The following is a 72,089-nucleotide window of genomic DNA, read 5'->3' on the forward strand; positions in this document are numbered from 1 at the left end:
CTACTTGATCTCAGCACAAAAAATAGCTTCTAGTATTCGCAAACACTGGCACATATTGCAACGTCACAAAGTGTTTCAGGAACATCCTTGCATAGCGTTTATAGGGGAGAGGAACTTGGCGTATAGACTCGTTAGGGCGAACCATCAAGTTCTCCAGTGCAACGGCCAGTCCTCAATTGGACATAAAGCTTGTGGACACTGTTTGAAAAAAGTTCCCACTAACTGATTGCACACCTGATATGGGATTATAAATGTTTTTGTGTGTGTTATTTATTTAATACCCTCAGGTACCCTCAGTCCCAACAAACCTTAAAAGAATCGAGAGCAAATCTCTTTATAAGAAGCTAATTGATCTCAGCACATCCTTTGATACTATTAAGCATTGCCTCCTCATTATGTGACTCACTGATATTGGCATCCAGGATGTTGCATTGTGCTTTTTCACTTCCTTCTTAAGTAACAGAACCCAAAGTGTAATAATGGGCTCAACCGTATCAAAATCAAAACCAAATCCGGGATGCCACAGGGAGCCTTACTGCCCCCTCTTTTATTCAACCTCTACCTTAAACCCATCCTAGATATAGCACAGAAACACCAAATTAGGATCTACTCTTTTGCCAATAACATCCAATTATACCTTCCTTTAGGGAAGAGACACGACTCCCAGATTGTGAAACTCCTGAACTATCTAATGGAAATCAAAACCTGGATGTCCATAAATAAACTGCAACAAAATACCTCAAAAACAGAACTCCTTTGGATCCACAAAGAGCACTGCACCTGCACCCTTCCCTCTCTTATCTGAGAAACTACTACCCTAACTGCAAAAGACCAAGCACACAGCCTGGGAATATTTCTCGATGCAAACCTTCACTCTCTTGTCACATCTCTCAGGTAGTCTCCTCCTCATTGTACTATCTTTGTCAGTTCTGTAAAATAATAAACTACATCTCCGAAATTGACTTCACCCAACTTCTCTATGCCTATGTCCTGTCCCGCATGGACTACTTAACGCACTATTCAATGGATTGACAGCAAAAAATTCCAGCGCCTATAACGCAAACAAAATATGGCAATCAGACTCGTAAAAAACCTCCATGCCCGCAACTCCGTCTCAGAAGCACTATCATCAGCTCACTGGCTACCCATTACCAAACATATCTTTAAGGGCCTAGTAATAACATACAAGTCCTTATTCACCATAGCACCCAGCTACACATCAACCAAACTTCCTCCATACATCCCAAACAGACCACTCCACTCCCAGTAGGAAACATGTCTGCAAATACCTCCTGGTCATGCTCTCCAACTCCAGAGTGCCAGACGCCGTTCCTACTCCCACTTCCTACCAAGCTATTGGAATCAGCTGCCCCCTTACATCAGATCCCTGAACTTCAGACAAGCAATAAAATCTTATCTCTTCCCATAAATCCAGTCACTCCCTTCTAACCATATGTATTCTGATTTACGCTGAATTAGATCTACTCTGGTTGTTAACTGAAGATGGAAAAAAGCATATATTAACTTAAAATGACCAAATTATAAGCTAAACTTGACTCTGTATATATAACGTTACTATACACATGTAAATTCATAATTTGTTTGTCTATCTATGCATTATATATAACAGCCTTGTCACCCATTCTGAGCTGTTTGGGGAGAACGGTATATATAACTAACCAAATAAATAATAGTAAAACCCAGCGTTAGTTTGTGGTCTTGTATTTGCAAAGGGTTTATCTGTGTTTGCATGTGTGATCAAGGCAGTGGCGTACCTAGGGGGGGGCGGGGGGGGGGGGGGCGGGCCGCCCCGGGTACCAGCCCTGAGGGGGTGTTCCCGGCCTTGCCGCTCAGTCCCCCCCCACGCCCGAAGGACCGCTCGCCCCACTGACCTTCCAGCACACCTATGAAGCAGCCCGCAGCAGGATCGCGACGTCAGCATTCCCTCAGCTGCTTGGGCGCTGCTTCCTGCGCCGCGGTCCCGTCCCTCCTCTGACGTCAGAGGAGGGGGCGGGACCGCGGCGCAGGAAGCAGCGCCCAAGCAGCTGAGGGATTGCTGACGTCGCGATCCTGCTGCGGGCTGCTTCATAGGTGTGCTGGAAGGTCAGTGGGGCGAGCGGTCCTTCGGGCGTGGGGGGGGCAGTAGCTTAAGGTAGCCCGGTGCAGGAAGCAGCTCCTAAGCAGCGCAAAGATAGCTGACGTCGCGATCCTGCTGCGGCTGCTTCATAGGTAGTGCGGGGAGGCCAGGGGGGCGAATGGTCCTTCGGGGTGGGTCGGGGCATCAGGCCTTCAGGGTGGGGCGGGCGGGCGGGCCGGCAGACTTTCAAGGGGGAGGGGGGTGACAGGCAGGCAGGCAGGCCTTCAAGGGGGGGTGCAGGTCTTCGGGGGGGGGTGCAGACCTTCAAGGGGGTGCAGGCCTTCAAGGGGGGGACAGGCAGGCAGGCCTTCAAGGGGGGGACAGGCCTACAAGGGGGGGGGACAGGCCTACAAGGGGGTGCAGGCCTACAAGGGGGGACAGGCCTTCAGGGGGGGTGCATGCCTTCAGGGGGGGTGCCGACCTTCAAGGGGGTGCAGGCCTTCAAGGGGGGGACAGGCAGGCAGGCCTTCAAGTGGGGGGACAGGCCTTCGGGGGGTGGTGCAGGCCTTCGGGGGGGGTGCAGACCTTCAAGGGGGTGCAGGCCTTCAAGGGGGGGACAGGCAGGCAGGCCTTCAAGGGGGGGACAGGCCTACAAGGGGGTGGGACAGGCCTTCAAGGGGGTGCAGGCCTTTGGGGGGGTGCCAACCTTCAAGGGGGGGTGCAGGCCTTCAAGGGGGGGGACAGGCCTTCAAGGGGGGACAAGCAGGCAGGCCTTCAAGGGGGGGACAGGCCTACAAGGGGGTGGGACAGGCCTTCAAGAGGGTGCAGGCCTTTGGGGGGGTGCCAACCTTCAAGGGGGGGACAGGCCTTCAAGGGGGGACAAGCAGGCAGGCCTTTAAGGGGGGGTCAGGCCTTCAAGGGGGGGGACAGGCCTACAAGGGGGGGGGACAGGCAGACCTTTAAGGGGGGACAGGCCTACAAGGGGGTGGGACAGGCAGACCTTTAAGGGGGGATAGGCCTTCAAGGGGGGACAAGCAGGCAGGCCTTCAAGGGAGGTCAGGCCTTCAAGGGGGGGGGGACAGGCCTTCGGGGGTGCAGGCCTTCGGGGTGGGTGGAGGCCTTCGGGGTGGGTGCAGGCATTCGGGGGGGGTGCAGGCCTTCGGGATGGGTGCAGGCCTTCAGGGGGGGACAGACCTTCGGGTGGGGGGTACAATCCTTCGGGGAGGGTGCAGGCCTTCAGGGGTGGGGTTTAGGCGTTCAGAGGGGGACAGACCTTCGGGTGGGAGGTAAAGTCCTTCGGGGGGTGCAGGTCTTCAGGGGTGGGGTGTAGCCCTTCTGAGGGGGGGACAGACCTTCGGGGGAGGGGGGTCCTGGTGTAAAAGTACACAGAGGGAGAGAGGGAAGGGGGGGTTCAAAGATACGTGCATATGCCAGACTTTGGGGGTTAGAAATAATGGGTCTAAAAACAGAGGAGTGGGAGAGAGATGGTGCATAATGGGATTTAGGGAGGGAAGGAACAGAAAGGGAGAGAACTTGGAAACAGGGGATGGTGTGGAGGGGGGATAGAGATACTGGATAGGAGGATAGTTGGGAACAGAAAGGGAGAGATGGTGGATCCTGGGGTGGTGGGGAGTTGAGAAAAGGTGAATCTGTGGATGGAGACAAAAAAAAGGAAAGATGCCAGATCTCCGGGAGAGGGAAGGGAAACGTAAGGGGAGAACAGAGATGGCAGACGGATGGTTAGCACGGAGAAAGGAGACCCTGGCAAGCAAGACAACAAGAGCCTGGGACCAACAAGATTTGAATATTGATCAGAGAACAAAAGGTAGAAAAAATAATTTTATTTTCTGTTTTGTGATTACAATATGTTAGATTTGAAAAGTGTACATGAGACAGCTTGAAATGGGAACTTTTCTATTTTTGTGAATGGCAAGGCTGAGTTCAGTTAAAATATATGCTTTATAAGAAAATATAATAATGTGTTTTATAAAGTTTATAAGCATTGCTGGCATACTCGGTGAGGTGTTCCTAGTGTTGGTGGTGGTGGTAGCATGTCAGTGTGTTGAGAGGAAGAGGTAGTCTGGGAAATTCTGCTGAGCAAACTCTGGGCCCATTTCCACCCCCAGTTAGTCCACTCCACTCAACTGGTTCACACACTGAGTGGGTCTTTGGGTGTTATTTCTGGGTAGTTGTTTTAGAATCTCTTCCAGTGGTTTGTCAGTATCTCCTTCTGGTCCAAGGAAGGAAACTTTGTCAACCTTAGCATTGACCTTCAGAATATGTTTGTAACAGCGCTGCTTGTGTGGCATTAGGCTATGTAGTGATCGAAAGAAAAAAACAGACCTTTGCACATTTTTGCACTATATGGTGGGTGTATGAGGAGATTCATTTCCTGCACAGTTAAGTCCATGTGAAGTTACCTTGTGCTGTATTTGACATCTAGCAAGGTCTCTGTTTGGAAGGAAAGATCTAAGCTTAAAAATGAAGTGGCCAGAAGTTATGTTAAAAGTAGATAGCGTAGCTGGTTTTAAGAAAGGTTTGGACAAATTCCTGGAGGAAAAGTCCATTGTCTGTTATTAAGACATGGGGGAAGCGTCTGCTTGCCCTGGATTGGTGCACTCAGCAGCAACAAATACTAGTTTTGGCTGGCTCTTTCCCCGCATTTCTCCTCTCTTCCCCACGATTTAATATCCAGTTCAGGCAGTAAGTAAATGCATCGGCAGGGGGGGTCTGGTAAGTCTTGGGGGCTGGGGATGGAAGGTGAGAATCAGTTCTGTAGGCTATCAGAAATTTGCTTAATTATCTACTCACACAGAAAAGCAGTAAAGTCAATAGGTTCTCTGAGTGGGAACAACCTGTTTGATCTTGCACTCTTGTGATTGACCAATTGTTTATCACTGTTTAATTTATCACATTGATTAATTTGAGCACACCTGAGGTGTCCTATGATGGTGTGCACTGCAGGCAGAGGAGCCTTATTGTGTAAAGCACTGGAGAATTCTCTCCTCTCGCTTACCTCTCACGCTGAGGACACCCTGCTTCAGTATAATCATTTATATGATTTATCTTATAAACATTATTACGTGGTCTTTTCCTCAAGTGCTGAGACATCAGGTTGTTCCCACTTGGAGAACCTATTGACTTTTACTGCTTTTCTGTGTGGCTTTAACATTTTTGCTATTCAGTATACCTAAACTATTATTCAGTAGAAAAAATATGGTTTGTTCAATCAAATCCTGTGTGGACATTGGACTTCTATGAGTGAATGTTCTGCTTGATTGAACAAACTAAATTTTTTCTACTGAATAATAGTCTAGGTACAATGAAAGTAAATAGCAAAAATGTTTGAGTAGATAATTAAGGAAATCTTTTTCATATTGCTTGCTTATGGACTGGGAAAAAAGACTGTTCAAGCAAATGTCTCCAGAACTGCTTTAATGGAAAAATGTGATTTTTTTTTTTTAAGTACTTTGTGAAATTTATTGTTGTTGTGAAATTTATTGTTATACTTTGTTTAAACTTAAAAAGCGGTGTCATTAACAGTGAATCTAATCGAAAAATCGATTCAACAGGGTGAATCGAATCGAATGAAATATTTTTCTCTGAATCGGGCAGCACTATTGGCTACCATGAGAATGGGCTACTGGGCATGATGGACCATTGGTGTGACCCAGTTAGGCTATTCTTATGTTATGTTCTCATCTGTAGGGGCCTTTGTTTTCACTTCTTATTTTAATGTATTTTTTTCCTGGGAACTTATCAGTGTTTTTTTTATAATGGGAACAAAAATGGAAGAGAATTAATGTGTGTGGAATGGGGGGGTAACTAATTTCTTCAGCTAAATAATTCAATCCACTTCAAACAGACATAGGAGAACTCACGCACCATTCACACACCCTCCAACCAAAAACGTCAAAAGAAAAAAACTGTTCGACAACCTCCTAGCCATTCGAGCTGCAACACTTGACCCCCAACTCTACAACCTATTGACCTCGACCACAAACTACAAAACCTTAAAAAAAGAAATAAAAACCCTTCTATTCAAAAAACACATAAAACCAAACTAACATAATCAGAACTGTCCCAAGCATCACCTGCAACTACTCCATATGTACTTCTGATGTCATGACAATTCCGACATAATTTATGTTATGTTATGTTTGGAATAATGGTTACATAAATGAGGTTCAATAAAAGAAAATTTTCACTGCCTGTTTCTATTCTGACCATTTATTCCATTTCATGGTTATTGCAAAAAAAAAAAAAAAAAAAAATTTTCCATGAGGGGGGGGGGGTGTCAAAAAATGATGGGCCCCGGGTGCCACATACCCTAGGTACGCCACTGGATCAAGGCCAGGTGTTCTTGCAGGAATGAATGTCGAGAAGTGCTATTGGTGTCATGACTCAAAGTAGGAACATATTTGTCAGCTCTTCTTCACCCCTTTTGGACCCAAAATGGCCCTTGCTTAAAAATTAGTGAAGACCACTGCTCTATTCCTTTGCCTTCTATCACAAATAACTATAATTTGTAGTTATTAGACACAGATAATTTTTCATCTAAATGTCTCATTTTTGCCAAGCCTCTCAGATTTATGTTTAGATGGCAAGATCTCTACTTTTGCTGCTCACTTATCAAATTACTTACTCTTGATGAATTAGCTCAATTGAAGGCATATCCATTATGTAATCCCTGGTATATACAGGGCCTTGGATCCTCCAAATCACTGTTGTGTAAAGCAGAGCACGCATGGAGAAAGGACAAATCTCCTTATAATCTGTTGCAATATAATTCCCTGAAAGCAAAGCATAAATTGATTTTAAGGCAAGCTATATAGTTCTATATAAAACATCACATTCACTCTTCCAGGAACTATTCACAGAAAACATTTCTTACTGTTGAGCAGCTTTGTTTCCAGAAGGACCCTAAAGGCAATGCAATACTGTTCTCCAGACTCTTGTTTTGTACCTGGTAAAATAGTTAGATAATCTCAGGGTATCTCCATCAGAAAATGAAGCTATTTTTCCCTCTTCAGCTCTTTCCAATGACTAGTCGTATCTGGAACAACTTACCTTTGCGAATTAGAGAAATCAACATTTACATTCAGTTCAGAAAGAAACTGAAAACTTATCTGTATACATCGGATGACAGTTAAGGTGTAGCCCAGCTTTAAGTCTTTCTTGTCTTATTAATCAACTCCCCCTTTTATCAAGCTGCACTAGAGGTTTTTAGCGTAGGCCGTCGAGGTAAGTGCTCAAAGGAATTCTATGAGTGTTGGAGCATTTACCATGCTGATCCATGCTGAAAACCTCTAGTGCAGTTTGATTAAAGGGGCCATGAGATTTTTTGTAACTTCTCCTCAGATAGACATTCTCTTAATTTTTGTAATCTGTGTTGAACCACGAGAAAACTGTGGAATAGAAGTACTAAAAATAGAATAGAATAATCACTCATTTTCCCTTTGATAGCTGCTTCTCATCTTTCTTTCCTCTATCTTAAGTGAGTCTTTGGAAACTCTATAGTTTCATCAGACCATCCGATTCCATCTGTGATAGTCCTTCTTTTAAGAAACTGCTAAAAACCTCTGTTTGTGAGATTCTTCCTTCCTTGATCAATTAGATATTAGGAGCTAATAGAGCATCTTATATTATTTGAAGATAAGCTGACAATTTTGATTAAGGTTTTTATTGGATAATGCATTAACTTGATATGCAATGTTTGTTACTTCTATGTATGTGTCAATTGTTACCCGCTTAGTTGATAAGCGGGATATAAATTTTTAAAATAAATAAATAAACTGTTGGTCCTTTTCCCCTCCAGTCTTTCTCAATCTCATCAATCCCAGCTTAATTTGTTTAAGTTGAGGCATAGTTTGACAGCAACGGATGCATTCCATAATGAGGCTGCATCTGAAGAATACTGGCCTTGTAGATCTTAATTCTTTCAATGTGTGACTTTCTTGCGAGCAGGCACTAGCAGTCCATAGCACACATCTAGAGCTTTAAGACACAGTCACAAAAAAACAACAACCAACAACTGTCAGCGCTTGTCAGTAGTTGTTTTAGTGAAATTGGCTGTAATAAAAAGTGACTGGCTTTTGCCAGGATATTTTTCATTCTGTTTTCACTTTATGCATGATTGCCATGACATGTAGAAAACATAGCACTTTTAAAATTAATGGATGAGGCACCTTTTGCCCAGAAAGTAGTTTTTTGGGCACATGATGCGGTTGTTCTATTTCCAATCTCAATCATAATTGTAAGTTGAGCAGAGGCTGTGTTCCTTCAGCACCTTCTGGTAGACCAAGCAAATGCAAGTGTGAGATTCTATCTGCAAAAATCTGTGACAATTCAGTTTGAATGTCCTTTATTCTCAGCCAATAATGGTGCAGTTGCTTGATTATGTCAGCCATATTGTCCACCTCAGATCGCTTCTGCTCTGGCTTGCCAGAACTAATGATAAAAGCCATTTCTATTTTCCCCTTCTTTTTCTGAGGTATCTCACAATATAGGTAAGTTGTACTCTACAAGATTTGGATGAGGTAAAATGTTGAATGTAAGAGTGAGTCCCACAGAGCTTATCCTTTACACCTCTATTCAATAGGCTCTTGAGTGTTCCATGCCCCCACCTCCGCTGGTGGTCAGAAATTTTGGCTGCTATAGTGAAATTTAGATATCTTCTACTGTAGAAGGCTGGCTGGGAGTCAATGAGGGTCATTGCTTTCAACTCTTATCTCCTTTATGCAGAATATTGAGGTCTTGTTGCATATAAGGATCATATAGAGAACTGATGGGGTAAAGATCAGGACATTTTGTTGTCTCTACTTCAATGCTAGGTTGCTGTAGAATAAGGCATTGGGTACTTTCAGAAGTAATTAGGAATAAGAAGATTTTGTAATTATGACAAACCTGTTTGATCAGCACAGAGGGTCTGTTCTTGATGGTTCTTTGTCAAAGAGTCATCTGGTTGAGCCTGTTTCCAAAAAGGACAGGAGACATGGAGTATTCACAAATAGTTTTAAACAACTGTATAAAGTTTGTCTTCGATAGATGTCTTTTTCTGTGAGTTTGGCATATCTGTTGTTGATTTTTGATTTGAAGCACTGGGATTTTACTAGTTTATCAATCCCCTAATCTCTAGAGCTTCTCTGGAAAGACTGATATATTTAAGTGCCTTTATATCCTTCTCCCCCCCCCCCCCCTCTTTTATGAAGCCATGTTAGGTTGTTGTTTTTTTAAAATAACAGGCCACGGCAGTAAAAGCTCCGATGCTCATTCCTTTTAAACCTCCAGGAAACTCCCTAGAAGTCAACCTGGGTTTGTAATCCAACAGGGATAGGTTCCAGCTGCTGCATAAACTAAGTCACTCACTTGGTGCTGTGATAGTACGTTCATCTTGGCTCATTGTACTCATGAGGATCTCTCACAGTCACTTGCAAGTTTATGTTAGAAACATAGAAACATAGAAGATGACGGCAGATAAGGGCCATAGCCCATCAGGTCTGCCCACTCTACTGACCCACCCCAAGTCTACTATCCTAGGGATCCCACTCCTGGTGACAGGTTCCCTTGGCTTAACCCTCTAAGGGATCCCACATGGGCATCCCATTTGCTCTTAAATTCTTGCACGCTGTTTGCCTCGATCACCTGCACCATGAGCTCGTTCCAAGGATCAACCACTCTCTCGGTGAAGAAATATTTCCTGGTGTCGCCATGAAATTTCCCGCCCCTGAGTTTGAGCGGATGCCCTCTTGTGGCTGAGGGTCCTTTGAGAAAGAGAATCTCTTCTTCCATCTCGATACGGCCGGTAATATACTTAAACGTCTCGATCATGTCTCCTCTCTCCCTACGTTCCTCGAGTGAGTACAGCCCCAAATTTTTCAGTCTTTCCTCATACGATAGATCCTTGAGCCCCGAGACCATCCTGGTGGCCATCCGTTGCACCGACTCTACTCTCAGCACATCTTTTCGGTAGTGTGGCCTCCAGAATTGCAAACAGTATTCCAAATGAGGCCTCACCATGGTTGTGTATAATGGCATTATGACTTCAGGCTTCCGGCTGACGAAACTCCTTCGGATGCAACCTAACAACTGTCTTGCCTTAGATGAAGCTTTCTCCACATGATCAGCAGTTTTCATGTCTGCGCTGATGATCACTCCCAAGTCTCGTTCTGTTGAAGTTCTAGCTAAGGTCTCACCATTCAAGGTGTAAGTTCTGAACGGATTTCTGCTGCTGAGGTGCATGATCTTGCATTTCTTAGCGTTGAAGCCCAGCTGCCAGATCGAGGACCAAAGCTCCAACAAATGTAGGTCCTGTGTCATACTATCGGGTGAATTGCCATCTCTCACTATATTGCATAGTTTGGCGTCATCAGCGAATAACGTCACCTTACCTTGAAGCCCCTGAGTTAGGTCACCTATGAATATGTTGAAAAGGAGCGGGCCCAAGACTGAGCCCTGCGGTACTCCACTGGTCACCTCCGATGTTTTAGAGAGGGTACCGTTAACTACCACCCTCTGAAGTCTGCCACTCAGCCAGTCATTGACCCATGTAGTTAGTGTTTCTCCCAGCCCCATTGATTTCATCTTGCTCAACAGCCTGCGATGCGGGACACCATCGAAAGCTTTGCTGAAGTCTAAGTATACGACGTCCACGGATTCTCCCAAGTCTAACTGTTTTGTTACCCAGTCAAAGAAGCTGATGAGATTGGATTGGCAGGACCTATCCTTGGTGAATCCGTGTTGACTGGGATCCCGTAGATTCTCCTCATCCAAGATTGCGTCTAATTTACGTTTGATTAGTGTTTCCATGAGTTTGCATACTATTGATGTGAGACTCACCGGTCTGTAGACTTCAGCAAAGCTTTCGATGGTGTCCCGCATCGCAGGCTGTTGAGCAGGCGGTTGCCTAAACCTTCTTGTAGGACTGGTGTGATTATCTCTGGGTATGATCTGGCTACTGGCAGTCTGGCTAGGCTTTCTGACAATGATGGTACCTTCACTGTGGTACTATCCCCCTGTAGCACCTATGGATGGGGGTTCTAGAATCCTCCAAGCCACTCTCTTATGGAGATGTCTATGGACAATTTCCTTGAACCACCGGAGTCAGATGAACATTTAGCTATAAACAAAGTCCTCACAAAGTCAGCACTCCAGAAACCTGGACATAACAACAAAATCCAAACAGCACCAAAAGGTTCCACAAAGGAAATGAAGTAGCAGAACAACAAAAAGATTATGGAACAGAAGATCGGAAACATGGCCCCTGTTGGGTCATTTTTATTATATACATTATTTGTTTTCTATCCTGTGGGTCACTTGTGACTGTATACACCCTTTGTGGATTGTTTTTATGATTATTGTTTTTAAGTTATTTGGATGCTTATTAAACTATAAACTGGTACATCTGATCTTCTGTTCTGTTTGTTATTTTTGGCAACTAGGATATGACAGTTACCCTATAATCTGCCCTCTTTAAAAGTGAGCACTGTTTATGCTCCAACACCGTGGGACCTATGGTCTTTCATTCACTCTCTGGGGTTTGCATTTTCATGCTGTGGCTCTGATCCAATATGTTCCTCCTCTGGAAAACCTCCTTGAGCTAGGTAGCTAAACACTCCAACTACTTGTATATCTCCTGTGTGGACACTTCTGCCTGGGTCAACTGAACTTAGCCTGCACCAGCTGTTCTAATAAAAGCCCAGGTGGAATGGTTTATGGTTGCTGCTTCTGCTTGGTGTTTTTGCACTTGAAGTTATAGCACAGTATTCAATCCAGTCAGCATTTGGACTCATGCTAGTGCCATATCATAATTCCACTGGGTTCTCATCAGTTCCCTTATAGTTCAGAGTTCTGCCTGAGTTTACTGCTGGCCTTTCCAGGTCATTCTTCAGTTGCCTCCCTTGTTTCCTGCAATTCTTTAAGCAGCTCATACACCTGTTTCTGTGAATGGGTGGCCTCTTCAAATTACAATATGACTTTTCCAGGTTTTGTACCCCAACCACTTCATTTCCTGAACTTGTCACTCAATGGTAACTCCATTTCCACAGCATTGAGGACAGCTTGGAGTTCCTCCACATATTTCTCAACTTGACCTCTAATCTCCCTCTCAGCTTTGGCCAGTTGAGTATGAAGGGATTCTCTCTCCTCCTGTAATTTATTGATATACTTAGATGCCTGTTTGGAATTGCCTTCCAACTCAGCAATATAGCAGTGGGCATTTCCCAATTCACTGTGCAAAGCTGAGGTTCGATTTGGAACCCTTATTTGGGGGCCATGGAGGGGATTCCTTTTCTTCCATTAGTGATACACCATTGCTGATAAACAGTCTTGGCACTGGCAATTCATCAGTGTTCCCTCTACTGTAGCTTCTGGATGCAAAGAACAATGCATGTTCAGGGGTGGTGCATACCAATGTGGGTTCTCTTCCTTTTTGCCATCATTTATCTGGGTCCATATGGTTCTAAAGGTTGAAAAATAGTGACCCAAAACAACTCGGTAAAGGAACCCTGGCACCAATACTTCCTCCAGCTGGATTAGTATTACCAGTGTTTGGAGAGACTTGAGCAGTGGGGTACTGTCTCTGATATCCATGCATCAAAGGACAATGGCATCAAAGGACATGCATCAAAGGACAATTATTTGTTCATAGTTCACTTTCTAATAAGCAACTCTCCCCTTTGAACAAGAGATGTCACACTGCCAGGGTCTACCAGTGCCAGGTTGGGTTTTGCATCCAGTTTGTCTTGTAACACACATCTCCTGTTCTCTGGTTGGGAAGTTTCCTACCTATCTTTCCCTACCTTCCTCCATCCTCTCTCCCAAGTTCATGCCTTCTGTGTCCAAAAAAACACTCCCTCCCTTCTGTGGCCTGTGTTTGCCTCCCACATTCGACCCCTTCTGTGTTCCGCGTTTGCATCCAGATAACAGCAGGGGTTGGAGACAGCTCAAGCCGAGAGGCTCATCTTCTTTTCCTGCCTACAGCACGAACATGTAGCCAACCGGCAGTCTTCCCCCGACGTCAGAGCTGACATTAGAGGGAAGGCTTTGCGTCAGTCATGTGCAGCGTGCAGGGCCTGTTTGGAAATACTGGGCGCCCATGAACTTGTGTCCTGAAAACTTTCTTTGCATGGCAGATCTGTTTGGTCTCTACAAGCCACAGAATTCAGGATTTCCCCCCCCTCCCTAGTTCTACCCGCTGGTGAAGGTGCACTGCTCCCCAGAGCTCACGTTTTTCCTCTGCTCCATGTACACCCCGGTGTGCATGATGCTGTAGCAGGCCATCCTGCCGTGCTGGTTCATCTGTGAATGGGGCATCAGGGCTGCAAGGCTCCAATGAACACATTCAGCTTCCAGTGAGCAGAACCACTCGGAAGACGGGGGACGGGGGGGGGGGTGTAGGCGCTGTTCTTCACCACCGCTCCCCCGCTCTATGGAGTGCCTAAGTATGTCACCTCCAACCAGCCTTTCCTCTGTCCCCGGGTGCTCAAGGTGCCCGCCTACCTCAACTACTGGTTCTTGGAGGAGAAGGACTGCGCGGCCCCCCCACGAGCAGGCCAGAGGCGACAGCTATGTGTTCTGTGGCCAGGAAGAGATCTGCCCGCTACCCTGCACACTGCACATGATTGACGTGGAGCCTTCCCTCTGACGCCAGCTCTGATGTCGGGGAAGACTTCTGGTTAGCTATGGGTGTGTGCTGCAGGCAGGAAAAAAAGAGGAGCCTCTCGGCTCGAGCTGTCTCCAACCCCATGGGATCCCCAAGACCAGGAGGGGGTCCCAATGGGATCCCCGTGACCCGAGGGGGCGTTCCCATGGGATCCCTGTGACCTGAGGGGGGAACCTGCAGGATCCCGCGGGTCCCGCAAGATTCCCGTCGTCCCCGTTCCCGTGCAACTCTCTAATCTCTAGGCTAATTTGGCCCTTTGGTGGGAGCTATCTATCTCTTTAAGCCTGTAAAAGAAAATCTGGGGGATTTCCTTCACTTGTAGAGACCCCTTTTGGAATCACTGGCACTGTTTCCTTTGTGCAGCCTGCTCTCTCCAAAATGGCAGCCTTAACTTCTGCATAAGTGGCTGTGCCTTTGGAATTGACAACTTGGAGCACAGTTTGGCTGCTATTAGTCAGCAGGCTCCCTAAGTAGGCAGTTCATGATACTTCCAGTCACCCAGCCAGGAGCACAGTCTTCTCAGTCCAGATCATTTTCTGGTACCATCTTTAGTAGCAATGGATGCCTGTAGTGCTTGCAACACTTGAGCAAGGGAGCTCTGTTGAGTCTCCAGAAATCTCTGGGAAGCCTGTTTCTGTCCTCATTGCCTCTGTACCACTTGTTGCAGATGTGGATGGCCTTCCACTAAAGCCTGGAGCACTATTCCCATTTTTCCTTATAGCCTGAATACAAATTTGAAAATGTGGGGAAAGGAGTTCATTCAGGAAATTGCTGAAAACACAATTATTTGTCGATGCATTTCTTTGAGCATTTGACCTATTGCAAAGATTGAATCTTTCTGCGTTTGTTTTTATCTGTTCTGACCTGTTTCAATATTTTATGTAAGTAATTTTATTGTAAACCATTTTGGAATAGAATAGTATAGAAAATTTTAAAATAAATAAGTAAATACAAGTACGTTGTGTATAAGGGGGAACAAAAAAAAAAATCCTGTCTTTTTGGCACAAACTATACTTCTTCCAGCTCCTAACAATCAATAAAAATGTAATTAACCCCTGACTGAAGGGTCCTTAATCTATAAATGAAGCCTAAATCCTAGGCACCATTGAGTGCAATTGACAATCGACTATTAGGCACCATTTATAGAATCATGCCTAGCAGTGCCTAAGGAGTCTTATGCACCAGTAGGTACTGCAACCTTAGGACCACTCCCATTTAGGCCATTTAGACCTACATGAGTGTGCCTAAGTTAGGCACCTAGAGGCACCTAAGTCAAACCACACCCAAATTCCACCCAGAATCTGGCTCTAACCTTGTCTATTTTTTGGCAGGCAGCTTGGAGTAGGGCTTTCAACAATAGTACCAATTGAGCTATAGTATATAAGAACATTAGAGTAGCATTACTGGGTCAGATCAATGGTCCATCTAGCCCAGTATCCCGCCTTCACAGTGACCAATCCAGGTCACTAGTACCTGGCAAAAATCCAAATAGTAGCAATATTCCATGCTACTGATCCAGGGCAAACAGTTGTTTTGGCCATGTCTCTCAATAGCAGACTATGGAAAATTCCTCTAGGAAATTGTCCAAATCTTTTTTTTTAAAACAGCTACATTAACCACTCTTACCACATCCTCTGGTTTAACTAGTCTCTGAGTAAAAAACTATTTCCATGTAACTTCTTCAAGTGTCTCCTAGTCTTTGTAATTTTGGACGGAGTGAAAAATCGATCCACTTGTACCCGTTCTACTCCACTCAGGATTTTGTAGACTTCAATCATATCTCCCCACAGCCATCTCTTTTCCAAGCTGAAGAGCCCTAACTTTTTTAGTCTTTCCTCATAAGAGAGGAGTTCCATCCCATTTATCATCTTAGTCACTCTTTTTTTTAACCTTTTCTAGTTTTGCTATATGTTTTTTGAGATAAGATGACCAGAATTGAATGAAATACTCCAGGTGATGTTGCAACAGTCTTAGCCTTTTTTATCATCTTTTTTCTAATAATTCCTAGCATCTTGTTTGCTTTTATGGCTACTGCCACACATTGGGCAGAAGGTTTCAACGTATTGTCTAAAATGACACCCAGATCTTTTTCTTGGGTGCTGCCCCCCCCCCCAAGGTGGACCCTAGCATTTCATAACTATGATTTGGGTTATTCTTCCCAATGTGCATCACTTTACATTTGTCTACTTAAAATTTTATCTGCCATTTGGATACCCATTCTTCCAATTTCATAAGGTTTGCCTGCAATTTTTCAGTCTTCATGTGTTTTAACAACTTTGAACAGTTTGGTGTCATCTGCAAATTTAAGTCCCCTTTTATCAAGCTGCGTTAGAATTTTTTAAATCACTGGCTGCTGCGGTAAAAGCTCTGATGCTCATAGACTTCCTATGAATGTCAGAGCACTTACCGCAGCAGTTGGAAATAAAAAACCCTAAAACGGCTTGATAAAAGGGGGCCTTAATCATTTCACTCATCATTACAATTTCCATATCATTTATAAATAAGTTAAATAGCACCGGTCCCAGTACAGATCCCTCCAGCACTCTACTATTTACTCTCCTCCATTGAGAAAAAAGGCCATTTAACCCTACCTTCTGTTTTCTGTCCAATAACCAATTCCTAATGCACAATTGAACATTGCCTCCCATCCCATGACTCTAATTTTCTCAGAAGCCTCTTGTGAGGAACTTTTATAAAAATCTTTCTGAAAATCTAGATCAGTGGTTCCCAACCCTGTCCTGGTGGACCACCAGGCCAATTGGGTTTTCAAGCTAGCCCTAATGAATATGCATGAGAGAGATTTGCATATAATGGAAGTGAGAGGCATGCAAATCCGCTCCATGCATATTCATTAGGGCTATCCTGAAAACCCGATTGGCCTGGTGGTCCTCCAGGACAGGGTTGGGAACCACTGATCTAGATACACTACATCATCCTGCTCACCTTTATCCACATGTTTATTCATACCATCAAAGAAGTCAAGCAAACTGGTGAGGCAAGACCTCCCTTGGCTGAACCCATGCTGACTCTGTCTCATTAAATCATGTTTGTCTAACTGTTCCACAATTCTATTTTTTATAACTATATCTACTATTTTGCTTGGCAATGAAGTCAGGCTTACTGATCTGTAATTTCCCAGATCTCCCCTGGAACCCTTTTTAAAGATCATTGTAACATTGGCCATCTCCAATCTTCCGGTACTATGGACGATTTTAGTGACAGAGCTAGTGTAAATATTTACACCTAGATTTTTAAAAACACTTATAAAGCATGGTATTCAATTATTTATTCATGTAAGTATGCACCCTGTCCATGTTGTGCTCAAACTTCATTTATGTGAATGGCCATCTATAAAGTACACATCAATGGCTTTTTACTTACAGAATAGCACAAAGCCAGAATTTAGTCATTTGTGTGCACAAGTGGTCACTTATATGCATAAATGACTAGAATATTGGCATTTGCATGTGTTTTGCCACCTACATTTAGTCCATTCCTTATAAACGTGGAGGAGCATAATCGAAAGGAACATCTAAGTCCGTTTTCGTCTAAGTCGCAAGTTGTCCAAAGTAAAAAACAGCCTAGGACACATTTTCGAAAAATATGTCCAAATTTTTTTTTGTTTCGAAAATCGTCTAAGTATACGTCCTGCCGATCTGATCGTCCAAGTCGCTAAATCGTCCATCTTTATACCACATTTTCGCCCAACTTTTCGTCCAAGTCAAAAATGCCTAGAACAAGCCCTGTTGGACGTGGGAGGGGTCTGCAAAGTGATGGACTGAACACCCAGACATGGTGGGGTACCTTACAGGGCACTGTTGTGAACTTCACAAAAAGGGTGCCATGTCATCATCTCACTACAGCTCCCTTATAGGTCACGGTGAGCCCCCAAACTGTCAGCCTAGAGGCCTATGGGAAATTATATCAATCTGACTCTGGCATGGGAAGGCAGATAGACCCTTAGTGCAGGGAAACTGTTTTAAGTATCCCTGATATGTTTTAAGTTTCCCTGATTGAATCATGACTAGCTAAAAGGTGTTAATGTCTGATTAAGAGGGTGCTTAGGACAATGGCCTGCTTGAATGGGACAAAGAAGCCAGAGACCTAATCCCATCACCATGCTTGCAGGTATTACACCCTCCTTTGTCAATTAAATTAACCATTGTTTCAAACAGTTTGCAAGTTCTAAACAGAAAGATACTGGGAGATACAATATTTTCTCTATTCAGAATAAGATTCCAAGGTATAAAAGCCTGCTCTCTGCTCTATCAATATCTCTCTTTTTCTATGGAGCTATCTATCTCTCTTTCTATCTAGCTATCTCTTGGCTCTTTGCTTGACACTCTGGTTCTGTCTTGGCTCTCCCTCTCTCTGTCTATCCTTCCCTTTATCTATGGAACACGAAGCTTAGACCATCCCCCTTTTCTCTCTCTCTGGCTCTTCCTAGAACTGCAAGCTTCTATGTCCCTCTTTGCCTCTGAACTCTGTAAGGCAGGGAAACTGCTATGCTCTCTATTTAATTGTAATGCTTAATTGTAATGATTATAAATATTGCTTTTCTGTAAGACTATTTCTATAATATATTCTTTATACAAACACCTCTGGCTATGCCTTCTTTATTCTACTTTCTGGTGAGTCATCTGTGAGGGAACTGAACCTGGGACCTGGCGTCTGTCAGTGCGCATTTCACTTAACCCCTACCACCATACATTGGTGGGGGCCACTAACTGAAACTGACATTTTGGGGGCTCGTCCGGTGAAACTGACACAAACCACCTCCAAAATCCCTTAGATCCACTTATCTACCACCTTAATAGCCCTTATGGCTGCAGGAGCCACTTATATGCCAGTACAAAAGGGTTTTGGGGTGTATAGGGGAGTACACATGTTTCAGTATCAATTCAGTGATTACAGGGGCTTATGGGCATGGGGCCTCCTCTCCATGGTTCCCTAACCCACCGCCAAGACAGCTTAAGCCGCCTCTGTGCAGGATGACTAGGCTTTCCTATGCCAAGCTGCCAGGTGATGATGGTCTGGAGGCTGAATTTTAAAGGTGTGATTACAATTTTTATGGGGTAGGGGGGGTCAGTAATCACTGGGGTAGTGTGTGGGGGTCTATATTATATTTTGCAGTGCTTATCTGGTGACTTTAGGTGGGTTTTTGTGACTTAGACCATGTTTTAAATCAGGGGTGCCCAACACGTCGATCGCGATCGACATGTTGCTCGCTCAGGAGACCCCAGTCGATCGCAGAGCGGGGTCCCTTCTTCCCTTCTCTTTTTTCCCTTCCTGACTGGCCTGCTCCTGAATTCTGCTGCTGCCTCCGCTGCTCAACATTTAAAAAAAAAAAAAAAAAAAAACCGGCTTGAAGAACTTATGCTCCGGGGGCTAACTGTGTGCTTGTACCGGCTTCCCTTCTCTTCCCTCTGAAACCGGAAGTTATGTCCGGGGGGGGGAGAGAAGGGAAGCCAGCATGCACATGTTAGAGCCCCGTTCGCGGACTAAAGTGGGAGACAGGTCAGTTAAGCTTGCGATTTGCTCTTCTTGCTGCCAGGTCCTGCCTACTTTCTGTTTCCTCAAAGGCAGGACCCGGCAGCATTTCTCCCAATAGGTCGATCTTGGGCCAATCAGCCTTCCTCTCCCCGACGTCAATTCTGCCGTCGGAGAGGAAGTTCTGGCCAGCGGAACTTCCTCTCCGATGGCAAAATTGACGTCAGGGAGAGGAATGCTGGTGGGCCCGAAGCAAGGAGAGCTTGGCCGGCGGCGGGCGGCTTTGGGGGCCTGTTATCCGATGGCAGCGGCAGTGGCAGTGGCTTGGGGGAGGGCAGGGAGGGAGAAAGAGGGCAGGCAGGGAGACAGAAGGAAAGAAGAGAAACAGAAAAAAAGAAAGGGGGCATGAAGAGAGAAAGAAAGAGAGGGCAGGGAGAGAAGAAGAAAACGTTGGGGGGGGGGGAGAATGAGGTCAGGAGGAGAGGAAGCATACAGGCTAAAAGAAGGGAAGAAAGATTGGATGCACAGTCAGAAGATGAAAGTGCAACCAGAGACTCATGAAATCACCAGACAAGGTAGGAAAAATGATTTTATTTTAAATTTAGTGATCAAAATGTGTCTGAATTTATATCTGCTGTCTATATTTTACAATATGGTCTCCTTTTACTAAACCGCAATAGAGGTTTTTAGCGCAGGGAGCCTATGAGCGTCGAGAGCAGCGCTGGGCATTCAGCGCAGCTCCCTGCGCTAAAAACTGCTATCGTGATTTAGTAAAAAGGGAGGGGGTGGGTATTTGTCTATTTTTGTATGGTTGTTACTAAGGTGACAGTGCATAGAGTCATCTGCTTTGACCTCTTTGAAAAAACCCCGGAATAGGAATGATAATTAACAATTCTATGTGTACAGTGTGCGTTGTGTTTTTTTTAAATTTTATTGTTGGTAGATCATTTTGACTTGGTCATTTTAAAAGTAGCTCGCAAGCCCAAAAAGTGTGGGCACTCCTGTTTTAAATGGTCTAAGTCACAACGTCCAAGTTCCTTTCGAACCTGTGCTGTATAACTTTCGGTTATACATGCAGTACGACTAAGTCTATGCCAGTCCACGTTCCGCCCAACTCCCGCCATCGACACTCCTCCTGAAACACCCCATTTAACTATGGTCGTTCAGCGGCACTATGAAGGCCTAGGTCGTTTAGAAATACTTACAAAACCCGTTTTTATTGTCAGCACTTGGACGTATTTTGAAAATGTTCGTCCAAGTGCTGACTTAGGCCAGTTTTTGGACGTTTTTCTCTTTCGATTATGAGCCCCTTACTCTCTGGAGAGGAAAGGGTATATCTGAAGCATTAACTTTATGCAATTATTAAACTTCATTTGTGTGTATTCATATACTATTAATTGCATAGAAACAGTCTTAAAATTTGTCATTTTTTTGGGGGGGGGGGCTGTTTTTGTTTGTTTTTTGTGGTTTGAAATAGGTACATATTTTTGCAGTTAGGCATTTTTTTGGATCTCTCTGAAGCATAAATGAAAGATCACCCTAAACAATGTTTGCCGATTTTATGATTCTCCCTTTTCTTCCATTAAATTTAACCATGCAAATTTAACAAAACATTTTGCCCAATGATTGTCAATTTCACCACTGACACCCTTGACAGAATAGCCTGATTAGAAAATAATTGTCCTTCTTTCTAGCCACTCTTACCTCACCTGCACTTTTCATTTCCTATGAGGAACAGTGGCAAAACTGCATCTTTCAACTCTCCCTCTTTTATCTGATGTAGTGGATGACAGGTAATCTAGCTGAAAGTTCCTACAATTGCACCGGCAGAGAAACACTGGCTGATGAAATCTGAGCAGTTATCACACTAACCATCACCTGTCAAGCCTCTTGCTTCAATTTAAGGGTGCATCAATTTTCTGAAGAGGAAATCAAGGGCAAAGAATAAAAGCGCTACAGATAAACACTGACAAAGGCCCTTTCTGCTTTTTTTTTTTTTTTATTTATGATGGGATGTACTATCATAGGTTGCTCTGTGAGGTTTTATCAACTGTCCTGATACATCCCAGATAGCTTGAATTTCTTTGGCCATTGATGAAGTGCTATACTTGCACTTACTGAAAGGGCAGAAGATTTCTAACTGAAAATTACTTTCACTAAATACCACCAAGATATTGAAGTCAGAAAGAGCAAGGAGATGGAACAAATGACAGCTGCATAGAACAATGAACCTCTCTGTTCTCTGAAGCTGGCAGACAAGGCTGATTAGAGTAAGAACCTGAAATAATGTTTTCTCAAAGCCAGAGCGCATATTGTGTAAAGTGTCAGCTACAAGGAGTTCATATGTTCTTTGTAGTGAAATGTGAACACATTTACTGCCAGCTATATTTGCAATGCAGTCTATCACTGTTCCTATACCAATATGCACAAAGTGTGCTTGGTTACATCTTTCCCAAATAATTATGCTTTCTTGAGAAATATGCCTCAGCAAATTAGTGCTGCATATAAGATATGCATGACGACCATGAACTGATCTTACATTACTGCTTTGAATTCTTATGAGAGCATACTTAGGCAAAAAAAAAAACCCTGCCCTGTATGCTACTTGACATTAGGATAATAGATTATAGGAATTCTCACCAGAACAATGAAATAACTGGAGCATCCAAACAGAAATCATTACACTACTTAACAAAATTTTATTTTATTTTTTCCTGGGCAATAAATGTCATCACTAGGTGCGCAATTGTCCCAACTAGGGATAAAATTTTTTAGGTACGCAGATGACTTCACGATCATCATCCCATTCACTACCTCTCTCTCCGAAGCTACTCCTATGGCAATAGGAGTACTAAATGTGATGGAACAATGGATGCCTGAATTTAGACTGAAGCTAAACTCAGAAAAAACAAAATTCTTCGTAGCCTCGCCACACTCACTAGATACTAAAACATCGTTGCACATCAACAAACTTAGTTACCCTATCCAATCTACTATGAAGGTATTGGGAGTAATACTAGACCAGGGCTTAACCATGAAAGACCAGGTGGACTCTTTGGTTTGGTTAGAAAGAGTTTTTTTACTCTCTGGAAGCTTCGGTCCATTAGAGCATATTTTGATGCTTCATCGTTCAGAATTATGGTACAATCTCTTATACTAAGCCAACTTGATTATTGTAATATCGCCTATCTGGAAATTACCCAGAAGAACTTGCAGCAATTACAACTGGTATGGTGGTCAGGCTGATTTTTGGGCTGAAGAAGTTCGATCACGTAACTCCTTCCTACCGACTCCTGCACTGGTTGCCGATGGAGGCTCGTGTGAAGTTTAAGTTCGGTTGTTTCTGCTTTAAGGTACTTTTCGGCCTAGCCCCCAGATATATATCTGACCTTTTCTCTTTTTCAACCAATCAACATATGAGAAGCTCAAACATATGAGAATCTCAAACATAACCAATCAACATATGAGAAGCTCAAACAATCAACATATGAGAAGCTATCACTGTTCCTATCAAACCAATAAGCACAAAGTGTGCTTGGTTACATCTATCCCCAAATAATTATGCTTTCTTGAGAAATATGCCTCAGCAAATTAGTGCTACATATAAGATATGCATGACGACCATGAACTGATCTTACATTACTGCTTTGAATTCTTATGAGAGCATACTTAGGCAAAAAAAAAACCCTGCCCTGTATGCTACTTGACATTAGGATAATAGATTATAGGAATTCTCACCAGAACAATGAAATAACTGGAGCATCTAAACAGAAATCATTACACTACTTAACAAAATTTTATTTTATTTTTTCCTGGGCAATAAATGTCATCATTAGGTGCGCAATTGTCCCAACTAGGGATAAAATTTTTTAGGTACGCAGATGACTTCACGATCATCATCCCATTCACTACCTCTCTCTCCGAAGCTACTCCTATGGCAATAGAAGTACTAAATGTGATGGAACAATGGATGCCTGAATTTAGACTGAAGCTAAACTCAGAAAAAACAAAATTCTTCGTAGCCTCGCCACACTCACTAGATACTAAAACATCGCTGCACATCAACAAACTTAGTTACCCTATCCAATCTCGTTCCCCCACCGGTTAGAGGATGTAAATTTAAAAGACCTCATCAACATCTCTTCTCTTATCAGGCAGCATTATGGGATAAAGATCTGAAACAATTACTCATGCTTGCAAATACCTATGGGAAATTCAGGAAACACCCAGTGGCGTACCTAGCATATGTGACACCCTGGGCCCATCATTTTTTGACACCCCCCATCTATATGAAAAATATGATTTTTAGTAACAATCCACATATCGCACAAGAGTGTACCTAGGAAAAAGCAGCATCTTAAACACTGCAGTGAGCACTAGAACACCAACACATACATTGTAAAACTAAACAAGCCAGATCCTACACAGTCAATTGATCCTGTACAGTCGATGCTATCAGAAAGCTATGTCTCTTTCATGCACACAGACAGATACACCCTCGCCCAATATGGAATAATCACAAACTAAAAATAGAACTATGTAGACAAAAGTTAAACTGAACTGCCATGAAACCAGACTGCATACAATGCAACACTACAACACCACAAAAACAGTAATACATGTCCTCTAATACTGTGCAAAATATAAAGACAGTAGATGTAAATTTGAAAAAACTGTTACATAACAATCACCACTTTACAAATTAACAAATAAAAATAAAACAAATAATGAGAAATAAGAAAATACCATTTTATTGGACTAATCCCCATAAGCTCGGTCCTCATCCCCACAAACCACCTGATTCCATCCACACAAGCCTTGAATTGTTTTATATTGAACTTATATTAAAGTATTAAAAGAAACAATATTCTGTACAATTGTCAATTTATAAATCAGCATCTTCTCCCCACTCTCTCTTCCCCATTTCCCTTCAGTGTCCTCAGCTCATTCTCTCCCCACTTTCCTTCAGCGCACGCACATAAAAACAAGCAAGTAATTTTATATCATTTTCATTCTATTCATTCATAGAAATTAAAGTCTAAATAATGCCAGTCACATAACAAAACATGATTTTACAAAAATAATTCCCTGCACAGTCAAGCCTGCAAGGATTACTAGATGTCTTTCAGCAGCTCCCCTCCCTCCCTCCCCCTTACCTTCGTGGCCAAGTCAAAATGATTTACCAACAATAAAATTTTAAAAACACAAAGCACACTGTATGCAGAGAAAATGTTAATTATCATTTATATTCCGCGGGATTTCAAAGAGGTCAAGACAGATAACTTTATGCAATGTCACCTTAGTAACAACTATTCAAAAATAGACAAATATACCCCCTCCCTTTTTACTAAACTGCGATAGCGTTTTTTACTGCAGGGAGCTGCACTGAATGCCCCACGCTGCTCTCGACGCTCATAGGCTCCCTGCGCTAAAAACTGCTATTGCAGTTTAGTAAAAGGGGGCCATAGTGCAAAATATAGACAGCATATATAAATTCTCAAAACGGACACATTTTGATCACTAAATTGAAAATAAAATCATTTTTCCTACCTTTGTTTGGTAATTTCATCAGTCTCTGGTTGCACTTTATTCTTCTGACTGTGCATCCAATATTTCTTCCCTTCTTTCAGCCTCCTGTATGCTTCCTCTCCTCCAGACCTCATTCCCTCCCCCAACTTTTTCTTTGCTTCATCCTGTCCCCTTCTTTCTTTCCCTCTCCATGCCCCCTTTCTTTCTGTATGTCTGTCTTTCTCTCTCTCCGTGCCCCATTTCTTTCTTTCTTTCACCCTGCCCCCTTCTTTCTTTCTCTCTCCCAATGCCCCCTTTCTTCCTCTATGTTTGTCTTTCTCTCTCTCTCTCCATGCCCCATTTCTTTCTTTCACCCTGCCCCCTTCTTTCTCTCTCCATGCCCCCTTTCTTTCTCTGTGTCTGTCTTTCTCTCTCTCTCTGTGCCCCATTTCTTTCTTTCTTTCACCCTACCCCCTTCTTTCATTCTCTCTCCCCATGGCCCCTTTCTTTCTGTTTGTCTTTCTCTTCCTCTCTCTCCGTGCCCCATTTCTTTCTTTTTTTCACCCTGCCCCCTTCTTTCTCTCTCCATGCCCCCTTTCTTTCTCTGTCTGTCTTTCTCTCTCTCTCTCTGTGCCCCATTTCTTTCTTTCTTTCTCTCTCCCCATGCCCCCTTTCTTTCTGTTTATCTTTCTCTTGCTTTCTCTCCATGCCCCATTTCTTTCTTTCTTTCACCCTGCCCCCTTCTTTCTTTCCCTCTCCATGCCCCCTTTCTTTCTCTATGTCTGTCTTTCTCTCTCTCTCCCCATGCCTCATTTTTTTCTTTCTTTCTTTGTTTCACCCTGCCCCCTTTCTTTCTTTCTGGATCCCTGTCTCTCTCTGTGCCCCATTTCTTTCTTTCTTTCTCTCTCCCCATGCCCCCTTTCTTTCTGTTTATCTTTCTCTTGCTTTCTCTCCATGCCCCATTTCTTTCTTTCTTTCACCCTGCCCCCTTCTTTCTTTCTCTCTCCATGCCCCCTTTCTTTCTCTATGTCTGTCTTTCTCTCTCTCTCCCCATGCCTCATTTTTTTCTTTCTTTCTTTGTTTCACCCTGCCCCCTTTCTTTCTTTCTGGATCCCTGTCTCCCCCCCCCTTTCTTTCTTTCTCCATACCCTCCCCCATACCACCGTCATTGGGAAACATGCTGCTGCCACCACCGGCCATCGGAAACAGGCCGGTGCCGAGTTCATCCTGCTTCTCTTCCCCGCGGGCCGACCAACTTTCGCTGCCCGACGTCAATTCTAACATCAGAGAGGACGTTCCGGGCCAGCCAGGTACGTTAGATAGATTGTGAGCCCATCGGGACAGAGAGGGAAAAACACTCGAGTACCTGATTGTAAAACCGCTTAGACAACCTTGATAGGCGGTATATAAAAACCTTTTTTTTTTTTTTTTTCCTCTCCGATGTCAGAATTGACGTCGGATGGCTAGAGTTGGTCGGCTCGCGGAGAAGAGAAGCAGGGAGGGGGAATCGGTGCTAGCTTGTTCCTGATGATGGCAGTGGTAGCCTTTCCCCGGTGAGTGGCCAACTGTGCACCCCCTTGGGCAGTGCACCCGGGGCGGACCTCCCCCCCTTGGTACGCCATTGGAAACACCTAAAAACATATCTGTTCCTAAAGTACGTAGGCAGCTGCACTGCACAATCCTTCCCCACAACTGATTGATAAACTTCAACTCTGTTAGTATTACTCAATCTGTAACATTTTTAATCATTGTAAACCACATAGAACTTCATGATCCTGTGGTATATAAACTGTTATTATTATTATTATTATTAAATGTTCTTTCTTAATTGCCTATATGCCATAAAAATATAGAAAATGGCTATAACTCCCCTCAAACTTTGCTTTTGTGACCAGGATAGTTTGAAATTTACCTTTTATTGCAGAACATTCCAGATTGATTCCATACCATACCATTTAATTTCTTATATCCCACAAATTTCAATTGTGATTAACAATAGAGTTATAAAAGCAATTTGTTGAGGTTACAGTAAGGTTTCTAGGATCCTAAATGGGTACACCTCAAGTGAATTACAAAGAGAATAAGTATGTTTTTTAACATTTTCCTTAAATTGTAGTAAGTGGGGAGCTGTTGCAAAATTTATTGGTAGACTATTCCAAACTTTGTGCCCCTGAAATCCGAAGGTTGATTCGAATAGCTTTTTCCGTAGAACATATTGGGGAGAAGGGAAGTTTGAAGCATTGTGTCGTTCCTGAGTTATGAAAAAGAGTGTAAGACCTTAAAATCTGATACTAGTCCATTCGAGTTCATATATTGCCCTGTAGACCATGCAAGTGATCTTAAATTGTACTCTTTTTTTCCATTGACAACCAGTGTAACTCTTACAGTAGCAGATTAGCCTTCTCAAAAAATTAATATAACCACTGTATTCTGAAGCATTTGCAATCTCTTATATTTCCTTTCAGTGATACCGTAATATAAGGAATTACAGTAGTCTAAATATGGAAGTAAGATATCCTGTGCAACTATTCTAAAACTGGTCTCAGCATGAGGATATCCACTTAAGGTTATCAAAAAGGCCTATTTTAGTACTTTATTTGCCAATAGGGATTATTACTTAAACCAAGAGGTGATAAACCAACTATGGAACACCAGATTTGTATTTTTTAATATTCTGTATCAGCTGTCTCTGTTGTTCGCATTCTTAAACATCATTGACACGTTTTGGAATTTCATTCCATATTTAAGCCATGTCCATGCATCGCATATTTGAAGGGACATAATGTCAGAGACAAATTTGTAAGATCAATATTACATAACGAACAAATGCTTGATGGACACCATCAACCTTGTGGACAATGCAAAGTATTTAAGACAATTTTGGACATTAAATAGTGGACTCATCCTTATACTTTTAAGAACATATAAATTAAAATCTTTTACTTACATGTGAATCTTCATTTGTAGTGTACATTATATTGTGTCCCTGCAACAGAATATACTTAGGACGTACTACTAGAACAACAAAAATACGAACATCATAGCAGATTGACCACCAAGACCATAACAACTCCGTTAATGCATTTCATGGAAGCAAACCATGAGTTTGATCAAATCAGATGGTTCATCATGGAACAGGTTAAGGAATCTATTATCATAGGCAACCGGTAACAAAGACTACCTATTAGATAGCAGTACTGGATTTATCATTTTAAAACGGTCCCTGGGGTCTCAATGAGATAGTTGAATGGAATATCATTATTTAAGAAATTTGTGTTTATGATCAACACAAGAGCTCAGTAAATAAAAATTCATACGTAATATACATATTCTTTTAATATATTTATACAATTAACTGTGTATGGTCATCAATAATGTTTGATCATGATTTCCTGCAAGTACCTTCTAACTTTTTTCATTTCATTCAACACAACATTGTTAGAATCATGTCACTGTGTAGTGTTAAGTATGAGTGAAATAGTTATTACAAAGATGACAGGCCATTGTATGACATAGCTCCTAGAGTAACTTCAATTTACACTAGAGTAGAAATGGAACCTTCCAGTTAGAATACATTGAGCCCAACTAACAGTGCGTGAAATAATGAGATGCAATGGATCCCTGAAGAAAATTTTGAAATGGGGGTCTCGTTGAATGCATCATTGACTATGTGCTATATAAAAAAAAAATTCCTGGGTCTCATGTAAAAACATAGATTTCATGCATGTTGGTCTGGAGGAGTTAAAACAAAGAAAACTGCAGACAGATGTACAAAGATGCAGGCTAAATTTATTAAACCAAAATCATGAATGCGGTTAATGTTACCACCTTTAACCAAACCAAAGGACCCGACACAGTCCGTGTTTTGGTAAACACGCCTTCATCAGGGGTCCTAATAAATCAAAATAAAGCAACTCAATTGTACATGAAAAATGGTTTGGAGGAATTATACACATAATTTTTCATTTTGATTCACTACTGCTTTATTTAAGCTCACAGTCACATTACGGTATTTGTTATAAGAGGAACAAAATGATATGAACACTCACTGACAGTAAAGCTGGTTTTCGGCTTAGATCTGTCATCTAGTCAATGCGACGGATAGCACTGTGATTCACTGATACCTCCTCACACATAAAGTATTTAAGGGAACTGCATTTGCGTTTGATTGCATAAACTCCTCTGACCCTACGTGGCATCCCTATATACTGTATATATTTATTTTATAGGGGACGCTATTGTTGTTGGCACTTATTGAGAGTTTTGCTTCCTTATCTTCAGATTGTTGTTTGGATTATTCTATAAAGGAACATAGACATCTACTTTCCATTGTTGAATACTAGTGTAACATTGCCAACTGTGTACCTAAGCTCTGGAGCTACATGCATAACTTAATTTATGTGCATAAGTGTGAATCTTGCCCAGATTAAAAATTTCCCTATGTGTACACCAACTTTTAAAGAACATAAGCACATAAGAATAGCCACACTGGGTCAGAACAATGGTCTATCTAGCCCAGTTGCCTGTTCCAACAGTGGCCAATCTAGGTCACAGTACCTGGCAGAAACCCAAACAGTATTGTAGAAGTTTCTTAACAAGGACCCCTTGTCTCAATCACAATAAAGACAATTTTGAAAAACATTTGCTTTGCAACCATAATACTTCAAAATTTGCACTATAAAACACATCCTCCTTATTGACTCATATAGTCTTATAATTGTTAACTTCAAAACTAATATAATAGGTGGAGGAACATCATACTTATGATTGGAAACAGGATCATAGGGCCTCTTATAGCTTGTGGCTTTTGCAGTGCCTGCTCTTGTAATCCAAATCTTATAATCATTTGTTTCTCCCACCACACTCTCCCATCACTTTGGGCTCCTTTTACAATGGTGTGCTAGTGGTTTTAGCGCGTGCTAAAATGCCGCTCACGCTAGCTGCTACCGCCTCCTTTTAAGCAGGCGGTAGTTTTTTGGCTAGCGCGCGCTAATCTTGTGCGTGCGCTAAAAACGCTAGCGCACCTTAGTAAAAGAAGCCCTTAGTCACATAGCAAAAATCAAAAATTTCAAATGTCAGTGTTCTAAAGCCCCAAATTATTCATAATCAATTGATACAAAACAAATTCCCAATGTGTGGGGTGGGGGTGATACTTAAGTGTCACCCCACGTGTTGGGAATGACACTTAAGTATCATCCCACAGTATTATTGCTATCCTTTTTTTCTCTATTTTGATTTTTGTGCTTTTTTGGATCAGCATTAGTTTTATCATACACCCCCTCTATTGAGAAACCCAAAGAGTAGCAACGTTCAATGCTACCGATCCAGGGCAAGCAGTGGCTTCCCCCATGTCTGTCTCAATAGCAGACTATGGATTTTTTTCCTCCAGGAACTTGTTCAAACCTTTCTTAAACCCAGCTATGCTAACCCCTGTAATCACATCCTCTGGCAACGAGTTCTAGAGCTTTAACTATTCTTTGAGTAAAAAAAATATTTCTTCCTATTTGTTTTAAAAGTAATTTCATTAAGTGTCTCCTGGTTTTTGTACTTCTTGAAAGGGTGAACAATGGATTCACTTTTACCCATTCTATACCACTCAGGATTTTAAAATTCATGCTGTGCAACCATACACATATATATATTGCTATTCAGTTCAAGGTCAGATTATATTACAAGAGGTTGTGTCAGTTACCCAGGAAATCACAGTGGACAGATTAACGCAGACATTCAGTAGGGCTACTAGTACAGGTAGATCAATACAATTATTAATACAGTTAAGTCATAGTTTGGCATTTTTGGCTCTTAGTTTTGTCCCAGGAGTTGCATTAGACAGTTTAGAAATGGGCCTTTACAATTCCCATTTCAGTTATTTCATGGAAGATTTGGTACAGAAATGCTTTTAAAAGTTTTCTGAATCTGAGGTAGTGATCACATGATTGTAGTGTAAATGGTAGTTGGTCCCAGCATTTTACTAATTGATATTGAATAGATAAATTTGCCTGGTAGACTTTATGTTGTTTCAGGCTGGGAATTGTAAGTGGAAAAAATTTCTAGTGGAATATCTGTTGGAAACACCCTGGAGTAGGATGGCCAGTTCTGTTAGGTAGTTGGGTGCATTCCTTCTCAGGATCTTAAAAGCAGTGGTTATCAACAGCCAATGTAGTTTCATATAGTAGGGCTGTAGGTGTTTCAATTTCCATAGTCTATATATGAATCTTACCACTGCATTTTGAGCTAGTTATAGACATGATAGCAACGTTTTAGAGCAAAGAACTAGTGTTATATTACAGTAGTCTAGTTGAGATAGGATTAGGGATTGCACTAAAATTTGGAAAGCCTCTATTTCAATGTATTTTCTGATGGATATTAGCTTTATCATCACAAGGAAAGATTGTTTTATTATTGAGTGTACATGGCTTTTTGTGGATAGGTAATTATCAATTTCTACTCCTAAGGTTTGAGATTGTAGGTCTAATGGAAAATTTGCATTGTCTACTGCAATCCTTGAAGTGTAGCGTGGGTCAGTCGAGGGTCCTAGCCAAAAGAATTTGGTTTTGTTCTTATTTAGTTTGAGGCAGTAAGTTGAGGTCCAGTTTTCTATGATGCAGGCACATTTTTTGACAGTGGTGAGAGTATTGACTAATGCAGCTGTTACAGGTAGCATAATTGTTATGCCGTCCGCATAGGTGAAATGTTTTATTCGTGCAAGATCTAGGTTGTCTCCCAAAGAATGCACTAGGAGGTTGAACATTGATGGCAAAAGTGGGGATCCTTTGGTGCTCTCGCTGGGAGGGTGCCAGCTCTCAGAAAGTTCATCATCTTTATGTATATCATAGTGCTGAATGTTTGGGAAGCCTTGGAATCAGGAGAGGACTAGACTGCTAAATCCAAAATCAATGAAATTCTCAGACAACCGATCAAAGTCTACAAGGTCAAATTGGATTACAATTCTGCTGTGACCCTTGCTTAGTAGTTCTTTGCCATACGTTACTAGTGCTGCGACCATTGTCTCAGTGCTGTGATTTTTCCTAGATCCTGATTGTGAAGGGTAGAAAATATTGAAGAGTTGTATGAAGAATTCAAGTTGTTCTGTGACATATCCCTCCATAATTTTAATGAATAGTGGGATGGAAGCTACTGGCCGCTAATGGGACATATCAGAGCGACTAAGTTTGGTGTTTTTGAGAATGGGTGTTAAGACAATTCCTCCTCTTGATTTGGGGAAAAGGCCAGTTTGTAGGTGATAGTTGAGCCATTGGGTTATTTCTCCTATGGTTGTCAGGATGGTTGCTTTGATCAGGTAAGGCGAGCAGGTGTCAAGGCTGCAGTATGCTTTGGAGTATTTTAGGAGAAGCCATTTTGTGTCTTTGAATGTAATCTCTTCAAAATCATTCCAAGATCTGTCTGCTGGTATTTCCATAGTTGGTTTTGTTGCAGGGGGTCTAGCTGGATTGGTGTGGGGGGGAGGGGTAGCTGGTCTTGTGTGGATTGAATCTTTGTTTTAAAATAGTTGCTACTTCTGGGGCTGTTGGAATGGAGGGGTTGTTGCCATTTGTGATCTTGCTCGTATTGGTTAGATTATCTAATATTGAGAACAGTTTGTTGATTTTAAGATTATCTTCCATGCTGATCTGTTTAGAGTAGTACTCGTTCTTCTTTTGCATCAATAGTGATTTATATTCTAGGATTTTCTGGTGCCACTTAAGGCCGAATTCTATAAATGGCGCCTGGTGCAAGGCGCCTAGTTCGGAGGCGCCTAACCAGTTAGGCGCCAGCTCAAATTGAAACATGAGGTCAATTAAAATTTTTAATTACCAATAATTAATACTTAGGTGCTACTCACTGAAACACAATTCTATAAATTGGCACTTCCAAAATAGAAGGCGCCATCCTAAAATTTAAGCGCCATTCACATTAGGCTGGGCGTGGTTTGGACATAGAGGCCATGTTACAGAATCGCCGCTGTTCAGCATTAGTAAGCGCTCCGATGACTGCATAAAATTTAGTCGTGGGTTAATTTGGCCTAAATGTTGAGCGCCCCCGGCATAGGTGCCGAGCTGCGTTCTATTTTGATGAAATATTTTCTTCTCTCCCTTCAAAAACTCATTTTTAATCTCACAAATTCTGTGTTTTTCTATGAATTCAATATTTCTGGATATATAGCTACATTTTCCCCACAATTTTGTCCTTGTACAATTTTTTATAAGCAGTTTTACATACCTGCAGGTTTTTCTACTGCCCTGTCCCCTAGAGCACATGTTGCATTGTAGATGGAGACTTTAGCTTTGGCTTAACGTTATGAATACAGCAAATGAGGTCGCAATGCGTCCTCCTTTTTCTGGAGCCATATGGTAACCCCAGCTCATGTTAGCATACACAGGTTCTAGAAGCATAAATGTGAACAGCCCAGAGTCCTGGGTTCTTAGCATAACATCATGTGTTATGGTTTTTTTTCAGATGTTAATATAAAACCTTATCACTTCTAGGATAAGGATAACAAGACATGAGAAGTGCTATATGATTACATAGCAATTTAAGAGTACATTTCAAGGCAGACCCAACATATTAATAGTGTGATAATAGGTATATGTTCTATTGTCTTACCTGGGCGTCTGAGTGAGGTATCCATGCCTCCTACAGCCAATGTTACTGGGTCAACTATGGCTAGTAACTCCCTCTCAAGGGCAGTCAGATGTAGGTCGCCACCAGGACCCTGCTTAGCAATGAGTTCTGCCTTTCTGCAGACCTGCCCCTGTATTAGCCGCCACCATTTCTTTAGGGCCTCGACTTCACGGTGCTGGTGGTGGACTGCATTGATCTGATTGCAGATCCGGCTCCAGATAGCAAGTTGCCCGTGCACTCCAATTCTATCAGCTTGCCTCCCTTAGAGGGCATCATAGTTAGCCCCAACTTCGGTAACAAGGATCCTAGTTTTGCCTGGCAAGAAATTTTGCTGCCTTTTAGGATCCATGTTAGCGAAGTAGGAGCAGTTCACGGTGCTATTAAAAGGGTGTTTGGCGGGAAACCGCGCCCGTATCAGCACCGTTACGTCAGCGCTGATTACCGTGCCGCAGGTATAAAACCTGTAAGATTTTGGCCATTTTTTGCTGTTGTTTCTGCTGTTCATTCTTTTCTGCTGGTCATTCTTTTTTGCTGGTCTGTGTGTGTTGTGCTGCTCTTTATTTTGTGCTGGTCTGTGTTTTGTGGTGGTCTGTGTTTGTGTTGTGCTGGTCTGTGTTTTGTGGTGGTCATTTTAGGGGTGTGGTGATGATGATGGCTGATCTCTTTGTGTTGCTACTGCATGTGCTCATAGGCTGAGAGGAATAGGCCAGGGCCAAGCCCAGGAGCGGCGACAAGTCCAAAAGCGAGCCTGAAGACACACACCCAGGGTCTATAGGCATATGGTCAACTTCCTAGACATGACAGATGAGCGGTGTAAAGGTCTCTATCACTTTTATAAGGAGACCATAGTTCATCTGTGTGAGCAGGTGCAGGAAGAGCTGGAACCCATGACTTTCAGGGGACAGGCCATTCCTGTTCATGTTCGTGTCACCACAGCCCTATCGTTCTTGACCACAGGAATGTTCCAGAGACCTCTGGGCGCTGCAGCTGGCATCAGCCAATGATCTGCCTGCCGTATAATTGCCAGCTTTCTGGATATCTTTCTTATACACATCTCCACCTATATCCACTTTCTAATTAATGCAGCAGAGCAGCAGCAGACCATGCTAGGGTTGTATGATCTTGCCCAGTTCCCCTAAGTTCTTGGAGTGGTTGATGGCACACATATGGCGCTCAGACCACCTGCATATAATGAGAGAGTGTTTCATAACCGGTGCAGTTATCATTCTATGAATATGCAGGGGGTCTGCAATGCTGATATGGAGATCACCGATGTGTGTGCTAACTTCCCAGGGTCATACCATGATGCCTACGTTCTGGCACACTCTGGAATCTATCAGCGATTCCAGAGGAGAGAAATTCAAGGGGGATGGCTGCTTGGTAAGTACCATATTACTACTCCAAAGAATATTTTTTTACCATTAACCACATTTCTCTCCTTTTAGCACAGGCCTCTGAGCAGCATTAGCTTAATTTATGTGCATAAGCTTGATGTCTGGTGATGATGCAACACACACCTTTGGAACCTGACAACTTGTGTGATACATGTTCCTTTTCTATCATGTTTTTCCTCTCTTGTCCTGAATGCAGGTGATGGGGTTTATCCACTTAGGGAATGGCTGATGACGCCCATCATGAATGCCCAGAGGCCGGAGCAGCTCTGTTATAATAGGGCACATAACATCAGCCGTAATATAATTGAACGGACATTTGGACTCCTAAAATCAAGTTTCAGATGTCTCCATCAGTCAGGGGGATCAGTTGCTCTACAGCCCGGAAAAGGTCTGCAAAATCTTTGCAGCATGTTGTATATTGTATAACCTGGCAAGGAGACGGAGGATGCCAGAGCCCCTGGAACCAGCAGAAGATATTGATGATGTAGAACCACACCAGGAGGTGCTACCTGTCCAGGAGCACCGAAGAGGCCAGGAGGCCCGGGACAATCTCAAACAGAGGCATTTCTTGTGATTCTGGTAAGAACTGTCATATTCCTGTGCACTCTAACATTATTCCCCAAGCATGTTTCTCTCTGTTGTCACTGCCCCAGTGTGCATTTCTATCACTACCTGTGTGCCACATGTCCTACCTGTTCCTACTTAACTGCCTTCTCATGTACCACCATTTCTGAATTCCCATAACCCTCCTGACTCAGCCCCCTACCCCCATACACTTGTTATAACCCCTGTAGTAGCAGTGTGTGTGTAGGTTTCAGTGTTTTTGGTTGTGGCTGTGTACCTGTCTTCTCCTTCTACACATAGGCAGCAGAATGTTTTTTTGTTGGGGGGGAGCAAAAGCTCCACCCTAGACCTGGCCCCAGACCTGCCCAAGCTCCTCCCCAAACCTCACCCCCATAATAGTACTAACTGTAAATGCCATTTCTTCCATTCATTTTTCATATACACAATGGTATGCACATAATTAAATTACACAAAGTGCACTCTTTTTCCCCTCCCCACCATTGCACAGCATTTCTTCCTCTCTCCTCCACCCCCATGTGCAATGTCTTCCTGTCTCTCCCTCGCTCTCATTCCCTCCCTTGCTGCAAAGGGATTGGGGAAAGAGAGAGAGAGAGATAGGGATCTAGGGTGCTTCTCTCCCACCCTGAAGTAGGCCGCTGTCCAGGCCTACCTCGAGATGGAGACCTCACACACTATATACTGGTTTCAATAGGTATGTATTTATTTAGCAAATCTATAACAGCTTACAGAAACATATCATTCAGCATATAGAGTAACAGAATGTGATCTTCAGGCCTGAGGATCCTCTGATGTCTGTTCTGCCTACTTCCTCAGAAAGGCCTATTTTTATACATTTCTTGGTGGCCAACACCACATTGGCCTAAATCACCTGATACATCTTTATTGGTTATTTTCTTATACGTCATTACCTAACTAGATTCATTTATTGGTTTATATATTTGTGTCATGTTATACGTTTGTTCTGTTTACCGTAAGGCCTAGCCTTTTCCCGCAAATGCCCCTTTCCTATAGCATATAAGCAATTCCGAGTATCAAACCCCTCCCTGCTGTGGTGTCCTAACACATTTCTTGCATATGTTGTTAGATGATAATTCTTGAGAATTCTGTTTTCTGACCATGGGCTGTGTTTATCTTTGCATGGTATCCGGTCAGGTGCAGCCCTGCTGCCAAGCATTAGAGTTAGGACCTGTTTTTCTCTCAAGTTTTCAGTAGCTAACTTAAAACCAGGGTATTTCCCCATCATTGTATGCTTTCTGGTAAGTGGTTTGTGAAATATCTTTTACAGTTAATCTACTGACTTATCAATTGCAGAAGGAGAAGGGGGGGGGGGAGTTTCTGTGAGCTCTGGTTTCTTCTTATCCTGCTTCACCTGTTTTATACCAGGACTGACAAGGATTTCATACCAGAACTTTCTATGATTTTCTTTCTTCTTTCCATCTTCCTTTTCCTCTCAACCCCCCTCTACTGCCACATCCAATATTTATCCCTCTTATCCCCTGGACTGTGTACAGCATCTTTTGCCCCTGCCCACCAGCCCCATGTCCAACATTTCTGTTTCTATCACCTCTCTCCAGCTCCATGCCACATCTCTTCCTCCATGCCTTCCACCACCATGTCCAACATTCCTCCCTCTTGCATCCATTGCCATCTGTCCCACTGTTTCTTCTCTACCACTACATCCTCAACCATGTCTCCCTATCTCTCATTCCTCTCCCATCTCCATATCCAATAATTCTCCTCTTTCTTCCTTTCCCTATGTACACCATCTCTGTTACTTACACCCATGCTTTACAATTCTCCCTTTCTGTTCCCTCCCCCATCCTTCCATCTTATGTCTCAACTTCATGCCTCCTCCCAAGAGTGTGTACCTGTGTTCTGGCTGGCTCTAAAACATCCAAGTAGCTCTCCACCTCATTTTTTCCAGCTGCACTATTCTTCACAACGCCACAGGCAGCAGCAGAGTATGACCAGAGGTCCTGGTGTACTCCTAAGTACGACATTTCTCACATCTCCTGGCCCCCACTCCATATCCCCTCTGCCTTTCCCTAGCCATGTCTTCTCTTCCTTCTCTGCTTTCCCCTCATGTCCAGCTCTCCCTCACTTACTCCCCTCTCCTGCCCCCCTCTACCACCTCTCCCTGTCCTCCCTCTACCCCTTCTGCCATCACCAAATCCAATTTCTCCCTGACCCTCACACATGTGACATCATTCCCTCCCTCCATTCCTCATATCTCCCCCTCCTTCCCTCATCTGAGTCCAACTTCTCTCCCTTCCCCCAGTCCAATATGCACCCTCCCTCTCTAGAAAACATCTAGCTACAGGCCTGCATGCCTGCTGGTGGGCACTCTAACGCGGCATCTACTCCTCCCCCTCCCACGGCACGTCAAACTTTAATGTCTTAGAGAACCACTGCGCCGCCTGCCGCTGGCCTGGCATCTTCTCTCCACTGCAGCCTGCCCTCTCTGACAACTTCCTGTTTCCACTAGGGCTGATTGCAGTGAACAGAAGATGTTGGGCCAGAGGCAGGGAAGCCCAGCGCTTCTCTAAACTAAACTAAACTAAACTTTAAGTTTATATACCGCATCCTCTCCATAATTATAGAGCTCGGCACGGTTTACAAGAGCTTAATAAAGGAAGGTATAATACGTTGGGTTTGGTGGTTGAGTATAGGGGGGAAGCGAGCATTACATTTTTGTGAAAAGCCTAGTTTTCAGGTGCTTATGGAATAGTTGACAGGAGACCTGATTCCGTAGTGGGGTAGTGAGTTTATTCCAAAGCCCTGAATTTCTGAAGAAGAGAGATTTTCCCAATTTTCCCACATAGAGGATATCTTTTAGTGAGGGGAAGGATAGTTTAAGTTTTTGGGTGGGCCTGGTCTTGTCAGGAATTGAGGAGTTCCAAGATAGTGGGATTAGGGGAGGGAGGATGCCGTGAAGGATTTTAAAAGCTAGGCAGGCACATTTAAAATGAACTCTGGAAATTATTGGGAGCCAGTGGAGTTTGGACAAAAGTAGGGGAAGCATGGTCAAATTTGCGTTTTGTGAAGATCAACTTGGCCGCAGTGTTCTGAATTACTTAAAGTCTTTGAAGACTTTTTTTTAGTTAGTCCTAGGTAGATGGAATTATAATAGTCTAGTCTGGAAAGGATGATGGATTGAACAAGGACAGCAAAATGTTGTTGGTGGAAGTAGGATCTCATTTTCCTCAACATAATGCCACTCTACAGAACCATGGTGAGACCTCATCTGGAATACTGTGTGCAATTCTGGAGGCCACATTACCGGAAAGATGTGCTTCGAGCTGAATCGGTCCAGCGGATGGCCACCAGGATGGTCGCCGGACTCAAGGGTCTCTCATACGAAGAAAGACTGGGCAAACTGCAGCTCTATACCCTGGAGGAGCGCAGAGAACGGGGCGACATGATTGAGACATTTAAGTACGTCACTGGTCGCGTCGAGATGGAAAACGATATATTCTTTCCCAAGGGACCCTCGGTCACAAGGGGGCACCCCCTCAAACTCAGAGGGGGGAAATTTAGTGGTGACACAAGGAAGTATTTCTTCACAGAAAGGGTGGTAGATCACTGGAACAAACTTCCGGTGCAGGTGATCAAGGCCACCAGCGTGCTTGATTTTAAGAATAAATGGGACATACACGTGGGATCCCTACGAGGGTCAAGTTAAGGAACTGGGTCACTAGCACTCAATGGGGTGGGTCAATAGAGTGGGCAGACTTGATGGGCTGTGGCCCTTTTCTGCCGTCATCTTTCTATGTTTCTATGTAACATGTGGAGGCTGAAAAAGCACGATTTTACTAGGGATTTGAGGTGGTTGTTGAAGGAAAGAGAGGAGTCAATGATGATGCCTAGAACTTTGCTTAAGAACTCAAGCTGCAGTGTGGTGCCAGAGGGCAGTGTGAAGAGGATGGGCAGCTGTTCTAGTTTTGGACCGAGCCAGAGAAGGTTTGGACTGAGCCAGAGATGTTATAAGTAGACACGCCGCAGGCGGGAGGGAGGAGGGGGAGGAGTAGATGCCGCCAGGGGTGCATTAGAGTGCCCACCAGCAGATACACAGGCCGGTAGCTAGGTGTTGCTCCCTGCCTGGCAAGAAGTGTAGTTCCCTCCCCCCAGGACAGCCAGTTTTGGGGGAGACCTTGGCTCTTGTGCCCCCCCCTTCCGACACCTATGCTTCCATATACCAGTGTTCCTTTTACTGTTTAAACAAATGCATCCATACTTACATTCTCCTCTTCCTTATGCAGCTTGGACCTTCATTTGGAAATACAGGAGCATTCTTCTTTGTTGTCACCTGCTGCCAGGATCCATCTCCTCTGTCTCCAGCTGCATTGTCAATGCTGCATCCTGCTTTCCTGGACTGTGGGGCTAGGATGTAAGTTAAGGCATATTTTGGGGTGGCTGGGAGCTATAGTTAGTAGTTGGTATATGGGGACCACTCGACCAGAATTTGCTCACTTGTAATGACTCTGTAATTCGGTCTCAGTACATGGACGGTTTAATGTGACATTTGAAGATATATATTTAAACCATATCACACAATTTTGTAACATCACTATAGTTTATTTTTGTAGGGGGTTTGTAGTGTGTGTTTGGGGTTGTTGTTTTTTGGTCTTAGCTACCTATTATGTCTCTTGCACATTTTCATTGTGCTCCTGGTCATGGGTGAGTCCCAAGTGTAGAGCAGTCTATCCAGGAATGTAGAAGGTTGTGGGTTAGGCTTTGTGCCCTTCTGAGCCCAAATGTTTTGTGTTACTATTTCAGCTCTTTTCCTTTCCTACCAGTATTATGCATACAAGTGTTATCTAATATATCAAATTTTGTAATTATTTTGTATTATAATTGTTATTATTTGATTATTATTGGAAGACTAATAAACAACTTAAATATTTCTCTGTAACTTTGTGGTCATATGTAAACTGAGGACCAGGCCCTTGAAAAGCTCATTCTTGACCGAGGTTCACACCATCTCTTGCAATATTATGATGGTGTGACCCCTGTTTCCTTTCCACTGTCCACTTAAAATAATTATGACATGGACAGCCAGAGAAAAACACATAGGACACCTGTATAAACCATAAAATATATAACTTTATAAAATTTGTAGAAAACTATATACATTTTAAACAAAAAACTTGGTAGCTAACTAAAACTGCCACATAACAGCCTTACTGGGTCAGACAAATGGTCCATCAAGGCCAGTAGCCCGTTCTCATGGTGGCCAATCCAGGTCAGTAGTACCTGGCCTAAACCCAAGGAGTAGCAATATTCCATGCTACCGATACAAGGCAAGCAGTGGCTCCCCTTGTGGGGGGAAGGTAGTTCTCAAGAGCAGCTGGAGCTGCCTCAAGAGAGGGGTGGGGCCAGTTTACTGGTGATGGAAAGAGTCTGGCCTTTTGGCTAGAGCATGGCCTAGCCCAGTGAAAATGCTGGACAGATCATGCGTCTATTCATAAGAGATATGACGCAGGGACTTAGAGGAAGGGTATCACTGTTCGCCGACGATGCCAAACTTTGCAACATAGTAGGCAGAAGCTTATTACCTGATGATATGACACACGACCTACTGCTTCTGGAACAATGGTCAACTACTTGGCAGCTAGGCTTCAATGCTAAAAAATGCAAGATAATGCACCTGGGTAAGAGAAACCCACGCAGAACTTATGTACTAAATGGTGAGACCTTGGTTAGGACCACGGCGGAACGCGATCTAGGAGTGATCATTAGTGAGGACATGAAGGTTGCCATTCAAGTGGAGAAGGCTACCTCCAGGGCAAGACAAATGATGGGATGTATCCGCAGAGGTTTTGTCAGCAGGAGACCTGAAGTTATGATGCCGTTGTACAGAGCCATGGTGAGGCCTCACTTGGAGTACTGTGTTCAGTTTTGGAGACCACACTACCGAAAGGACGTGCTGAGGATCGAGTCGGTGCAGCGAACGGTCACCAGGATGGTCTTGGGGCTCAGGGATCTCACTTATGAAGAAAGACTAAAGAAATTGCGGCTGTACTCACTTGAGGAAAGAAGAGAACGGGGAGATATGATTGAAATGTATAAGTACATCACGGGACGCATCGAGTCAGAAGAGGATATCTTCTGGCTCGTGGGACCCTCGACCACCAGAGGGCATCCACTGAAAGTCAGGGGAGGGAAGTTTCATGGCGACTCCAGGAAGTACTTCTTCACCGAAAGAGTGGTGGATCATTGGAACAGACTCCCACTCCAGGTGATAGAGGCCAGCAGCATGACGGATTTTAAGAGAAAATGGGATACTCACGTGGGATCATTAAGGGAGTAAACTCAGGGGGGAGGGATACTTGGAATGGGCAGACTTGGTGGGCTATAGCCCTTTTCTGCCGCTTTTTTCTATGTTTCTATGTTCTATGTTTCTAGCCTGTCCTGATGCCTTTCTATCGCCAGTAGTTGGCGTTCTATGGCCCTTGGCCTCTCCAATACTTCAGCAATTCCAGGGGCAGATGCAGCAGCAGCTGTAGCTGCAGCTGCATCTGTCCCCGGAACCCTCAGAGATGCAGCTCCCTGTGTTGGAGAGGATGGGGATGGATCCTCCTCCTGAGGCTGGTCCAGCTGCTCCTGAGGAGGGTCAGAAGGGGAAGGGGTTTGGATGCTGGCAGGGGCAGTCACAGGGAGGGCAGAGGTATGGGTGGAAGGGAGTTGGGGGAAAGGGGTTTGGATGCTGGTGAGGGCAGAGGTATGGGGTAAGGGAGTTGGGTGGGGGAATGGGTTTGGATGCTGGCAGGGGCAGACACAGGGAGGGCGGACGTATGGGGAAAGGGAGTTGGGTGGGGGAAGGGGTTTGGATGCTGGCAGGGGCAGTCACAGGGAGGGCAGAGGTATGGGGGGAAGGGAGTTGGGTGGGGAAAGGGCCAGTCACAGGGAGGGCAGAAGCTTCCTCCTCCTCCTCCCAGTCAATTTCAATGATGTGGAGGTCTTCCTCCACCAGCTCTTCTTATAGCACTAGCTGCTCTTCCACCACCAGCTCTTCTTATAGCACTAGCTGCTCTTCCACCACCACCTCCTCTTCCTCCTCAGGTGGTGATAGTTCTGCAGCAGCTACACAGGAGATAAACATAGAAAGAGGTTATAGTCAGGTATCACTAAATATGGAAGATAAGAGAAACCTAAACATTCTACAACAGGGGTGCCCAAGAGGTCAATCGTAATCGATCAGTAGATCGCAAAGGCAACACGAGTCGATCGCGGAGCCCATCCTGGCCTCCACGAACGACTCGCATTCCCTTCACGTTCTACCTGCTTTCCTAGCTGTAAAGAGGATGCAGAAGTTCCAGGCTGAGCAGCCTTCCTCACCTGACATCAATTCTGATGTCAGGGTTTGGATGGGTTTGGATGCTGGCAGGGGCAGACACAGGGAGGGCGGACGTATGGGGAAAGGGAGTTGGGTGAGCAGCCTTCCTCACCTGACATCAATTCTGATGTTGGAGAGGAAGTTCCGGACCAGCCAATCGCTGCCTAGGTTCGGAAAGCTGTCCGGAACCCTGGAAAATCAGGGGAAATCCAGCTATCTGGTAACCCTACCCCCCACTGCCTCCCTTCACTTCTGTAACTGTGGATACAGACTGGCATGAGGGTACCCCAGGACTGATTTGGAAAACAGTGTATATGCTAGTATGCTACCCCTGCTACATATTGGCTCACAATGTCTGGATCAGCCTTAACTCCTCCTTAGTAAAAACTAACACAGGCAGGAGACATGAGGAAAGTACCGTATTTTTCCCGCTATAAGACACACTGTTTCCACCCCCCCAAAAGTGGGTGGAACTATCTGCGCATCTTAGGGAGTAAATATTTAAAAATTTCCCCCCCTCCCCCCGTGACTCTTTGTCTCCAGTTCGCCTCAGTGTCGGCCCCAACCTGCATTGGGTGGGCGATCTAGCAATGGCAGCTGTTCTGGCCCTGGGTAGTTGAGATCCATGGGAGATGCGGAAGGCAGGGATGGGGGCTGACAAGGAGGCGCACGGTACTAGTAAACATTAGCGCGGCATCACAGCTGCTTGCTGGGCAGTCAGGAGGCACTCCCCCGCCGCAACGTCACAATGGCCCAAGTATGGGCAGCATGTGCACACACGCAGGGCAACCAGGGCAAGGCTTACGTGCCAACAAGTGGCAGATTGGCCCGGCAAAAAATATTTGTATATTCGTGGGTCACATTGGAGGGGGGACAGATTTTTGTTAAAGTCTGGTCTGTGTGCTCCATGTATCTACTCAAGTATTCTTTTACAGTGCCTGGCAAGAAGTGAGGGGTGCTGGGTGCAGAGCCATTCAATTCCTAAAGTCTGTGTCACATTTGCTGCATCACAACTCACTATCGCAGCTTTGTGAAAATGTTTAGCAAATAATCATTTTGCTTCCCAAATCAGTAACAGAAGCAGAAATTTCCAAATCCCAGAAGGATTTGGTGAGTATCCTTCCTGGATAGTTTCAATGTATATGTATTAGTTAAATATTCTACAAATAAAAAAAGAATAAAATGTTGAAGGATGCGACAAGTCCATTTAAAGTACAAGCATGTTTCCTCTTGAACAAAAGCACACAATTTGCCCACCAATAAAAAGTTACAGCCATATAATGATTGTTTACTTGCAAATTATTATATTCAGATTTGTTAAGATTTTGTTTTCCCCTTGGCCTCAGGCATGGCAGACATTCCTCTCTTCTACTGCGCAGTAGATTAGGCAATTAATTTCTGTCGAAATCCAAAATAATAATTTTCTTTTTTTATTATTTTGAATAACAATAATTGGTATCTTGATTGAGTATCAAGACAGCTTTTGAAAAATACATTTTCTGATGTTATGTGCTTCGCATGAGCTGAGCTCTCGTGATTTCTAAAGTCAGTATCTTCTTTCACTCTAGGAGAGTTATTCATAAAATTATAGTACCAAATAGCTAATCTGATGGTCACGGATCCTGCCTGAAAGGACAAGGCTAAGGGCTCCTTTTATTAAGCCGCACTAGCGGGGTTAATACGCGCGACTTTTCATCACATGTTAACCCCGCGCTGGCCTAAAAACTACCGCCTGCTCAAAAGGAGGTGGTAGCAGCTAGCACAGCCGGCGGTTTAGTGCGCTGTGTTACGTGCGTTAAACCGCCAAAGCGCCTTTGTAAAAGGAGCCCTAAGTCTTACTGAAATGAATGAAAGCAGAAATATGCAGCTTAGGAGGGTAGTTTCAAGCTGTGTTATAGCTATATTCCACGCGATATTGACCAACTGGCTGTCCCAGGACCCACCATCTTACAGTCAATGGAGATCCTTGATGATTGTCCATGCATCTTTGGAGCGGAGACAGGTTGGGGATCTCGAACAAGGCCCAGGTCGTTGCTTTTGTCAGATTTGGGAGCACTTCTGGATGGACCTTACTCCTCATGCTCGCGGCAGACTACTGAACTTATGAGGTAGAACACATGCTACCTGAGTTGTTGTTGGACTTTAATCCTAGTCACGTGGGGGGGGGGGAGGTGGGGTTGGGGGAGGTTGGTTTATGCACATGTAAAAGAATTTGGTTTATATCTATATTTGCTTTTCATGCACTGTATTGAAATCTTGAATAAAAATTACTTAAACATAGCTATATTCCACATTATTTGCCCTTAATGTGTGCTAAAGGGCACTAATGCCATAACTTAACATTAGTTAAATCACCAGAGGGTATATAACGTAACATAAAAAATTAATTTATGTACGTCAAAACCATAAAGTTCTATGCGGTTAACACAGTCACTTTCAAAAAATATTTAAAAGAATTTAGATCAAGAACTGATTCTTATGACACCCGACTAGTAGCATCCCTTTCCTCAAAAGGAACTCTATTTACCACAACGTTTTGGAGCCTTCCCCTGAACCAGTTTCAGTTTCTAGCCCAGTCAGTCACTTTAAGGCCCATATTGGGAGGGGGGGAAGAAGTGATGTAGTGAGGGTGAGCGGTGCCCGGGACAGTGGCGTCCCTCCTCCACACCTTCTGCTGCACGCACGCGCCCCCTTCCCCCGTACCTTTTTAACTTCAGCACGAGCAACCACCAACTTGGTTCATAGTCAGTGGCGCGCAAGACACCAGCGCGCTGACAATTCAGCGCAAGAAAGACACGCGTTGCCGAAAGCCGCTGAAAAACTTATTTTTAAAAGAGCTCCGACGGGGTGTGGGGGGGGGAATCCCCCACTTTAATGCATAGTGTTTGCGCTGCCGTTGGGGGGGGTGTGGGGGTGCAACCCCCCACATTGTAGAGAAAACGGAACTTTTTCTGATTTTTTTTCAGGAAAAGTTCCGTTTTCTCTAAAATGTGGGGGGTTGCACCCCCCACACACCCCCAACGGCAGCACGAACGCTATGCATTACCCCCACACACACACCACCTGTCGAAGCTCTTTATAAATAATGTTTTTTGGCAGCTTTCGGCAGCTTAATTGTCAGTGCTGGATTGTCGGCGCGCTGGTGTCTGGCGCGCGATTATCCCGTCATCACCAACTTACTGCCCATGTCGGCTTCGATGCTCTCTCTGACATCACTTCCTAGGCACAGGTCCCAGAAGTGATGTCAGAGAGAGTGCTGAAGCCGACATGGGTAGCAAGGTGGTAGCTGCTTGTGCAGAAGTTAAAAAGGGAGGGGGGCATGTGTGCGGCAGGGGATGGAGTGGGAAGGGGTGGCAGAGAGGAGGAGGGGTGCCTGAGCTGGTTCGGCCCCTCCCCCCCTTACTATGCCACTGGGGAGAAGCATTCAATTTATTTATGTTACCTATGTGGAAATGTGTCAAGGGCTTTGCTGAAATCTAAGAATACCACATATCACTTGATCCCTTGACCTAAAGAATCCAATCAGATTTGTCTGACAAGACTTACCTCTAGTGAAACCAGGCTGCCTTGGGTCCTGCAATCCTCTGTTTTAGAGTTCTTTTCATTAATTTATTCACCGCAGAGGTCAAGATAACCAGCCTATCTTCCCAACTTCTTCCTTCAACTACATCCCCCCTTTTCCAGTTCTCCAGGACCACTACAGATTCTCAAAATTTATTGAAATGGTTAAACAGCAGAACCATAGAAAAATAGACCAGCTCTCAACTCTTAATAAAGCAATTGAAACTGTGGGTTACCGTTAGGGCTTTACATTAAAAAAAAAACCTTAAATAGAATTATTTAAATTCAGGGCTGTTCAGTCAGTTTATGGGAACTTCTCATAAGCTCTGAGAGTTCACCAGGGTTTATTCACTCATGAAAGCACCATAGGGTGCCCGGCAGGAACAGCCCACAAACATCCTTTGTGTCCAGCCCTGTGTGTTTAATTTTAAAATGAACCACAGTGTTAATGACTTGTTTAAAACAATTTTTTATAAGTTCCAAAACAATACCCACAGTGACAAGTGCAAAAAAAATTTTTTTTAAGAGTTTTAAAAAAATTATTCAACCATATTAATAAATTACTTTAAAAAGTTCCCAAATATAAACATCTATCAAACAGCAGAACCATCAGAACTTCTCTAAGTTCCTTCAATACCCTTGGATGTATCCTACAAAGTTATTAGAACAAAAAAGGAAGTGGGGAAGGGACAATAGTCAAACCATTGTGTAGACAATTACGTGTTTATTTAAAATGTTAAATTTCAGTTAAAATTTGCACAAGTATACACATAAATAAAGCAAAATGTGACAGGCTTGAAAAGTCCATGTTTCGGCCACAGAGGCCTTCCTCAGGGGTGTAAAAAGTAGCCCAGTAGATGAGCCAATAGACATAAAATCTAGCAAAATTGAAGTACTTGCAGAGAGTTTTGCAATGTTCCTGCCACCTGGCACAATATGGATAAACAAACACGATCAAGGAAAACGCTGTGATAAACTGTATCCTACAAAGTTATACCAGAGAAGGAGGGATGTGGCAGTGGAAAGAGAGTTTGCCCTGGCTGGGCAGCATAGCCTCAACTCTGGTGGCTATCAAGTTTTCTTGTCTGCCTTTGGGGAAAGGAAATTGAAAGAATTCCAGGCTGTGGAAGAGTAAGAGATGCAATGGTGGGCTGGGGAGGGGGGGGGGTGGAATGAGAGAGGTGATGCCAGGCCTGTGAGGAGACCATGGGTGGAAAGTTAGAAATATCGGGCTACAGGAGTGGAGGGAAATGTTTGGAAACTTCAGGAGTAGAAGGCAAATTGATGGTGGACCATTGGAAGAAGGAGCAGGGGAAGAGAAATCTGTTGGACCCACAGGGGTGACAGAAAGAGGGACACTTGCTGGACTGGACTGGAGGGGCAGAGAGAGGGATATTTGCTGGACTCATAGGAGTGGAGGGGGCAGAGGAAGGGAAACTTGCTTGATCTATAGGGGGAAAGAGAAGAAGAAATGCCAGAACTTGGGGAAGGAGGAAGAGGAGAAATATTAGCCCTTGTGCGGGAGACAGGAAGAAGAAAGCTGATGGCCCCAGGTGGGGGTGGGGGGAGAGGGAAGGAAGAGAGATGCTGGACTGGAGGATAGTAGCATAGTCATGGTTGGGCCTGGGTGAACTAGGGCCCACACAAAATCAGTGCTCCATTTGCGTGGCTGGTGGAATTCTGCAAGCCATGTCAGACAAAGACCTCTTCCTCCTGGTCGGCTTAATACTGCTGAAAATCAGAAAGAATGTATGAAAAAAAAAGTATGTAAACAAATATGAAAAAAAAAACCCCACATAAAAATTGCAAATCTTTATTTTCGATTGAAGACTAGCCCCCCCCCCTTTTATGAAGCCACATTAGGCTTATTTAATCACAGGCCATGGCGATATTAGCTCCAACGCGTCGGAGCTAATACCACCACGGCCAGTGATAAAAAGAGCCTAATGCAGCTTCATAAAAAGGGGGGGGGGGGGGATAAGTGAGCTTTGTTAGGACATGCACATGACTAACAAGTTCATGGTGACTTTACCTCTTATCTCCCTTTGCTTGAAATCTGTAAGACAGACCAATGAGTAACCAATGCTCTTTGAGCCATATGAGTCTTTTCTGTTATTTCACTATCTGTTCCTTGGAGGCTTGTGTGCCACACAATAATCGTTCTCATGTATGATGCTGTATAAAAGGAATGCAGTCTAGTGAACAAAATAGATTATCAAACAAAAACACAATAGAAGTTTATTCTTGCCAAAATGTGACTGTCAAAGGCTTGAGCCCTTTAGAAAATAAAAGGGTGATTTTTTTGTGTGAAGAGTTTGAAGCTGAAGAACACTGTCTCTGTGAAAAAGGAAAAATTACGGTGCATTAGAACACACCACCACTCTCCTATAAAACACAACAGAACAGTTAAAATGATTAAATGTATATAAATCAAGTAGATAATGTGAAAAGCTAAGCACCCTATTCATAAAAAAATTAAAGCCTTCCTATATTCCTACTGTACAACTCACATCTACAACTAGCCTCAGCCATAGTCACCAGAGCAGGCAGGTCAGGGAAGAGATGATTTTAGCTCATTATTTCTATCTCCCGCTTGCAAAAACAAAGAGAACATTCTTTTTTAAAAATGCAAATGCATGTACCACCCCTGAGAAGCAAAGAGGCAGGTATTGAAACATTACATTTACTCTTGCTTCTGCTCAGCAGCACATTTCAGCTCTTTGAACTTAAGTCCTGTGGGTCAAATTGCAGGAAATATCAGAAAGGCACTTCAGATGTAACTACAGCAGTCACCAGCTGCCATCTCCTATTTCAGTATATGCACCTCTCCTCAGTGGCAATCACAAAGACACCAGACCACGAGGAAATGTCTCAGCATACTTCTCATCAGGGACTTGAGAAATCTAGCACTAAAACAGGCAATGCTATCTTTTTATCTGAACAACAAATAGAAAATTTGGAAAGAAAGCCCGCTGTTAAAAAAAATTGTCTTTACTATGAAGTAGCTTTCTACCTCCTGGTCTTCTACCTTATTCTCCACCTTGGTGCATGAAATTTTAACTGGAGTATTCTTTGCACTGTGTGAGGGTTGCTGCTATTCAAATTTTCCTCTTAAGGGGGATTTGCTTGGCTGTAGATTATTCTGTTAGAAACATGGGACTTTGTGAATAGCATTTGGTACATATACAGGCTCTCTCTGAAACGAAGAAAAGGAACCGTTCATGTTTGCATTTTTTATTTTCTTCCCATATGAGTCCGAGTTCCACCAGAGCTATTCAGTCAAAGAATTGTCTGTATTTCAAAATTATTGCTGCTATTCATTACTCCTCAAATGGTGCCCATTCCACATCCAGTTAGATGGGTGCCTGATTACCACAATGCATCAGTATGCTTCATGTGATAACGGTGGCATTACGATTGGACAGCAAAGTGCTTTTAATAATGATCTGGGAATGCAATTAGCTGTCACAGTAAATCATTCACTGAAGAAAAAAAAATTCCATCCATTTCACACTTAATATGCTCAAAAAAAGACATTTTCATGTTTGGATACAACTTTGGTGAGTAATGTATACTGGTTTTTAATGTTGTTAATTTGCATGTTTCTGTTTCAATTAAATTCCCCCAAGATGTGTGTGTGTGTGTGTGTTATGTATCAATGCCTCTGATCTGGAGGAAGGAGGAGTGGATAGAATAGAGCAGCACTCAAACATTCTGTTCATTTGGAAAGAATTTTTAAAAATGAAACAAAATGTGATAATATAAAAATCTTTAAAAGCTACGGTCAATTGATTTACAAAGGACGGATTTTTACAGTTTAACTACAGGGTGTCATTGTCTAATGACAATAAGGCCCATTTTACATAGAACAACGAGAGTGAAACTGAGACATCCAGATGTAGACATGTCCAATTCTATTGGTATTTATCAAAAAGTTCTACTGAACATGGAGTTTTTTTTGTAAAATACGTTTACTAGGGAATTCTAACATTATGTGTTATTTCCATGCTGATTTTCTTGTGTGAAAAATTGTCATAATGGAAGCAATCTGCCAAAACGGGCCAAAAATGACAGATCCATGTGAAACTACATTTACGCACCTAAACGTTTTCATGCGGATCTGAAAAGGTTGTGTAACAATGGGAGGGATATGGGCAGATTAAGAGTGTGTCCTCAAAATGCGCTCATTAGTTAGAAGGGAAAAGATTCCATATAAACGTAAGGAAGTTCTTCACTCAGAGTGGTAGAAACCTGGAACGCTCTTCCAGAGGCTGTTATAGGGGAAAGCACCCTGCAGGGATTCAGGACAAGGTTGGATAAGTTCCTACTGGAACAGAACATATGCAAGTAAGGCTAGACCTAAGGGCCGCCGTGTGAGCAGACTGCTGGGCAAGATGGACTGCTGGTCTGACCCAGCAGCGGCAAATCTTATGTTCTTATGTTCTAATAAGGGGGGTCCATGCCTAATTTGCTCACTGGAATTTATACCTGGTTGCAGTTGGTGTAAATCCTTGCGCCCAAAGCTGTGCATGGATTCTGACGCTACACGCTATACTATAAAAAACACCCTTTGTAGACTACCGTTTAGAACTGATTTTTTGGCACCATATATTGAATCTAGTCCTTAAGCACTGTTCCCTCTAAGCTGAGCAGGAGTCCTCCATCTATAGTCCTACCAGTGGGAGGCGATGTTTCACTATACATTTTCAATAGTGAGAAACAGGCAAGCTCTGCAGCACGTCAGGGAACTTGCTTGTCTCTAGTGATTGAAAATACAATGCTGAAGCACCATCCCCTTCTGGCAGCAATTTAGTTGGAGGACCCCTGCTTAGCTTAAGGGAAACAGTGTTTCAAGGATAAGCAGAAGTGCATATATATTGGCTGGTATACACAGCTAGAGCAGACATTTTACAAATACATAAATGGGAGAAAAAAATGAGCAGCATGGATCAGGTAGCTTCAATGTCAAAATGGCACTACTTCCACATGTAGCTGGCTCGTTTTATAAACCTATATTAATAAGTGCAGGTAGATGGGAGGATCTAAGTGTGGGGAGGTTTCAGCTGGGGACAAGTGGGAAGGGCTTTTACAATATGGATCTGATGGAAGAATTGGAGACTTGCACTGGAGGGGAGGCGAGCTTCTGTAAACAGAGCTGCTGAAGGGATGACTGGGGGGCCCGGGAGGTTAGCACTGCCACATGCTCTCCTGTAGAACGTTAACACACTGCCACCATGTTACATTCCTTGTCTAATAGTATGGCAACCCCGTGCTATTGGCTCAAGCATATACTATAAAGTGATACATAGGGGGTTAACTGCAAGTAATATTATACAACAAGCAGGGTAGAGAACATCAGTAGTCACACAATCACTCTACCCTCTTCTCTTGAGGAAGAAACACAAAGAAAAAAGCATTAAGGTGGAGAAAAAAGACCTCACGTAACAACGTGGAACTTAACATAACAGCAACTGCTAAAAGTAACTAAGTTCAGTTATCATCATAGGTCAGAAAAAAATTCTACCTCCGTGCAAAAAAAAAAAATCTTTTGTATTTCTTTCCATCAAAAGGCAAAATACACACATGATCCCAGATCCCGGGTCGCATCCCGTCCCCCCCCCCCTCGAAGACTACCGGTAGGAGGGATGCCCAGTCCTTCCTGCCTGAATCTCTACCCCCCTTCTGTAATGACCATGGCAGGAAGGATGCCCAGTCCCTTCTGCCGGATACCCCTGGAATGATCGTGGCAGGAGGGATGCCCAGTTCCTCCTGCCAGACACCCAAACCCCCCCCCCACCACCACCACCACCACCACAACCAAAATGATCATGGTAGGAGGGTGCCCAGTCCCTCCTGCTGGATACACCCCCTGTGAAGGTAGGCCACTGGACCCCCACACCTCCAGTCTAGCCAGAGCCCCCAGCCCAGCCAGAACTCCCCCTGCCCTGCTAGAACCCCCCCTCCCTGCCTAGCCCAGCCAGACCACCCCCCTAGCCCACCCAACCCCCCCTACCTTTAGTAGTTGGCAGGCAGGCCCACCTTCATCTGAATGGTGGGCCTGCCCCTTTCCGGTGCATTGTGGGATGCATTGGGAGGGATCTAATTGGCCCAAGCATCTAAGGCCCCTCCCATAGGAAGGGCCTTATACACCTGAGCCAATTGGAATCTTAGGCCTGTATCCCAGTGCATTGTGTTCTGGCTGGGCTGGGGGATCTGACTAGGCTGGGGGCTGGGGGTGGGGGGTCTGGTGGCCTAACTTCCACGGGCTTAGGGAGACGCCTAAGGTCACCTAGGATCATCTAAGCTCACCTAAGGCCACTTCCAGGTGAAATCACGCCCATGCCTTGCCTTAGGCGAGGTTAGGTGGCCCTACACGCCTCACTAGGTTCCCAGATGCATCTATAATGTAGGTGGGCTGCCTCGGAAGGTTTTTTCCCAAAAACTTGCGTCCCGATTGACTTTTAAACAATGGTAGGCCACCTAAAATCAGGACGCTGTTTATAGAATTTGTTCCTAAATGTCCATAAACAAAGTCTATAAACAATGAGTAAGAAAGGGTCCCTCATATGTGCTCCCATTTAAGCAGAGTCTTGCTAATTTGTGTTGTGATATTTTCCATATCAGCTATATTCCAAAGTTTTATAATCCACTTATATATGCAGGTGGAACAGTCTCTAATTTCTATGCAGTAGCCAAAGTGAGTTGTGCTGCATTGAAACAATATGGGATAAAATGTTGCTGCCTCAAGTTTGCTTCTGGAAACGGTCTATTAAGCAAGTAAATCTCAATGTTTTACCAGCACACTGATGTTGTGGTAATGGTGGCCCTAAATCTTGTTACTAGATCTTGAATTTCAACAACAGCTGTTAGTCCCTTTCTCGGGGACTATAAATACTACCTTGACTTTACAATATCTCTAGCCCTGGCTGGCCCAGGAACAAAAAACCTAGGTCTTCAACCTGGCAGTGTAATATTTGCCAGAGCCACCAGGCAATCCAGATGAATTGAATGTCTTTTTAAATTTGCTCTTTGGAATTTTCTGAGAACTGCAATGGCTATCGTAAAATTGTATAGGAACACTTGGAAACCATCTAATTTTTCATTATGATTGCTTTGGCAAAATAAATATAGGTATTTAGAGTGCTGTCAAAATACTGAAAGATGGAAATGTACCTAAACATTGTCAAAAAAAACCCCAGCACAATTCAAAGAATGATGCATCTTATTCAGAGAAAAGAATTATTTTTTCTTCTGCCAATAAGTCAAGAGCTGCTACTACAAATGTGAAAAAATGTTCATATCAAAAGCAACAGATATAAAGAAACAGTCTTTCCAATGTACACAAATACTTTTAAGAAATTCTACTATTGCTGCTCTTATTTGTTTTTTGATCATTATGTAAATTGTAAATTGCCATAAAATTCTCCCTTTCTCTGTGGTTCAGTAAAAAGAAATAAGATTCGGTTTCATATATCAGTTTGTCTGGGCTGTTATTAAGAGAGGAGAGAGTTGAAAGGTTCCTGCTGGTGTTATCTATTTACAGTATTACTACATCTTCACTCTCTATACTCCAGTGGATCGATTTTTCACTTCCGTCAAAAATTACAAAGACTAGGGGGCACTCGATGAAGTTACAGGGAAATACCTTTAAAACCAATAGGAGGACATTTTTTATCACTCAGAGAATAGTTAAGCTCTGGAACGCGTTGCCAGAGGATATGGTAAGAGCGGATAGCGTAGCTGGTTTTACGAAAGGTTTGGACAAGTTCCTGGAGGAAAAGTCCATAGTCTATTATTGAGAAAAACATGGGGATCGGTAGAATGGAATATTGCTACTCCTTAGGTTTTGGCCAGGTACTAGTGACTTGGATTGGCCACCGTGAGAACAGGCTACTGGGCTTGATGGACCATTGGTCTGACCCAGTAAGGCTATTCTTATGTTCTTAGATCTGGCTCCAGAACCTCTACTCTCTCATCTAATATTAATTTTATGTTTGTTTTAGAGCAGTGGTCTCAAACTCAAACCCTTTGCAGGGCCACATTTTGGATTTGTAGGTACTTGGAGGGCCTCAGAAAAAAATAGTTAGTGTCTTATTAAAGAAATGACAATTTTGCATGAGGTAAAATTCTTTATAGTTTGTAAATCTTTCCTTTTGGATAAGTCTTAATAATAATATAGCAATTATAGTTAAAGAGACATATGATCAAGAAAGTGTTTTATTTACTGTTGTGATTATGATAAACATACCGAGGGCCTCAAAATAGTACCTGGCGGGCCGCATGTGGCCCCCGGGCCGCGAGTTTGAGACCACTGTTTTAGAGTATATGTGCTTGCAAATGGGTTTGTCTGAAGATGACGGCTTACTCCTGAGGAAGCTTGAATAGTGAAACGGGGAAGCTCCGTTGAGCGCAGCGATGATATTGTTCACGCCAATTTGAGCAAAGTACATATTGAGCACTGTAAAACCAGCCAAGCTTTAACTTCAACCACAAAGAAGCAAGGACGTTTGACTCGGCTTTGAACAAGGCTGCTGCAAATTCTTAATAAATATTTAAAATTGTGATAAAATTGGATAATGAAGAAAAGTATGACTATTTAAAAATAAGAAAAGAAGGGATGTTTTTGTGACTAGTGGTAGCTCTAATAGTGGAAACAGGATCAGAGTGAACTATAGCCCTGTCTCTGAGAGCACTTGAAGTCTTTTCCTCCCTTCATAAAAATAAAAATAGAGATCTACCTGAACTGTTAATAGTTTTCAAAGGTGATGAAGCAGAGGAACTGAAATAAATCGTGGTGAATCTGGAAGATGTACTAAATAAGTCAAATTGACAAGTTAAAAATTGATAAATCACTTGGACTGGGATATTTCCCATATACATCCTGGTATACATCCCAGGGTACTGATAGAGCTCAAACGTGAAATTGCTGATCTGCTGTTAGTGATCTGTCGCTAAAATCATTTATAGTATCTGAAGATTGGAGAGTGACCAGTGTTACATCAATTTTTAAAAAGGATTCCAAGGGAGATCCAGGAAATTACAGATTGGTAAGCCTGACTTCAGTGCTGGGAAATATAGTGGAAATAATTATAAAAAAATTAAATTGTGGAATGCTTAGACAAACATAATTTAATAGGACAGAGTCAGCATGGGTTCAGTCACCGGAGATCTTGCCTTACCAATTTACTTGACTTCTTTGAAGGTATGAATAAACAAGAGGATAAAGGTGAGCTGGATGATGTAGTATATCTAGAGTTTCAGAAACCTTTGACAAAGTTCCTCATGAGAGGCTCTTGAGAAAATTAAAGAGTCATGAGATAGACTCTAATTATTGTGGATTAGGAATTGGTTATTGGATAGAAAGCAGTGGGTAGGGTTAAATGGTCATTTTTCTCAATTGAGGGTAAATAGTAGAGTGTTGGAGGGATCTGTACTGGGACTGATACTATTTAACTTATTGATAAATGATCTATAAACTGGAATGATGAGTGAGATGATTAAATTTGCAGATAACACTAAACTGTTTAAAGTGGTTAAAACGCAGATTGTGAAAAATTACAGATAGACCTTAGGAAACTGTAAGATAGGACATCCAAATGGCAGATGTCATTTAGGGCTCCTTTTACTAAGCTGTGTTAGGGCATTAACGCGCGGAATAGCGTGCACTGAATTGCCACGTGCGCTAGACCTCAATGCCAGCATTGAGCTGGCATTAGTTCTAGCCGCATAGCGCATGGTATAGCACACGGTAATATCATGCGTGCACTAAAAACGCTAGCGCAGCTTAGTAAAAGGAGCCCTTAATGTGGACAAATACAAAGTAATGCACATTGGGAAGAATGCAGACATTCTTTGTAGACAATATGCTGGAACCTTCCGCCCAATGTGTGACGGTGGCCAAAAAAGCAAAAAAGATGCTAGGAATTATTTTTAAAAAGAGATGGTTAACAAGACTAAGAATGTTATAATGCCCCTGTATCGCTCTATGGTCTCCTTATCTCAAGAAAGATATACTGTAGTGGCACTAGAAAAGGTTCAAAGAAGAACGACCACTTGGAAACAAATGACCTGGCCAACAACTCCCCACTTGCAGTACAGAAAGCCTTTCGGGAGAAGGTTTAAAACCTTTTGTAAAGACTGTAGCTTTTTCAGAAGTATTAGTATTGGCTTCTTATGGAAAAAGAGAGGAAAGAGTATAAAATACAAGGAACCAATAGATGGCTCAAAGCCTGGTGTCATCAAGAAGGTTTTAGGTACATAGGAGGATGGAAAGACAAGAAGCTATACTGCAATGAAGGGCTACATTTTACTATAGCAGGAAAAAGAATTCTTGCTGAGAATTTCATGCAATATGTTTCTAGGCATTTAAACTTGAAAGTGGGGGGTGGCGTATGTATGCAGCTCAGTTTAGGTGGCCACCCCAGGAAAAGATAAGATGTGACAGTAGTAAAGATAGCAATGTAAACAGCAATCGTAGCAAATCACTTCTTAGAAATGCAACAGGAAGTGAAATTAAACAAAAAAAACTATACCAAACAATGAGTTTACTGCTAAAAGGTACCTGGAAAGTAATGACCACAAACATTCACAGTCTAAACAACAAAGTTCATAATCTGCAAGCCCTGATGTTAGGGGCAGACTTGGATATTGTTGCTATCAGAGACATGGTTCAGTGATTCCCATGGATGGGATGCAAACTTATCAGGCTATAATCTTTTAAAGAAGGGCAGAGATGGGCAAAAAGGTGGCGGAGTAGCTCTCTATGTAAAGACAAGTATCCAAGTAATTGAACTGCATGGGAACTGGAGAAAGAAAGAAGCAATATGGATAACCCTGAAAAGACAAGATGGATCTTCTATCTATACGGGTGTTGTCTACAGACTTCCAGCTCAATCGTATCAAACTGATAAAGGTCTGGTTGCAGATATCCAAAAGCTGGCAAAAAGAAAGGGGAGGTGCTGTTGTTGGGTGACTTCAACCTGCCAGATGCAGACAAGAAAATTCTGTCAACTGAGTCAGAAATAAGTGGAGAGATTGTGGATGCCTTTTAAGGGGCTCTGCTCAGAAAAATGGTGGTAGAACCCATGAGGGAAAAAGCGATACTGGATTTGATTGTGATGGAATTCAAAAACACATGGGACGAACACAGAGAATCTCTAATCAGAAAATGAAGGGTATAAATTGAAGAACTAAGGCCAGTACTGGGCAGATTTGCATAGTTTGTGCTCCGTATATGGCTATTGAGCTTAGGATGGACTGGGGAGGGCTTTTATGGGAAGTCCAGTAATTTAGGATGGTTTAGATTGGCTGGAGTGAACTTTGAAGGCAACTCCAGTAGTTGGAACCTAAGCACAATACTTGGCAGACTTCTACGGTCTATGACCCAGAAATATCATTGAACAAAGACAATTGTACTTAATCATGAATTTGTAATGCATGTACCTATTGGGCAGACTGGATGGACCATTCAGGTCTTTATCTGCTGTCATTTACTATGTTTCTATTATATGGTCGCCCAATTTTAAGATTGCACATACCAAGAACTTAAGATGGGATACATTGCACATACAGAGCTCCTATTAAAGACTTCTATAATTTAATCCCCTGTGATAAGAGTGAGATAAATTGAAGATTATATAGGTCTTTAATCTGCATAGACCACCTTCCCCTAAGATTAGGCCTTCAGATTCTGACCACCAGAAGGACTGCAAGAATTTTCTATAAAATTCTAACTTTAGTATATAAAATACATCAGACAGGAGTGTCGCCTTTTTTTTTTGGTTCCACCTTTTCATACCCTATATATGCCTTACGTTTGCTTCAATCAACCTCTCAATCGATTTTGGTAGTACCCTTCTTTTCTCAGCTATATTTTGAATCTATACTTATTTGGGGGTTTTTTCAGTAGTTGCACCGTCTTTATGAAATAATCTTCCATTTATCTTTCTCATGAATCCTCATTATATAATTTTAAAACAGGTTTGAAAACATACTGCTTTGTTATACTATGACAGCTGACATTGCAGCCTATGTCATGCTTGATATCAGGTTTGTGGTGAAAGTGGTCACTGTATACTCAGGATAACTGTTATTCTTTTCTTTTAAAATACTGCAGTTCCTTTTACATTTCTAAAGACTTTATAGTTTTATTATGAACTACCTAGTTAATATACTGATGGGTGGTATATCAAGTATTTAATAAACTTGAAAATTTAGAGCACACAAGATTCTAGGAGCCGAGCAGGGGATCTTCACAGACAAATTAGTTCAGGAAATTGGAATCGATTGAGAATATCAGCAAATAAAAATTTCAAGTTCTGGCAATCAGTAGTCTGCAGAACTAGGAATATACATCTCTTGGGTAGAAAGCAAGATGGCCTTCAGCAAGAAATATGTGTTTAGAAGAACTACCAGGTAATCCCTTAGGTTCACAATGGCTCCTGCTGATGGGGGGACCTTATCATTTTCAGGCATACTTAACAGCATCAAAAAAAATCCAAATTTTCAAAAAGTGCTGAAGTATGAAAATGAATGGTTAGAAGTTTCTCTCTTTAAGCTTATGAGTAGAAGGAGTGAGAATCTTCTAGCACATGAAAAAAAGGCAAAAGAATTTGCAAAACAAGAAAAAAAAATTTAAAGAATCAGATCAGCAAATGTGAAAGAACAATTGGCTAAAGCACAAATACAGCAGGAAGTACAGAGCTATTTCAACAGCTACAGCTAGATCAAAGCCTGACAAAGAAATGGCTAAGAAAAGGTGAATTTAAACCTACAGATAAGAGCTTGATGATAATTGCAGCACAGGACAGTGAATTATAGACAAGATGGTTCACAGACAGCATAGGAAAAAAAAAGGCAGAACACATAAACACATTCAAGAAAACAGAATTGGAAACAGTTATCTGGCTTGTTGCTGGGTGTTATATGCATAATTTTCACCTGTTGTATACTAAGATCTTCCCTAATACAAATTATACTAAACTAAACCTTAAGTTTATATACCGCATCCTCTCCGTAATTATGGAGCTTGGCGCGGTTTACAAGAGCTTAATGTAAGGAAGGAACAGCATAATGGGGTTGGAGGTTTAGTATAGGGGGGAAGAGAGCATTACATTTTTGTGAATAGCCTAGTTTTCAGGTGCTTTTGGAATAGTTGGAAGGAGCCCAGATTCCGTACTGGGGCAGTAAGGTTATTCCAGAGCTCGGTGATTCTGAAGAAGAAAGATTTCCCTAATTTTCCCACATAGTGGATACCTTATAGCGTGGGGAAGGATAGTTTAAGTTTTTGGGTGGATCTGATGGAATAAGGACTCTAGGAGTTCTAAGATAGTGGAATTAGGGGAGGGAAGATGCCGTGTAGGATCTTAAAAGCTAGGCAGGCGCATTTAAAGTGAATCCTGGAAATTACTGGAAGCCAGTGAAGTTTGGACAGGAGTGGGGAAACATGGTCGTATTTGCTTTTTGCAAAGATCAGCTTGGCCGCAGTGTTCTGAATCCGCTGAAGTCTTTGAAGACTTTTTTGGTTAGACTTAAATAGATGGAGTTACAGTAGTCTAGTCTGGAGAGGATGATAGATTGTACAAGGACGGCAAAATGTTGTTGGTGGAAGCAGGATCTCACTTTCCTCAGCCATGTGGAGGCTAAAAAAGCATGACTTCGCCAAGGAGTTAAGATGGCCATTGAAAGAAAGAGAAGAATCAATAATGATGCCTAGAACTTTGCTTGAGAACTCAAACTGCAGTGTAGAGCCAGAAGGCAATTAGGGTGGGTAGGTGTTCTAATTTTGGGCTGAGCCAGAGTAGTTTCGTTTTGGATTCATTCAGTTTCATTTGTACTGTGAGGGATCAGGATTGGAATTTCATTATGCATGCTGTTATGTTCCCAGAGAAGTTGGTAAGGTTCTAAGATTGGTAAGAACTACAACAGGGAATTCCTATTGTAGTCTCGTGAGACCACGGAAACTCACAGCACGGCTCTGCATGGGGCAGGAGTGTAGGAAGATCATTCCTGCCCCGCGTCACCACTAGACCACCAGGTAAGGTCCGGAGGTGGGTCAGAGCTGGGCCAAAAGTTATTCGCAAATTTTCCCTATTCATGGGCCGGCTCTGCCCTTAACCCCCACAAATAGGGAGGGAGAAGTGTAACTTAAGGCTCCTTTTACGAAGGTGCGCTAAGCATTTTAGCACACGCACCGGATTAGCACGCACTATAGTGCGCGCTAAATAAAAATCTACCACCTGCTCAAAAGGAGGCGGTAGCGGCTAGCACGGGGGCAATTTAGTGCGCGCTATTCCGCACGTTAAGGCCCTAGCGCAGCTTTGTAAAAGGAGCCCTTAATTTAAATTTGACATGGAGCTCCACAAACAAAGGCAAAACATGATCAAATCTTGACTTTTGCTATATCAGTCTCACAGCTGTATTTTATATCATACAAGGGGGACCTTTTATTAAGGTGTGCTAACCGATTTAGTGCGCGCTAAAAATTATAATGGATGCCTTAGTGTTTAGTGCGTGTTAAATCGGTTAGTATGCCTTAATAAAAGGACCCCAAGGTTTCCTCATAAGTTTTACTAAAAATCTCAGATAAAGGGAATTATAGTAATTCAGCAAGGATAGAACAACAGATTGAACAAATGCTCTAAAATGCTGTTGGAAAACATATGAGTGGAACCAATCATAATTGCCTGTTCAATAGATTTATTTCCTAGTCAAAATACTCCCTCCTTCAAAAACTATTACTCTCCATGCTGATTCTAAGCTCCCTCTCCAATTGTATTCTGTACTCTCTGTCTGTTCAGTGTCTTCCTCTCCGTTTGTATTCTGTAATTCGCTGGCCATCCAGCCCCTTCACTGTAACATGTCAATACTATATTGTAATTCGCTGATTGTACAGCTCTCTTTATTGTGAACCGCCTAGAAGTTGTAAGATTATGGCGGTATAGAAAAATAAAGTTATTATTATTATTATTATTAATAATCTTAAAAAAAAAAAGTAGATTTTTGGACTCCAGCATTAATCTGTTTTTTTTCAAATTAAAGCTCCTTTTACAGAGCTGTGGTAGCAATTCCCTGTGCAGCAAATGTGATAAAGCCCTTAGAAATGGAATGAGCTTTGTTGCATTTGCTGCGCTGGGAATCGCTTGCGCGGCTTTGTAAAAGGGGGCTTCAGCAAGGTATCTAAAAATCTCTTTAATACCTTAGAGATGATATCAGCTTTAAAAACATATTCCACTGGTCATAGGAATAAAGGATGGAATAGATTCCTTATGTAAACCAGACCACAAAAGTTTGATCTTTTCCATTTAAGTTTAAGAAAATATCTGAAAGACCACTGTTTCATCTTTTCAATAACGTCCAATAACTTTATTGCAAATTTGTAGGGATGGGTTGTCATTTGCAACAGCAGCGGAAATGTTGACAACATAACCTACATTGTTGCGTGTCATTAACACCAAAAAAAGCAACATACTCTTATGGAAAGTATACGCTCTTTTCTAATAGTGCGCAAATGTGTGCGAACCATCATGTAGGTGTGCACTTTGGAGAAGGCGTGCATACTCTGTTCCCAATTCTATAAATAGCACCTAAAAGGTATTAAATGCACTGAGAAGCTTAGTAAATCTTTTCCTTTTAAATTGGTGAGAATTTGGAATGGACTTCCAGATTCTCCAAGGCTGGTAGATCAATTATTTCAATTTCGAAAAAGTTTAAAAACCTGGTTGTTTTCACAATAGTTAATTTGATTTTAGCTGTCGTATAGTAATTTTAAGCAATTCAACATATTTTTTTCTAACTTTTTCCAATCATCTAATCTAACCAATTTCTGTTTTTATCCCACAGTTTTTACTTGTTATATTTCATTTTGTACGAACTGTAAACTGAGTCGAGCTCCTTAGTGAGCAGATTCGGTATATAAAATGAAGATTAAATTAGAAAATTAGGCACCGAGGAACGTGGTAAATAGCGCATGCCAATCTTAAGTTAGGCGCCGTTTATAACATCACAGCTAGCGGTGCCTATATTGGAAACAGGCGCAGGTTAGTGCCCTAACCTTAGGCACTCCCTATTTATGCCAGGGTTTGTTTGTTTGTTTTTTACCTTAAATACCATCACCTAAGTCCACCTTAGATGCCTACATGCAAAACATTGCTCACAATCCAACCCTAACCTTGGATGTGGTGCCTACCTGAATGCTGTAGGCGTCTATCAAGTTAATTTTAATTTAAGCCAATTATTAAGTCATTTAAGCTTGTAATCGGTGCTGATTAAGCTTTTTAAATAATTAACCCCCTTCTTTTACTAATTCCTATGAGCGTCGGAGCAGTTACCGTCGCTAAAACCCATGTTACACATTTGTAAAAGAGGGGGTAAGCTAGGAATTTAGATCAGCTTGGTGTGCCAATCTAGGTGCTTAACTTTAGGCATATTTTATAGAGTCTAGGCTTCTTGGCAAATAAGGCATCCTTTTTTCAGATAGTGCGGTCTCTCTGCAAAGAGTGTGCATTTTTAACAACACTGCTTCCGAAACAAGAATGATATCTAACCAAAGCAAAATAAGCAAGGCTGCTCATGACACTGGAAATGAAACAAAATGTAAACGTTTTGGCTGCTCATCCCTACAAACCAGTCATTGGAAAACAAGTGATGTGTTTTTATTGATTGTGTATGGCAACTGATCACAAATGGATATGTTCCGCATATAAACATTCGGAGGTAATGTTATAAAGTCATTTGTAGACACATGGCTACATACATAAAATGCCAACCAAAGTAAAAGTAATCATTTTGACATGAAGGCGCATGTTTTGCCAGGAGGTATGCTCATGGACAGAGTTTGGGCAAAGCAAGGATGGAACAAACAAACGCATATAGATTATAAAATACAGTAATCTACGCATGTATAAAACTATAGGTGTAGTTACGGACACCTGCTCCAGGGCACTTATAGATCCTCATACATTTTGATGCTTATGCCACCTATGTAATATAGCTGCATTAGGGGAAGTATTTTGAAAGTTAGAAGTACAGTATAGATTGTATGTTGATGATATATTGTTTTTTTCCTCTGTTTAGAAAGAATGAGTTGGGGGTTGAAAACCGGCTAAATGTTTGTATGAAGAAAGTTGTAGGGTGGATGACGAGTTATGGATTGCAGTTGAATGTTAGTAAAACTGAAGTAATGACAGTAGGGAATGATAATAATGGAGTTGAGTTGAAGAGGATGCATGTGAAAAAGTAGATGTTGGTATTAGGGATTTGGTTGGATGCTGCTTTGACAATAAAAACCGTTCAACTGGGTTATGCGCAGCTTCATATGCTGTATAGATTACAGCAGATGTTAGTGCTTTATGATTTTCGAATGGAGGTACAAGCGATCATATTGGGTAGGCTGGATTATTGCAATGCAATGTAATTAAGGGTAATGAAATGGGAGTGTAAGGCCTTACAGCTTTTGATGAATTCTGAGGTGAGATTGATTACTGGAGCATCAAGGATGGTCCATGTGACATCTATTTTGAGACAATTGCACTGGCTTCCTGTCCAACAGAGAATGCAGTATAAGGTGATGCTAATAATCTATCAGACTCTATATCATGTTGCCTCTGTATGTTTTTATGACATGCTAGAGGTATATCGTCCTGGGAAGGCATTAAGATCTGAGAGGCTTATGAGGCTGTCAGTGTTTATTGTTTATTGTTTATTCAGTTTTTGATTAAACGCTTTTTCGTTTCTACAAAGCATTGTACAAGATAAAAAATAATAATTAAACAAAAATAACAATTAAACATACTTTCCTATAAAAACTACATGACTACCAACTGTTCAAACTGGGTAAATATTGACCCAAAGGCCATAGACACAAGTGGGAAGGGGGGAGAAATACAATTGTAATAGAAAATGTGAGGAACATATAAGGAAAACATTTAGGAACTGGGGAACAATATAAAAAAGAAAAGCGATTCAATGTTCTCAGTAACTGGGGTGAAACTTTGGAATGCATTGCTGGGGCAGGTACATTTGTGCACTGTCAGGGCAATTTTTTAAAAAACTACTAAAGACACAGTTGTTGGTAAGTGCATTTTTGTGAGTAAGCAAGAAGTTGAACAGTTGTGCCAATATTAAGCTGTTTTATATTATGTGTATATGTAATGTTGTTTAAATGATTGTGTATGTTGCTTGGAAACTGCCTAGGTTTTTAGGCGGGGTATGTATTTTTTTAAAATAAATATTTTATAAAGACATATAGGGGCTCATTTTCAAAACATTTAGACACACAGAGTTCCATAGGTTTCTATGGTACTTTGTGTGTCTAACGATAGCTTTTATTAGAAACATAGAAACATGATGGCAGATAAAGGCCAAATGGCCCATCCAGTCTGCCCATCCACAGCAACAATTATCCCATGCTCTTGGTGGACACCCTGAGCCGTCAGGTAGTGACACGATGTTTGCTACTGGCATGGTCCCTTTAGAATTAGGGTGTCCTTTCAAGTTGTCCGCCACTAGGCAAATGCCTAACTAAGCTTACTCCCAAGGGCTTTGAAGAAAACACATTTGTCAGAATGGCCTTGGTGCAAAAACATAAGCTTTTATTCGGCCACCAGCCGTAGAATCACTGTGCCATCCAGGTTTCCCTGATAACATGAACATAATACAAAACCAAAAAGAAAAGTTCATTTCATTTACCAACACTCAGGAATCAGCTCTGGGCTGGCTTGGCAAATCATATACAGTCATTTAGCTCTTCATAAGGCTTAGAAGTGAAACAGTTGGCAAAAATAACTTTTCACTGTAGAGCTACAGAGGAGACATTCCTATTCATGCCTAAGAGATATTCTGTGCTTTTCCTATAGTGTACTCACTCTCTCCAGCTGGGCTGGACTTTCCACACAGAAACGGAGCAGGCTTTACACTGAGAGGATTAATCTCCTTTTCCTAGGAGGCATGCAGGCTAATTCAATTACCTAGTTGCTATGGCAATCAATTCACAGCTGGGCTCTTGCACGGAGTCCTGAAACTAGGGAACCTTAGGGTTTAACCTGGCTAAAATTACAGCCTAGCGTTTGGTTTAACTGTGCACATTTCCTGAAGAGGAGATTACTGTGCCTTTCACAAAGTCCAGCAAACTAGCATATGAAAACTGTAGTACAGGATTACGTTCCTTTGATAACTCCCACAGTCATTAGCTCAATGAGAGAAACAGAAAAACACAGCCAGAAAAAAAAACACCTTTTCACAGACCTTTTCCCAGTGTGTTCAGCTCTCCATTTCCTCTGGCCAGCTCTCCTCCACAGTACTACTATCTTTCACCACCATTGGCTCTGGGGGAAGGAATTCTGTAGACAAATTACCAGTCTGCTCCTCAGTCATCTCCCAGTCCGTGCTGATGAGCTGCCCTGCAGGGTCTGAGGCAAGCTCAGCCCCATCCTGCACTTCCTGCCTCTGCTCTCATCCTGCTGTTTCTGCCAAGCCTCGTTCTCCTCCCCCTTGCTCTCTGACGAGCCTGGCTTTAAGCTGAGGGAAAGAACCACTCCCCCTTGGCTTTGGATGGGGGAAGGGAATTCCCTCCTCAGCCTGTGCCGTTTCTCTGAGGGGAAACTGCTTGTGAGCTTTCTGCCTTACAGGCACTGGATAATAGCAAGGCAGATTCTTCCTGCCTGGCTTTGGGACTGCTTCAGGTAAGTCCAAGCTTTCCTGTTCTATTTCCATTTCCTCATCCTTAATCACAGGGTAGTCAGCTAACTTATTGTCTTGGGCACTGACCTGCTCAGCCCTTCTGCACCGGGGTTTGTATACTTTCCTATATTTCCCTGTGGCAAACCTTGGGAATGCAGTAGGTTTGTCACAATGTGCCTATCCCTGGCATGCAGGTTATAGAACGGGGGTATAGGTCATATCTGCATGTAACTACTAATGAGTGCCAATTAACACTTGTTAATGCTAATAATTAATATTACTTATTTATTCATTCAAATTTCTATACTATTCTCCCAGGGGAGCTCAGAATGATTTACATGGGTTTATTCAGATACTCAAGCATTTTTCCCTGTTTGTCCCAACGGGCTTACAATCAGTCTAATATACCTAGGGCAATGGGGGGATTAAACCACAGTAGAGCTTCGTACTGCAGCTGGCCAGGCAATTGCTCCGATGCTCATAAGAACTGAATGCGTGTCAGAGCATTTATCTCACCAGCCCATTATAAAAACCTTTATCATAGTTTAGTAAAAGGAGCACCTAAGTGCTTTGAGCTCCATAGGTAAGGTTAACATATGGATCCAGGAAAAGGAGGATGGATTGAGACATCCAGGTTTTACTTCTATTGCTTTCAATGGAGCCAATTGTCCATTGCTTTTAATGGAGCACATGGGCATCCAAATAAGGGTCTATTTTATCTTCATAAAAGCAGCTAATAAATGCAAATAAATAAATAAATAAAATAAAATAGGTACCCCTTATAAAATTAATTTCTACATGTACTAATCCAGCTTGTTTAGTTTTTTCAATAGGTGTATTGATATTCTAGTGTCCACTACAATATTTATGGTGTTGCCTATTGTGTGATTTCTGGATGTTAGTGATATTATAATATGGTAGAGTTGCTCTATAGGTCCCAAGTGACTTTGTAGAGTTTTGCAGTACTTCACAATATATCTGGTATTGGTTTTAAATTTAACTCATACCTCTCATAGTAGTAAAAGAAGGTGAGTTACATTCAGGAATAACAGGAATGGTCCTGTCCCGGGAGGCAGTGGCATAGTGAGGGGGATCAGATGGGGTACAGAATGCCTGGGCGCAGCCTTGGAGGGGCACCAGAACCTCTCTTCCTCTAAGCACATCCACCCACCTCTTTAAATGATCACTAGCAGAGAGTAGTATCTCTAACCTCTATACAAGTTCAAGTTCAAGTTTACCTTTATTTGATGAATCGCTTATCACAATACCTAAGCGATGTACAATTAAAAACCATCAGAGTGTGGCAATACATTTAGTTAATAAAAATCAATTAAGAGACAGACATACATTTAGTTGACAAAAAATCACACAAGTAAATAAATCTATAAATCCATACACAAGTAATCTGCACTCATGAAAGTGGAGGCAGAACACTCCCTGCCTGGTATCTGTAAATACCACTATTACTACTCCTTCCAACTTGTCTCTGACGTACAGACAAATTCTCTCTGACAGTCTCTTAGGAGTTGATGTGAAATGCTGACAACACAAACATACAAACAACAGAAAAGAGAGACTGTGAGTCTCTGGAGTGAGGAGGGGTGGGAAAGAATGGGGTAGAGAGGAGGAGAGGGGCTAGCACCCCCACCAAGATGACACCTGGGGAAATCCACCCTCCCACCCCCTTTACTACGCAACTGGTGGGAATCAAACTCAGTTCCACAGGTTCTTAGCCCTCTGTACAAACCATTCAGCAGCATTAGCTGGTCATGTGCCAGGTGATTTAACAGGGCAGGAGCCCTGCTGCCTGGTTAAATTGCTTTGAATATCAATCCTTCTGTGTCTAGGTGGCCTGCATAAAGAGCAGGTATAACTTGAAGCATCTAACTTGGATTGTAAGCTCATACATGCTTGTGTATAGTTCTGTGTATGTCTATTAGCACTATAGAAATGATAAAAGTATTAGTAGTAGTGGTTGAAGTTATAACCCCCCCTCGCTTGTACAGCAGCCATGCCTGGAAATGTCCCTAGCCCTCTACTTGTCCTGTTTGTCTATTTGATTCGATTGTAAGCTCTACTGAGAAGGGACTGTCTCTTACATGTTTAATGTACAGTGCTGCATATGGTCTAGTAGTGCTATAGAAATGATAAGTGGTATATGCATATTCCGCAGTGCTACTTAAATGGATAGTGCCACTTAATATGTGTATAATTTGAAAACATTTAAGTTAGATGGTTTATGTTTTACATAACCAAAAGTATGCGCAACCTGTACTATGAAGGTAGACAAAGAAAGGATTAACTTCCATTTCAGTACAGCACCGAGGAAGATCCTAAGTAAAGAAATGAAATATATTGTATAATTAAGCAATGAGCAAAAAAAAAAAAAAAAAAAAAAAAAGGAAGAAAATAAAGAATGGTTCTTCCAGCTAGCCTGACTGGGCCAAGGTTTCTTTGCATAAAATTACTTAGAGCTCGACCCCCTGCCTAAGTGCACCGCCTACAAGTGACACAGCTTGACTCTGTTACTCCTACACAGTTTCCAGCCATCAGTCTCTGAGATCCTGCATGTTGCTCTACACAGTAAAACACTTTGCACAGCATGCATTTTTTTTAGCAGATATAAAGAAATTAATTGCTAGTATTATTGTCTTTTCAAAACATATATTATTTACTACTTTTTGCTCAAAGCCTTCTGTCATTCTTCCTGTAAACCTTAAAGGTTCTTGAAATCCAGTTCATTTGCTAGTAAAAACGTACTTTAAGATGAGAGCAGCTAACTCTGGTCCACTTACCTTCTTAAGTATCAAAGGCCTCACATTACCCATGTCCTGTAGTTTTTGTAAGTACAATCTTTTTCAACAATGGACAAGAAATGCCTGTTTTATAGTCTATATTTAACACTTATTATATAAATGGTCTGTCTAGAATATATACATTTATGCAGCCAGTTGTTTTCTGTTTATACATATATATGGTTTATACATATACAGTATGGGGCTCATAATCGAATCAGAAATACATCTAAAATCCCACATAAATTGGCACTTGGATGATCAAAAAGATAGCCTACCATTGTATGTTCCGGTTCAGTAGGAACTTGTCTAACTTTGTATTGAATCCCTGGAGGGTGTTTTCCCCAATGACAGACTCGAGAAGAGCGTTCCAGTTTTCTACCACTCTCTGGGTGAAGAAGAACTTCCTTACGTTCGTACGGAATCTATCCCCTTCCGATTTTAGAGAGCATCCTCTCGTTCTCCCTACCTTGGAGAGGGTGAACAACCTGTCCTTATTTACTAAGTCTATTCCCTTCAGTATCTTGAATGTTTCAATCATGTCCCCTCTCATGTTTCAATCATGTTCGAGGGAGAAGAGGCCCAGTTTCTCTAATTTTTCGCTGTACAGCAACTCCTCCAGCCCCTTAACAATCTTAGTCGCTCTTCTCTGGACCCTTTCGAGTAGTACTGTGTCCTTCTTCATGTACGCCGACCAGTGCTGTATGCAATACTCCAGGTGAGGGTGCACCATGGACTGGTACAGCAGCATGATTACCTTCTCCGATCTGTTCATGATTCCCTTTTTTATCATTCCTAGCATTCTGTTCACTCTTTCCGCCACACATTGCGCGGACGGCTTCATTGACTTGTCGCTCAGAACTCCCAAGTCTCTTTCCTGGGAGATCTCTCCAAGTACCACCCAGGACATCCTGTATTCGTGCATGAGATTTTTTTTTACCGACATGCATCACTTTACACTTATCCATGTTGAACCTCTTCTGCCATATTGATGCCCATTCCTCGAGCCTGATTATGTCACATTGCAGATCTTCGCAATTCCCCTGTGTCTTCACTACTCTGAATAACTTTGTATCATCCACAAATGTAATTACCTCACTCATCGTACCTATGTCCAGATCGTTTATAAGGATGTTGAAGAGCACAGGTCCAAACACCAAGCTCTGCGGCACCCCACTAGTGATGCTCTTCCAGTCCGAGTATTGTCCATTTACCCCCACTCTCTGTTTCCTATGCTCTAGCCAGTTTTTAATCCACGTGAGTATTTCACCCTCGATTCCATGGCTCGCAATTTTCCAAAGTGGTCATTCATGCATAACCTTGTCAAACGCCTTCTGAAAATCCAGATATACAATGTCAACCGGGTCACCTTTGTTTATTACTTGTTTACTGCCTTGAAGAAGTGCAGCAAGTTTGTCAAACAAGATCTGATTTGCTGAAACTGTGCTGGCTGGTCTTCATCAGACTGTGTCAAGGTGATCAATGATGTGGTCCTTTATCAGCACCTCTACCATCTTTCCTGGTACCAAGGTCAGACTCACAGGTCTGTAGTTTCCCGGATCACCCCTTGAACCTTTCTTGAAGATTGGCGTAACATTTGTCACCTTCCAGTCTTACAGAATCCTTCCCGATTTGATCGACAGATTGGCTATTAGTTGAAGTAGTTCAGCTATAGCCCCTTTCAATTCCTTGATTACCCTTGGATGAATGCCATCCGGTCCCGGGGATTTATCATTTTTAAGCCTATTAATCTGCTTGCATACCTCGTCTAGACTGACCGTCAACCCTGTCAGTTTCCCATCTTCGTTTCCTGTGCATAGCCTGTTGGCTTCCAGTATGTTGTGTATATCCTCTTCAGTAAACACAGATGCAAAAAATGTGTTCAGTTTGTCAGTGATGGCTTTGGCTTCCTTTAGCACTCCCTTTATTCCATGGTCATCCAACAGCCCCACCGCTTCCTTCGCAGGTCATTTCCCCTTAATATATCGAAAGAACGGCTTGAAGTTTTTCGTCTCCTTGGCTATTTTTTCCTTGTAGTCTCTTTTGGCCCCTCTTACCACCTTATGGCACCTGCTTTGATGCTGTTTGTGCTTTTTCCAGTTTTCAACCATTTTTGACCTTTTCCTTTCCATAAACGAAGTCTTCTTGTCTCTGATTGCTTCTTTCACCATTACAGTGAGCCACGCCAGTTCCTTGTTCTTTTTCCTCTTGGATCCCTTGCTGATACACGGTATATATAGATTTTGCACCTCGGTGACTTTGTCCTTAAAAAGGGACCATGCTTGCTCTAGCATCTTTACAGTGCTTATCCTCTTCTTAATCTTCTTCCCCACCATTAGTCTCATCCCTTCGTAATTCCCTTTTCAGAAGTTCAGCGCTGTGCCCATCGTTCTGGATAAATGTTTTGCCCCTGTGTCCAGGTCAAAGCGGATCATATTGTTATCACTGGTTCCCAGTGTCCCCTCTGCTTCTACATATCTTATTAATTTATAATGGTAACCATAAATTTTTTAAAAAACACAAAGCACACTATACGTAAAGAAAATGTTAATTATCATTTATATTTGGGGGGTTTTCAAAGATGTCAAGGCAGATGACTTTAAAATATGCAATGTCACCTCAGTAACTATAGAAAAATAGACAAATATAGTGCAAAATATAGACAGCAGATATAAATTCTCAAAACTGACACATTTTGATCACTAAATTGAAAATAAAATCATTTTTCCTACCTTTGCTGTCTGGTGATTTCATGAGTCTCTGGTTGCATTTCCTTCTGACTGTACATCCTTTCTTTCATTTCTTTCTATGTTCTTAGTGCCCCCAGTGCCTCCTTCCTATGTCCTTAGTGCCCCTTCCCATGTCTTTAGTGCCCTCAGTGATTCCTTCCTATGTCCTTAGTGCCCCTTCCTATGTCCTTAGTGCCCCCAGTACCTCCTTCCTATGTCCTTAGTGCCTCCAGTGCCTCCTTCCTATGTCCTTAGTGCCCTTTCCTATGTCCTTAATGCCCCCAGTGCCTCCTTCCCATGTCCTAAGTGCACCTTCCTATGTCCTTAGTGCCCCCAATGCTTCCTTCCCATATCCTTAGTTCCCCCAGTGCCTCCTTCCTAAGTCCTTAGTGCCCCCAGTGCCTCTTTCCAATGTCCTTAGAAAAATTCTGACGATTGGCTGTCCCGGAACTTCCTCTCTGACATCAGAATTAACGTCGGGAAGAAGGATTGTGGGCTGGCGCCTGGACCTTCCTTTTCTTTAGTTGCAGCGGGCAGTAGGCGGCAGGCGGCAGCAGACCGGGGAGGGGGGTTTGAAGCGGAGGTAGGCCAGGCTTCGGCGGGCAGGAAGCAGCAGTGGGGGCCGGTCTGGGGGGGCAGGCTTTGGTGCTGTA

This window comes from Geotrypetes seraphini, chromosome 2 (genome assembly GCF_902459505.1).
Source record: "Geotrypetes seraphini chromosome 2, aGeoSer1.1, whole genome shotgun sequence".
Classification (NCBI taxonomy): Eukaryota; Metazoa; Chordata; class Amphibia; order Gymnophiona; family Dermophiidae; genus Geotrypetes; species Geotrypetes seraphini.